The 72089-nt window shown below is 40.6% G+C and overlaps 1 protein-coding gene across 2 annotated transcripts; it reads left to right on the plus strand.

Annotated features, from left to right (window-relative positions):
- Window positions 1-1356: 1356 nt before the first annotated feature.
- Window positions 1357-46972, plus strand: satb2 (SATB homeobox 2). 2 transcript variants are annotated; one of them, XM_089002233.1, is made up of 14 exons: window positions 1357-1744; window positions 13637-13855; window positions 18094-18279; window positions 25891-26017; window positions 27080-27203; window positions 27674-27776; window positions 29299-29349; window positions 29424-30016; window positions 31213-31425; window positions 31512-31598; window positions 32466-32618; window positions 33823-34017; window positions 43763-43960; window positions 44748-46972. In XM_089002233.1, exons 2-14 carry the CDS (start codon window positions 13681-13683, stop codon window positions 45234-45236), a joined length of 2694 nt encoding a protein of 897 aa, XP_088858359.1. In that variant the 5' UTR covers window positions 1357-1744; window positions 13637-13680; the 3' UTR covers window positions 45237-46972. The 2 variants fall into 2 exon arrangements, with proteins under 2 accessions (XP_088858359.1, XP_088858360.1); XM_089002234.1 differs by having other exon boundaries at window positions 43784-43960.
- The last annotated feature ends 25117 nt before the right edge of the window (window positions 46973-72089 follow it).

Below are 72089 nucleotides of genomic sequence, written 5' to 3' on the forward strand. Positions count from 1 at the left end.
GAGCATGGACACTATTTCAATGCGGTTCTGATCCGCTCCATCATTCTGACCATTTCATTTAATGACTTTTGGGGTCTGCGCACTAAATGCCATTGTCACTGGATATAATACTTTTAAGGACAAGGGAAAACAAATTGTGGACGGTGAAACAGACACAATTTAGATCAGCACATAAAAGCAGGGTGAAAGGGAACCTTAAAACTGGGGGCGGGGCGAGCGGGGCGGCAGCAAGTCGAAAAATTAACTTGAGAAAAGTGCACAAAACACAATGGACGATTAATTTGAGGGAGAAAATGAAGATCAGTGTAAAACCCTTCAGAACAAGGTGGGATATAATTTGAAGACAGGGGTGGCGTGCGCTAGGGACAAATAGACCAGTTAATACTTCAGACTTGAGTCAATTCAATCGAAAAATTTAAATCAATTAATTATTAGATGGCAATTTACATCTATTTAAGAAATTGACGAAGATGAGAAATGCACAACATTGGTGGGAAAACTTCAAGGGAAAAAGGTGTTTTGTAGTTTTGCTGTCATCACTACAGTACCACAATCATCATCATCATCATCATCATCATCATCATCATCATCATCATCATCATCATCATCATCATTCATCATCTTTCACATGTATTTGTGCGATGTGGATATATATATATATATATATATATATATATATATATATATATATATATATATATATATATATGTGTGTGTGTGTGTGTGTGTGTGTGTGTGTGTGTGTGTGTGTGTGTGGTGGGGGGGGGGGGGGAGATTAAAAACAACCCGTGGAAACAGTGTGGAAAGTCATGAAAATAAAGAAAACACGAACAACACTAACCGAGTGTGTAAATGGTCCTTAACAGTACAAACAACTCTAAAAACATGAGATGGGTAACTTTGAACAGAACCGGCAAAAGTACAAAAAAACGACAAATGATATATAGTAATTATAGGACAGTGAATACAAGAGTGTGCGGGAAATGTAGAAGTTACAAAAAGAAAAACGTGACGATACAAACAATTAAGGGGAAATAACTTGAAACATATGCAGAACTGAAATACAGAAAACGAATTAACTTATTTTGAAACAGTGACAAGAAGACAAAATGAGTGGACCAATTGACAGCTGCAACTCAACGGGGATAGCAATTATAAATAATGTAAATTAGATGCAGAATTTCATGTGTAGAATGAGGTAGAAGCGTTATTATGACACAGAAAAGAAAAAAATGAGAAAGAAACGAGATCCGGCCCACTCATGTACTATAATGGATGCATGAGATGCGACGCCCCTCCATATCTCCCTCCCTCCAACCTCCCTCCCTCTTTGGGTCTCACCTCCCTCCCTCCTTCTTTCAGTCACTCAGCGAGTGAGTGGCGCGCATGCAGGCACACTCTGAACGTGACCGATTGCAAAACGTAACCAAAACGTTTCCACGCTCCGCTTCGTCTCCTTGCTTACTCTCACTGACTATGCAGAGCTCCGTAGCGGAACTCTGAACTCTTCCGGGAAAAAAACGCGGAGAAGAAAGTCACTTAGAAGAAGAAGAAAAGAAGAAAAGACGCGCATCCTCACCTGCACTAACAACTTTTTGGATCCCCGGTCCCGCTTCAAGTTGCCGAGTAGTGTGTGATCCGTCCAGGTGCCGAAACTAATCAAGCCCAGCCCTGGATTCACTACTGCTGATCAATGGACAGAACTTCCTCAGCGGCCAGCAGCGCTACACCCACGCCGTGAACCGTGAGTATGAAGGCGGAGAGACGCAGCCTTGCAGCCCGCGTCACACCACCTGCACTGCGACCCCCCACAAAAAGGGGAACTCAATTAGGCCAGCATTGATACAACATGCCGAGAATAAATTTATATAGACGTCATTATTATCCGTATCCAAATGATGTTTGCTTGTCGATCTCATTTGCTTGAATAAAAATAAAACGATAAACTTGCTTTCCAGTGTTGAAATAAATGGATAAAGTGTACGCAAACAAATTGTAAAATTAGTGTGTAAACATGATAGTGGCCTTTAAATATCATATTTCATGCATTCGTTCTGTCATTATCGTGTTAGTGGAATTACAAACATTTGAATGTAATTTTCTGTTCTATTTACGCGTTGACGCGTAAAACAAAACCGCTTTTTTTACGTGCAGCGTGGATCATTTTTTTTCCGCAAAAGCAGTGCAAGTTCTCAACATGCTTCAAACATATTTTTTTAATGCCAAAAATAATTTTGTGGTGTCAAATAGTCTTTAAAATGAACATGAAATGTTTCCACGGTCATTGAATGATGACCTCCAAAGGCCTCCGGGCGCGACTTCTGAATTCAATCATTGTAATCCGCCAAGCAAAAATAACAAGCAGAGGTATATGTTATAAGTAGTTGACATTATAAAACACTTTTAAAAGATACATTATAGATGCAAGTCAACATGAATTTGATGTTCTAATTTTGGGGGGGAAACTTCCACGCACACCACACAAGTTATTGAATATAATAATAAATAGACATCCAGTAAAATCAATCTTCTCAATCACATCTATTGAAGATGAAATATAAAAAAGCTTATTAATAACGTCAATAATATCACACACGACTGAAATAGTTATTTATGCCAATTGAAAACAGTTGTGGCCTGAGAATTTTTGTTTGCACTGCTGTGAATCGTAAATTAATAAGCAGCAACAAAACAAGGAAGACAAAAAGGGCAACTTTTTTAACTCTCTTATCTTATAGTTTTTTTGCGGCTTTAAGGGTAAAACATTATGATTTTATAATAACAATCCAATATAAAACATATATTTCACAAAAGTGTAAATTGCACAATGTTTCATTTCAGGACCCATGCCCCCCGTTTCATTTCTATGCAATCATTGCTAATCAATTCAAACGAGCTTCCCTTGTTCTTGGGACCTTCCTCTTCATCATCTTCACTTATTTGGGACAATCAGTAGTTTACATCGGCCCATTTATCAGAAAAAAAAATCATTAAGAAAGAGAAAATGTATTAAAATCTCAATTATTAGCATTTCCATCTTAAGCCTGCACGAGTAGCCACCGTAGCTCAGATTGTTCCTCATATTGTGGTTAATTTATTAAAGTGCACTAGAGACCGAACATAATTCTGCATCTCCGCAAAAGACAAGCCGTTGAAACATTGCAAAATTCATTACAAAAAAAAAATCACATCAATACGTCCTTTGCAAACTCACATCTTTCTTTTTTATACATAGTCTATTAAAAACAACTCACGTTACACATGCTTACGTCTCTTACACACTTTTTGACTGTTGTCTCTTGTACAATAAGTGTGTATTGTCTGCACGTGTGCCACTGACTATTTCTGAGTATGTGTGTGGTCCTTGAAAAGTGTTAGTAGTGTGTGCTACGTGTGTGTTTGTGTGTTTCTGTGCACACACATCTGTGTGTGAAAGGGAGTGAATGAGAGAGAACAAAAAAGTATAATTTTTTTTATCCCCCCCCCCCACACACACATGCGCTGTGTGAGTGCTCTCTCAAAGACAGTAGTGGTCAAGCCTTCATTGGTGAGCTACATGCAACCCACACGATCATTTAATGCTGCCCGCCAGAAAAACTCAGATATGTAATACCCAAATAGCACCTCAGAATTGTGATTAAGCTTTTAGAAATATTTGAAATACACGATATGTCATCACATTTGCAATGGCGTTAGAAATACGCCTAAACTTGCATTCTCAAGGCAGCAGAACTGGATCCTGATTGGAAAAAAAACTTCCCTTCGTGTTACATAAGAAAAACACAACAAACACATAATAAGCTGATTATGCGCCATTTTGTGCGTGAAATATAAAAGTTTTCCTTGTTTTGTTTATTTTCTTCTTCCTCCTCTTTCTTGCATGCCAAGTTCCCTCGCGTCACAGATTTGGTGTACATATTGACAGCCATGTCTATAATTCCATCCCGCCTTATTTTATCAACACAAACAGAGAAGTATTAACCAATCGCACCATAATGTGATAAAAGTGCATTTCGCTCAAGGAAGAGGGCTACTTTTATCTCTTGCTATCCATGCTAATAATTGATAAGCTTCAATTGCCGCTCACAGAGGAAGAGATGAGTCAACTCTGTTCTGTTGAAGATCTTCTGAGCTAGCTTTTTGTCCCATTTCATAGTTTTTGACTCAATGTTTTATTCACTTAATCCTACAGTAATCGTGTTTGTCTACTTTTAGGTCTATTGGACACAACAATTCATACATTGGCAAGAACTTTCAAGATAAAAGTATTACATAGTGGACATAAGACATGTGGGAGTAGATGAGGGCAACTTGGTTTGAAAAATAGGTATCTGTGCATTTTGACATTCTCCAGACACGTGTCCAACCTGTCTCCAAAGATGGGATGGGCAATATGTGCCCTCACGACATGATAAAAATTCTGTTGGTTCGACCTCCATTTGGCTGGGATTGGACACAATCTTTAGCAGAGATTTCTGAAGGACTACTGGAAATGGTCCAAATGATCTTAAAATGGATGAGTTTCGCTCTTGCCTTAGCTGTTGCTGCCCCCCCACCCTTGTGGGTCTCCTCATTTACCAAATTTTGCTTTAAAGCAGGATGAACACATCAGCAAAACTTGCTTAGCATTCGAAAAGCCCACAAAATGGAAGTTTGTTGGTATACGTATTATAACTGAAGAGACAAAAGATTCACACCACATGCTTGGCCCACAATAAAACCTCAGGCGAATCATCGTAAAAAGGCTTCAATCCACAAATGTTCGTTCTATACAATAAGCCTTTCTTTGATTGTTGTGGAATTTGATATGCCTTTAGCATTTAGCTCTTGCTGCGAAGCATATTTACAAGAATCAAGAAACACAACTCAGTGAGTATTTCAATGTCAGCAATAAAATGGAAAATGTATCCTGAACTCGTGCTTATCAAAAATACATTATACTTCTCACAGCAGATACGTAAGAGTGCCTCTTATCACTGCTTTTATTAACAGCTTTAACGATCACACGCCCTATTTTTGCGACTGATTCGGGGATACATGGGGGGGTGAGGGCGATAACACCGTGAAGAGGTTGCTTGATTTACTCGGTGCACCGTACATGCCATTATTCACTTATCAAGTTGTAAAGAGATGGTATGAAAGGAGTTGCTCAAGACGGCACTTAAAGACTCGTGTTTATCACTTGCTTGATGTTTAGGTAATATCACAAAGATAAATTTGCATTATTATTTCCAACTAATCATATTGTGTTGTAAACTCTAAAGGGGCAGATGCCTGCCGTGACTCAACAGATTTTCAGGATACTGACGCTGAACACACTTCTCATTTTGACAATATGCATGCATATTTGTCATGGTATGCATGTGGTTTTAGAGGCAGTCGTCATTAACATGGATTGCACCCCTTTCAAAAAGTTTCTGTTCACTAAAGTGGTAAAATGAAATTAACAAGAAAGCGTAGTTGTAAAAGTAGCAGAACAACTACAAAACGCTAGGCGAATATTTACCTTAGTTTGTAGTACACTATGCCAATCCAATGCAACTTTTTTTTAATATTGTTTTTTTTTTTAACTATGCTGAAATATTTGCGGAAAAAAGTTATCCAATCACTCAACACCACCAGTTGCTCCTATATTTGTGTCCTGGCTCCTGAAGAGGCTAGTGTTATGTTTTGTGAACGCCATGTTTGAATTTGCCATCTTAAAAACCAACCCAGTACATGGCCCGAGTTTTGCTAGAGAAGACCAGGGATAAATAAGTAAATAAATAAATAAAAAGAAACAAACAAACATATTATTATTATTATTATTATTATTATTATTATTATTATTATTATTATTATTTATTATTATTATTATTATTATTATTATTATTATTACAAATACTAAAACTAATAGGAAAGTCAATATTTGTTGAATTATTATTACATTTTTTTTTTTTTAATTATTGGTTAATAATGAAATTTAATAACTATAATAATAATAGTAATAATACTAATAGTAATAATAATAGTATTAATAATAACAACGACAACAACAACAATAATAATAATAATAATAATAATAATAATAATAATAATAATAATAATAATAATAATAATAATAATAATAATAATAATAATAACTATTATTATAAAATACTACTACTACTACTACTACTACTACTACTACTACTACTACTACTACTACTACTACTACTACTACTAATAATAATAATAATAATAATAATAATAATAATAATAATAAGTCAACAATCGACTTCATGCAATCTCAGTTTTTGGTGTCAGCCAGACATCAGAAAGTTTGCAAAAACAAATAAATTAAACAGTATGTACTATAATTGCATGGTCACTTGTTTTTTATTTTAAAGGATGGATTGAAAAAAAATGCAATATCAGTGTTGTTAAAAGTGAAGACAATTTGCTAAAAATATGAAACCCCATGAATTAATTAAACAGTGTCAACTGTGCTGGAGTGTCACATTTGCTATCATATTTTACCCACTTAGTTCTGAATGAGAATATGAAAACTGTCTCATCATAATTGCATAACCAGGTTATAAAACATTTTTATAGCATGTCTTGAAAATTTGTCACAAATTAGAACAGGTTCACATTAAATGAAGGGATTTAAGATTGATACCTTTGAGCAAGTTCACAAAACTGCTCAAAGCAGCTAGGACCACAAATATTTATCCCTGACAAACAGGCCCTTGCGCTTCGGGTGAGTCAGAATGATTAAAGTTTTCTGGAATGTACTTTAATGAAATCTAATTCTTTAGGGGAAGGGGTGCCTACACACAGCCATCTTGTGTGTTTGCAAATTGGGCCAAATTGGTACTTGTTATGGTATGATCACATCAAGGCTTTTGTGCTAACAAAGCACTGGTAGTTTCGTTTAAACGCAAGAGAAAAAGACTCAAGTGACTTTTCTTTTGAAATCAAACTGTCTTTATCTGCTGGGTCACATACCAAAAGGTGATGTCATGGTTGGTAGATTAGAGACCACGATGCTGGATGTTGATGGTAATGTTGTGTGCAGGTTCGATGGCAAGATGTCGGCAAAAACTATCAAGCTAGGTCTTGATAGGCATCGTCAAGATTTGACGACAGGTCTGGGCCCGTTAGGGACAACACAGATACAATCTCTTTGTTATTACTTTTGGGATAACAAGTCTAAGTTGCGCTGATAATTAAATATTAAAGTCTGTGACGACGCTGTCAGGGAGGGAGATCTGTGCTTGTTCTGTATGACATGTCACTTTGTAGACTTTGTCGACAAAGTAAAAAAGTTTTGACATATTGTAGTTTTAAAGTCTGATTTTATAGTTCTTTTAAACCCACATTTAAACATATTTAAATATTTCATCTTAAAATAATAAATGATCTTCTTCTAATCTTAAATAAATCTGAAATATGTTGGAATATAAAAAAAAACCTCTTGTGTGGAGTTATTTTTGCCTAGGTTGCAGTCAACTATCCCATCTTAAAAACAGCAAATAAGCAGAAAAACAAAATGAGAAATGTTGTCTAACCTAAGCTCCAAAACATTAAATGTTATATCATAGCAGGTGCGGTTTATATTAATTAGCATTGACAATAATTTTACAAAATTGTCAAGATTAAAGGACTGATGCTATCAAATGCAATGATCATATTCATTCCTGAGGATGGCAATTTAAAATCTTACATAATAATAATAATGCATTTAATTTCTAAGTGCCTTTGAAAACGCTCAAGGACACTTTACAGTCATGGGATAGGAACATTTTTCCTTTGTGGGTGAGCAGCGGCAGCCATTCGTGCCAGCATTCACTCTACCCGGAAGTAACACAGCGGCAAAGGAAGAGGAATGGAAAGAAAGAAGTAGATAAACAAAATATTGGAGCTGCCGGAAAGGCAGCCTTTCTTGCGGCACCATCTTGAAGTAAAAAAAAACAAAAAAAAAAACAAAATAACAAATAATATGACAGCACAAAGACACAGAGAGTCATTCATTCCTCAGCACTTGCTGTACCCTCTTTGTGACATGAAGCAGTTCTAGATGAAAGAGGAGAAGATTAAAGCATCCTTTTCAGCAATGGAACAGTGATGTCATGGTGGAATGTGCACGTCTACTATAAGCTGTAAATCCTGCTCACCTAATTAGCATTAGCATCGAGTTTGCGTTGGAAGGTATTTTTACAGATTTGGACAAAGCTTCAACATTTAAAAAAATATAATATATAAAATATATATAACATTTAAAAAAAATATATATATATATATATATATATATATATATATATATATATATATATATATAATATATATATATATATATATATATATATATATATATATATCAATGTTAAATCAGACCCTCAAATATTTGCAATTTTTATTCAGCACACATAAATGAATATTTATCAACATTATTATAGGTATATTTATCACTGATTTTTTTTTTTAATCAAACGAATTAGGTGATTAAAATTGGAGGAGGCAATTGTTTTACCCCACAGGGTTTGGACAGCTGGTGCATGAAAAACTGCAGAGGGACAAAAAGTATGAGGGGAGCACTTTCTAATCAAATGTCCATGAAAATCAATTCAAACAATAAGCATTCATTCTCATTTGCTCTGACGAATCGATAGAAAAAGTCTGTCAGCATAGACGCCCACTGTGTTGTCACCCTCTCAAATCTCCATTTCCATCCCTATTATCCCAACCATACTAGACCAATACTATCCTGTGCTGTCTCTTTCGCTGCTCACTCATGGCTTTTTATTACGCTCACCCCTTCTCAGCCGCACATGCCAGCGGATATTGTTCAGGGGCCACCAGTGTAAATAAAAGTCCATTTGGCCTCAAGCAAGCTGAGTCGGGCCTGGCACAGCTCCTAATACATTAGCCTGTATTAGACACACACACACACACACACACACACACACACACACACACACACACACACACACACACACACACACACACACACACACACACACACACACACACACACACACACACACACACACACACACACACACACACACACACACACACACACGCACGCGCGCCACACACACACACACACACACACACACACACACACACACACACGCGCACACGCACGAATGTGTGTGTACATACACACACGCAAACACACACGCTGTTTATTTCTACTGCTCTGTTCTGTTACGTGTCTAACTTAATTTTAACGTTTCTATGACAATGACTACAGAAACCAAATGTATTTAGATTTTTTAAAATGGTGTTGAAATTAACATCCATCTGAAGAAGAAACATATTTTCAGTTCATAAAAAAAGCACACCAAGGCAGCAGATGACCGTACAGCTCCTAACTGGTAGAATGAGATTATGAGACAACGTTTGAAAGATGATAACTGAGTTACGAAAAAGTATCAATTTTGATGTAGTTCATAGTAATTTTGAGTGACCTAAAAATACAATATGACTCAAAATAATTTCTTCAATCGAACTTGCCCACAATTGTTCATGTTTGAAAAAAAAGAAAAACATGTTTTAAGTTTTTGTTTGTATTAAGTTCACCTACAATACACTGTCTGTAAGAAAGTAATCAGTTTTAAATTAAACATGTTTTAAGGTTAAGACACAAATTATCACAGTATGGACATGCTAACATTCCCAAAATGTAAGCCTGTTTTCATTGTTTTTTTAGAAACACAACATTTCTCAAAAAGCCATCAACTGTATATATATTTAATGTTTGTTGATCAATTTATTTCATGGTTGTTATTGGTGTCACTGTTTATAAGGTGGTGATGGAGGGCGCGGATCCCAAAAAGCAGGCAGGAGGGAGCAGGAGGTTGTGTTTGATCGATTGTATTAAAATAAAGTCAGCAGGAACAAAATCTAAAACATCAAAATCATCTGAACAGAAAAAAATACAAAGTATCAAAAGAAAACCAAGTGTAAAAGTCCACCAAGGTTAAACAAACACATGCACAGCATACAATGCATGCAATTGCAGACAAAGCATGCAACAAACAATGAACCGACACCGGATGGTCGTGCCGGGAGTCCTTTTAAGTGTCACTGATTAAAACGACCAGCACCTGCGAGGCTGCAGGCAGGGCTGACGTCGCTATCCGTTGGTCGCCAATCCGAACATGGCAGTCCGCCACTGATCGGGACGACCAGCACCTGTGCAGGTGCAGGCGGGGCCGACAGCGCCACCCGTTGGTCGCCAACCAGATCATGACAATTGGTCTACCTAACTCCCATTACAATATCATTGAAATAAACTTTGCTAATGATATCAAGACATTAATAGAACTGAAGAAAACGTACAAAGATGCTCTCATATAAGAACACAGTTACGTATCTTGATCTAGATAAATTTTACCTATGCAATTAGCATGTTCTCAATACGTCTGTGTAAGCTCTCAGTCGTACAGGAGTGGTCCATCGATGAAAAGGATTCTTCAGCCGTCATCTGTACTTCTTTGAAGGTGTCGGACGTTTCGCGCAGATGATCTGCGCATTAAAATTTCAGCCCTTCTTAGAAGCCGTCCAACATAACATTAGAAGAGAGAAAGGCGTTAACTACTCTACAAAAAGATAAAAATATTTCTATTTTGCCAGCAGACAAGGGTAGGTATAAAGTGCTTCTCAACACATCGGATTATGAAGACAAAATCATTAGGTTAATCAGTGATTCTTCCACTTATGAGCAACTAAAAAGGGACCCTTCCAATAGATACAAGAAAGAAATGATAGACTGTGTCCAAAAGTTGGAGAAAGGAAAACATATAGACAAACAGATCTAATTTAGATTATACCCAGGGGAGACCACGCCATGCATCTATGGCCTGCCAAAAATACATAAAGAAGGGTTCCCCCTCAGACCCATTGTTTGTAGCAATGACTCCTCTACATACAATGTAGCCAAATATTTAAAAACTATCTTAACTCCGTTGGTTGGTAACACAGAATATCACGTAGAGAATACCACAGGGTTTGTAGAGAGGATCAAAGACCTCATATTGGAACCTGAGGAAACATTGGCATCTTACGATGTGACTCCTCTCTTTACATCTGTCCCAACCCCAGCAGCAGTCTCAGTGGTGAGGATCAGACTGCTGGCGGCCGTTTCTCTCCATGAAAGAACCAAACTTAAACCGGACCACATCTGCCAATTATTGGAAATCTGCCTTAATACTACGTATTTTCAATTTAGGGAGAAATTGTACAAACAAATTCATGGTTGTGCTATGGGCTCACCAGTTTCATCCATAGTGGCTAATCTGTACATCGAAGAGATGGAGAAACAGGCCCTCACATCCTTCCCGGGGACAAAACCTAGACACTGGTTTAGATATGTGGATGATACTTTTGTCATAATTAAAAAACAAGAAATTCAATCCTTCACAGATCACCTCAACTCTGTAGACATCAACATTAAATTTACTTGTGATGACATTAAAGAGAACCAGCTTTCTTGGAAACAAACTAGGAGTTTGCATAGGGCTAAACTAATACCAACTAACATTGACGGTAGAGAAAAGGAGTCAAAACATATCAGGAGAGCACTAACTAACTGTGGGTGCCCTCAGTGGTCATTTAACAAATGTCAGGAAGAAAGAATAGGGAATGAAACCAGAAATTCTGAAGATAGAAAAAGGAGAGGAGTAGCAGTACCTTCCATTGCAGGAGTTTCTGAAAAACTACAAAGAGTCCTTTGGCAACACAAAATTCCTACTTATTTCAAACCGATAAACACTTTAAGGCAAAAATTAGTGCATCCCAAACATAGGCTGCCAAATGAAAAACAAAGTAATGCAGTTTATTCAATACATTATAAGAATGAAAATTGTAAAGAGCAGTACATTGGGGAGCCTAAACAAATTCTCAAAAAAAGACTTTATAAACATCGCAGGGATAATACTAGTGGGCCTCAATCGGCAGTACATACGCACCTAAACGCTAGCAACCACTCATTTGACGACAATGAGGTTAACATCTTGGCAAAAGAACAGAGATGGTTTGAAAGGGGAGTAAAAGAAGCGATTTTCATAAAACAACTAAATCCTTCATTAAACTGGTCTGGTGGGGTGAGGTTCAATTTGGATCGTTCATACAATAGCCTGCTTAGGCAAAACAGGTTAGGCAACATTCGTAATGCTGATGAGGTGATACCGGTGGGAGTGGGGCAAATAGGCCAGTCGTTAGTCAGAAATGTAGGAACAATCAGTGGGGCCACAGGGAGTGGTCCTCTGCTCCCCCCAACCTGAGAGTAGGGACCTATCATAGCTGTGTCCGGCGCCGCCATGTCTGGACATTAGGGATATATAAATCAGAATCAGAATCATCTTTATTGCCAAGTATGTAGAACACACAAGAAATTTGTTTCCGGTAGAACACGCTGCACTAGTATCGTCGTCAAAAAAACTGCTAAGTGGCACTATACAGTTCCATTTTGGCTACAGTTGATAGGGCCGATACGACCAGTCAGACTTTAGTTCGCTGACGAAGCCTCTTGGATAGGAGGCGAAATGTTCGAAACCTTCAAATTTGTACAGATGACGGCTGAAGAAACCTTCTCATCGATGGACCACTCCTGTACGACTGAGAGCTTACACAGACGCATTTTCTGAGTTGTTAAAACAGCAATGTTCTGCATGAAGCACATACCTTTTCTTCTATACACAAACCATGCCCACACATCCCCTCTCATGTTCTCTACCACGTCCGCCTCATGGTGGCCTCTAATACGTCCGCACTACAGGGCGCACCGCACATTTTCAAAAAAAGACGTTTATATGCGCCTTATGGTCGTGAAAATACGGTAGTCCTCTGCTGCCCCCAACCTGAGAGCAGGGGCCTATCATAGCGGGGTCCGTCACCACCATGTCTGGACAGTAGGGATATATATATAGAGCCTAAACTACCAGTAAGACTTTTGTTTGCTGACAAAGTTTCTTGGATAAGAAGCGAAACGTCCGACACCTTCAAAGAAGTACAGATGACGGCTGAAGAAACCTTTTCATCCATGTTCTCAATATTTTTTATAGATTAAGATACAAAAAAACACTCTAGTATTTTATTGAAACTAGTTTTTTCCATGCAACCCCACACACACGCACACACGTATATACACACACATATGCGCACACACTCACGGTTATACCAGAATGTTTCCCATTACTGTATATGGTTTATAATTTTTAAGTGGACTGACACGCACCATTATGAAGTACCGTACTTTCATATATGTATCTGGTGTACCCAAAAGCTTTGATGTTCCTCAAAAGATGACCCAGCACCTTATACGCTGGCGTGCCTTATACAGTATGTGAAATAATGTTGAGCCACAACAGGACTCACAACTACTGTCAGCAGCCATCGTCTCCATTTCCCCCGTAGAACAAGTAGTGTGTAACCCCAGCCTCTACTGTAGAGCTTTATAATGTGGTGTGCCTTATATTTGGAAAACTTTTATCTATTTATATATTATATTTGGAAAACGTTTTTCATTCAGTGAAGGTGTGCCAGAAAAAACGGTGTGTCTGTTAGTGGAAATTATGTCATAAAGTACTCGAAGATCAATTGCTTGTGTTGCTGTGTAAATGATGCATTTCCACATTACATGATGGAACTTTGGTTTTGTCTCCAGCCTCTTTCTCTCTTACTGGAGCTCCACTGGGGGTCTGGAAGAGGATGGAAAGAGGAGGGGAAAGTCCCATCACGCATCACGAAAGTCCTGAGCGCAGAGGGGGCAGCCCGGACATCGGCAGCCCACCCCCACCGGGCAAGAAAGGCCGCATGGAACTCAACGGTAGCCCCACGGGGCCCCGCATACGGCAAAATGGAGCACCATTCCGACCCCTTGGAGGTATGTGATGTCATGGGCGAAGGGTTGAAAGCAATATTTTCGGATTCTTTTAAAACAGCCTGTAGAAAGAATTCCATTTCTGTTTTATTCATTGGCGACTGACATATCATTCTTTCATTCATCTTCCGAACCGCTTTACCCTCACAAGGGTGGGGGTGGTGGAGCCTAACCCAGCTGTCTTCTGGCAGTTGGCGGGGACACCCTGAACCGGTTGCCAGCCAATCATAGGGTACACAGAAACAAACAACCATCCACACTTACACTCACACCTAGGGACATTTTGGATTGTTGAATCAGCCAGCCATGCATGTTTTTGAAGTTTGGGAGGAAACCAGAGGACTGCAAACTCTATAGGGGGATTCAACCAAAGACCTCTGCACAGTGAGGGCGACTCGCAAATACACAAAAATAAATCTCAAAAAGTTGCTGATAAAACCACACTATATATTTCCGATGCAATTTCAGACAATTTCAGTCAACTTCAGAATTTAAATTCCATGTTGCAAGTCTTTTGGAGAACAAAGGTCATATGACAGTGAGAGTTTGATGGATTGTATCTATTTCGATACGTTTCTGTGTTAGAAGTTATTTAGTTTAGTTAGTTTAGCTAGTCTAGATATTTTCCTAAGCTTCGTTAGTGTAGTTAGGTGAGTTAGGTTCGTTATTTATTTTTTTTTTTTTTTTCCAAATCTCTTTCAACCTTCGAGGTTCCACTGTCATGTGACTTGTATTTGACCTTTGAAGTCTTTAAGCGCCTCTGTTTAGAAAGCAAGAGGCATTTCTCTTGAACACTAGCAGGCGAGGAGGAAGGGGCTCAGCAAATAAAAATGAGTGCCTCATATAAACAAGATTTACGCAGACCACTGTGGTTGATCGATCCGGTGTACAGAGTTATTCTTATTTATGCACATGTGCACACACGCTGCTGCCATATGTTTGCCCCACATTTAATACCAGAGTCTTTTTCCCTTTGACTCATGCTAAAATTAGAAGGACATTTATACATTTGGGCTCTCCTCCCCCAAATTTATCAGATAACATTCCTGGTTTTCTTTTGCCAGAATTCCAAACGTAAAATTGAGTGGTTTTGCGGCAATGGAGCGGTTTTCAGCAGAAGTTGAAGAGGTTATCAAAGTAAGGAAAAGCTAAGATGGGATGGCGAGGAAGAGGAAAAAGGTGACGATGAAACAGGAAGGAAAGGGGAAGGGGTTTCCCGAAGCAGGAACCATGACAGCATTTTTTTTGAAGACAGGAAACTCGACATGTCTGGGCCAAAACCACGCAGCCGCAGCAAAGGCACACGCGCACACACACACACACACACGCACACGCGCACACACACACACACACACACACACACACACACACACACACACACACACACACACACACACACACACGCACACAAACGCACGCATGCACGCACACACGCACACGCACACACACCCACACACATCTTATTTTAACCCCCCCCCCCTCATACATATTAGAGGGATTAGAGGTTTGAGGCCACATCGCATCATCCAAACCAGAGCATGCAGTGAGGCATAGCTTGACAAGAAACAAAAGAGAGAGAGAGAGAGAGAGAGAGAGAGAGAGAGAGAGAGAGAGAGAGAGCGACAGAGAGAGAGCGAGAGAGAGCGACAGAGAGAGAGCGAGAGAGAGCGACAGAGAGAGAGCGAGAGAGAGAGACAGAGAGAGAGAGAGAGAGAGAGAGAGAGAGAGAGAGAGAGAGAGAGAGAGAGAGAGAGAGAAAGAAAGAGAGAGAGGGAGAGAGAGGGAGAGAGAGAGAGAAAGAGAGTGTGTTGACAGTTATATTTCCCTGTTGGGGAAAAATTCACTTACTCCAATTGGCACGGGGCTCCGGTGTGTAACTCACTCTATGAGCGCCTGGAGGGCCCGCGAGTGGAGTGATTAATGAGGAGGAAATTGAAATATTGGAATTGGCTGATTAAAACAATCAGCTGGATGGAGCTGAGTTGAAATGGGTGAATGGGGTCTATTGGGGTAGGCTGGCTAATGGTACCGCGCATTATTAGTGCTGGGACGCTGCCTAACGCTCTCAAATTCATCAGGCCCACACACACAAAGCTTTCATCTCAAGGCAGCTGACAGGTGGCTTCAGAACAATAGACTGTCATGTATTTAAAAAAATAAGTTAATCAGTGCTGACGTTTTTAAAGAGATTTATAGAAGCAGAGAAGAACGAGTACTTTCTCTGGTAAACCTGTTCAGTTGTGCTATGTATTTTATTGTATTTCCATTTACAATAGCTCCACATTTGTATTATGTAAGATTCAGAATCAGAATCAGAATCATCTTTATTGCCAAGTATGTAGAACACACAAGGAATTTGTTTCCGGTAGAACACGCTGCACTAGTATCGTTGTCAAAAAAACTGCTAAGCGGCACTATACAGTTCCATTTTGTCTACTGTTGAAAGAGTTCAAAGAGTTAATGGCTTGGGGGAAGAAGCTGTTTAAATGTCTGCTGGATTTGGTGCGCATGGATCGGTAGCGCCTGCCTGAGGGGAGTAGCTGGAAAAGGTGGTGGGCAGGGTGCGGAGGGTGCAGTAGGATTTTCCGCGCCCTAGTTTGGATTCTTGCAGTGTGCAAGTCCTCGAGAGTGGGTAGGGCGGTGCCAATGATTTTTTCCGCCGTCCTAACTGTCCGTTTTGAATCAAACGGTGATGGAAGAACACAGGATGGATTCGATGACAGCCGTGTAGAAATGTTGCAGCACCTCCTGTGGCAGGCCATGCTTCTTTAGCAGCCTCAGGAAGTACATTCTCTGTTGGGCCTTTTTCAGGATAGAGTTGGTGTTGACCTCCCACTTCATGTCCTGGGAGACTGTGATTCCCAGGAACTTGAAGGTCTCAACGGTTGACACAAGGCAGTTGGATAGTGTGAGGGGTAGCTGTGGTGATGGATGTTTCCTGAAGTCCACGATCATCTCAACTGTCTTCAGCGTGTTCAGCTCCAGGTTGTGACGGCTGCACCAGAGCTCCAGCTGCTCCACTTGTTGTCTCGTCACCGTCTTTGATGAGACCGATGACCGTGGTGTCGTCTGCGAACTTTATGAATTTGACAGCTGGGTGCGTTGAGGTGCAGTCGTTCGTGTAGAGAGAGAAGAGCAAAGGAGAGAGGACGCATCCCTGCGGGGCTCCAGTGCTTGTGGTTCGTGTTGTGGATGATATATTTCCCCGTCTGACCTGTTGTGTCCGTCCTGTCAGGAAGCTGAGGGTCCACTGGCAGATCGTGGGGGACACACCAATCTGGAGAAGTTTGGGGATGAGGAGTTCTGGGATGATGGTATTGAACGCAGAGCTGTAGTCCACAAACAGGATCCTTGCGTAGGTTCCTGTGTTGTCAAGGTGGTCGAGGATGTGGTGCAGTCCGATGTTGACTGCATCCTCCACAGACCTATTTGAAGTGGAAAATTACATTTTTTTTTTTTTTTTTGAAAGTAGAGCTCGACACACTGCCAGGCTTTGAAGGGCCAAGAGAGGAATCACCTTTGCTTACCACTTGACATATCTTTGATTGATCAAACCAGCATATTGCACGGTGACAGGCTATTATGGTTTGAATCCCCAATATGACCATGGTATACTCGCCACCATTAAAATACAAGCCTTTTTGAGTTTGCGGATGCAAGCCACAACACACCAGTGAACTAGATAGTGTAAGGTTTGAGGTTTCATGACAACTGCAGTAAAAAAAAAAAAACAACACAAATCAGCAATTTGGCCCCAATGTGATTTATTTGAAATTTGGTAATCCCAGTCAATTCAAATTTTTTTTGCAAGAACTAACTCACAAAATTTCAGAATGTGGTCTGAAAACATATGTAGACATCCATCCATCAATTTTCTGATCCAATTTATCCCCACATGGGGCGCAGCTGGTGCTGAAGCCTATCTCAGCTGCCTTTGGACAGTAGACACCCTGAACCGGTCGCTAGCCAATAGCAAGGCACAGAGAGACAAACAACGATCTGAACTCATACTCACATTTCGGGACAGTTCAGAGTGTAATTGCTCTACCATGCATTCGTTTGGAATGTGGGAGGAAACCAGACTACCCAGAGAAAACCCATACGGACACGAACATGCAAACTTTACATAGTGTGGTCGGAGCGTTTACATTTGGTTTCTTCTCCATAACTTCTCTCTGAATAACAGACAATAAAGGTCTCAAATGTAATCAGAGTGTTTTTTTCTGTTCTTCTTTCACTAGGTCTGATGATTCCCGTCTTCTGTGTAGTGGAGCAGGCGGACGGAGGGAACCAAGCAGACCGATGCGATGGAAGGGAGGAGCACGCAGAGTTTGTTCTGGTGCGAAAGGACATTCTCTTCTCCCAGCTGGTGGAGACCGCATTGCTTGCCCTCGGCTACTCGCACAGCTCGGCCGCACAAGCCCATGGTCAGTGTCATGTACCAGTTGGATTACTTTTACAAAATTTAAAGGGAATTGTGAATTAAGTGTGGATGAGCAGCAGTTGGAAGTGGTTATCAAATCAAGTCTTAGACTGAGTGCACCATACCATTTTGCTTTGCTAAAATGCGCATTTGTCCTCGCAATGTCTTCTTTGCCCTTGCTTGTTGGATTCAGTTAAATGTGCTGGCTAAAATGCACCGCACAGAAGCAAATGGGGTCAACATTTCAATGAAAAGAGCCTTTCAAACATTGCACTTTTGATATAAAGTCTTCTTGTTACAGTACAGTAAACACTTTAAGGACTACCGACGTCTCCGGACAAGTTGTGTCCATAATTTGTAAAATCACTTCAAATGACTTCTACTGAGCCTATATTACAAAGAGTCCACGGCATATAGCTATATTTTACGTTTTAAGACTCGCACTGAATATTCAGGAAGTCTTGTTTTCGAGTTGATGACGATGCCTGACATGACGTCACATCTGGAATGCCCCTGACCAAGAAAGCGACGCACAATGCATTTTGGGTACTTTGTTAGGTCTAAAAACTTCATGGTGAAATTAGAAGGAAAACACATTAATAACGCGATGGTAAATCGTTTTGTGTTGCACCAAGACTACTATTTGATTCTAGTTGACGCAAATTCCCAGCAGACAAATCAGCCCATTTCCAACGGAGCTTGGGCACCATCTTGTGCATTTTCTGGGACGCTACATTGGAGTTCTGATGGCTTGAATTGATACGCAAGTACTTCTTTAATCGATTGTAAACATTTATGCCTTCCTCTTCAGAACTATCTGAATCCTATTCATAACTGGAGGAGTAACAAGAAAGCATCTTCTCTGAATCTGAAGCCATTGTTTTGATTCTAGAGCAAGGCGAAGACGTCCTGGCGTGACGTCGCGAACAAGGGGGCGGGACCTTCTGAAACTCAATTTCCGGGGTCATTTTGAAGTAGTTTTGGGACACTTCAATTCCTTTTTATTGGTGTTTTGCATTTAACTAAAAATATCAGCCTGTGTGTTTTGGGTATTTTAGATGCTCTAAAACATTTTTCTGATGTCAATTAGGAAACAAAAAAATGGTGTCGGTTTTCCTTTAAGACAGTTTGCTTACACTACACATTGTCTGTCCTCTTAACAGCAATTACACGAACATTTTAGTCACTAGTCACTGTGCTGTAACATTGTTCCTGAGGCCCCAATATGTTTCGCAAACACAAGACACTGACAGTCACGAAGAAAATGTAGAATAGGAATATCTTTTTTGTGTAATTATGTGTAAAGAATGCATTTGAAGGACACCAAACTTAAAATTGATAAGTGTTGCACATATGGAAGTCATCTGCAAAAGGACAGTGACACTTGCCTCTGTCCTCCTGCATGCACAACATTGTGCTGATGAACCCCCACACCGCCACCCCAAAAAAATGACCCAGCCATTCGCAAGACACTTTACAACTGGTAAAAATCTTAACCAAAATTTTGCATGTGTCATTGTCCGCTAGTCCTGTTCAATTAAGAGTATGCATAAATAGACATGCACATAGTGCTTCTAATGTGATCGAGTTTGCCGTTTTCTTCCTGACTTATAAACACACTGGAGCCGCGAATTCCTCCTTTACTGCCTTAAGGCCAGAACTTCTTATCAAATCCGCAGCTTACCTGGTGAAGCCTTGCGGACGCATTTCACAAGTCAATACCAAAGCACCTTGCTCAAACCCTTCTTCAAATATGCTTGGACCACCAGGTACCAGAAAATGGATTTGAGGTTTTTTTCCCCCCGAGATTTATATGTGATGTCAGTGAGCAGCAGATGTCTGTGTTTTCTGTGTATGCGCGTGAGTGCATTGAGACCTGTGAGCGTTGTATTTTTTCTTTTGCTGACTAGCTGAGTTGGGCATGGCCAAGCCCCACCCAATTTCCCCCTACCCCAAGGTTAAAATTCTAGCTCTGCCAATACCAACAATATCACTTAAACTAAAACAATAGTACATGTAATCTTTATGTGTGAGAGATTTTTATCCAAACATGTTGAAACAAAATATTCAACACAGAAGTACCATGTTTTCCAGTGTATAAGGTGCACCGGAGTATAAGGCCCAGTCCCAATGAATGGTGTATTTTCAAACTTTTCCAGATAAAAGGCGCCTTCAATGAATGAAAAAAAGTTTTCCAAATAAAATATATAAATATAAAAAAAGTTTTCCAAATACAGTGACACCATAGAAAATGGCAGCCAACAGTTTTTTGTCCTCTATTACCCGCCCCCCAGTCTTTGGTTAAGGCCACGTGATTGGTCAAGACCACAGCAGTGAGGGGAGGTGGTTGAAACATTAACGAGACAGGCAGAAAACAAAGAGAGTGTGACAAAATGGATAGAAAACAGTGAAATTTGGACTAATTTCAACTTTGATAGTTCAAAGGCAGAGTGTAGACTGCAAGGTTCAAACTCCCATCAATCAGGCTCCGCAAATAACCTGCACAAGCCATCTGTACACTTGATGCAAAAAGCTATCAACCCAGCTGAACAGAACACAATTGATGAGGAACGAGGTAATATTATCGCAGAGAAAGCACCTACAAGGGATCATTCCTCAAGATGGTGAAAGAAGCATGTTACGTTCCTCATCAAGTGTTTAATGCTGATGAAACCAACCACTCCATCTCCATTCAATCAAGCAATCAATGACCATCATAAAGGTAAATAAAACGACTTTATTATACAGTAGAGTTTATTTCCTTAATTATAATACCACAAGACATTTATTATACATACAATAAGGTATGTTTTGTTGAGTTTTAAGGTTTAGAAAATTAGAAAATAGAAAATTATGTTCTATGGGGACCTGGGAACGGATTATTCCCATTTTAATGGTTTCCCATGGGAAATGAATTTTTGGGATACAAACTTTTCACCTTACACACTCTGTCTGGTAACCAATTAAGTTCGTAAGCCAAGGTATCACTGCATAACGCACACCACTTTATAAAACGCTACAGTAGAGGCTGGGGTTATGCACTACTTCTTCTACAGGGGGAAATGGAGTCGGTGGCTGCTGACAGTCGTTCCGAGACCTGTTGTGGCTCAATATTACTTCACATACACAGTAAGGCGCGCCTGAGTATAATGCGGCGGGTCATTTTTTGGAAGAAAATCGGGGCTTTTGGGTGCATCTAATCCACCGGAAAATACGGTACAATGTATTCAAAAGTTTGATAGAAAAGGTAATAGAGTAAAGCGTGTTGCCATGCAGTTTAGGCCGCTTGACAGAGTTCCACTGCACGAAGGCCGGAAAAATAACAAGGAGAGATGGCAAAAACATCATCAAAGTGAAAAGGAATTATAATTTATTTAAAAAGTCTGACTATTATTACAATGATGAAACTAGTTTATAAAGCGACATTCATTTTGAATCCCACCTTTTACAGACTGTCATGAGTTTGTTGTTACAATTGTTGTTTTGAATCAAAATGACATCTACGGGACAGGATCCAGCACTGCCCCACTTGGCCCTAATTCCTGCGGGAATCACACGTCGCACACAAAATGCAAAACCAATATGAGTGCAGCACCACTTCTTCACAGGCAGAGCATATCAACACACGCACACATACACATAGACACACTCAACTTGATTTCGCCTCGACTAAGAGGCCTTCGAAAACACACACACGCACGCACATACACACACAAGTGAAAAATGAAAGAACGCATCGTCATGCAGCATCACAGACAAAGTAGATGTGCCTCCCTCCGGCTTCTCTCTAATGAATACTTTTTGTTTTTTAAAACAACCATTTATGTTAACTGAATAATTTCTGGCTTAAATTATACATTTTTCCTTTTGCGGTCCACGACCAAAATTACACAGAGGCATGGCTATTTTCTGCCTGTTTGAATTGTGTCCTGCATTCTTGTGTCCCACTGGTGTATTTAAAGGCCCAGCCGAGGACCACGGCCATACTTTAATTAGCCTAGGCTGGTAATTAAGTGGGAGATATTGTTTATTTCAATTATAAGGGTCTGACGATTTTTATAGCATGAATGGGAGCAGACATGTACTTTAGGGCTTGACGTCGGTGAACAGTGAACAGTGGTCAGCATTGTTGCAGTGCCACGTCTGTCGGCACCAAGACACTGGACGTTCAATTTTTTGGGGACATTTTTATAGCGGGGCCGAAAGGGTTGGCTAATCCAAAGTTCCACTGTTTATTCTTTTGGCTGCTGCTTTTTTATACATTATCTAGACATACTTGGAATGTGTCACTTAATAGGACCTTTTCATATGTCAACCAAGTGTATCGGTGATTTGTGAGTACAGTACTTGTGGTGTATTTGAAATCCAACAAGCACACATACCAAAGCATTTCCTATGCAGTGCATATTTTAGAGGGTGTTGAAAAGACTGGGCAGCATCTTGCACTTTAACGATTTGCTGAAGACAAGTACGGTGTGTCGTTGTACAAAGATTGACACGATAGTGTTCCATATGAAGTGATTCAATTCCGTAATAGTATTTACACCGTCCTGTGTTCGTTTACCAGTGACACAACTATAGATGGATCAGTGGCGGGCCATGCATATCATGCCTGGGCCTTCAGTAGTGCTATGTCTGAATCAATCCAAGTGTGGTGTGAGGGTCCCGTTAACCAGGAAAAATCTTGTGAAGAAAGAAATACTTATTGAAAAAATGTTTCTTCAAAAGTTCGCCTTCATAATGGCTTTTACAGTAAATCTGCAACCAAATCCATTTCCTCTCCTCCTTCAGCTATAGTGGGTTGACAAAACCACAATTAAATTAACACAACAATGTATTGACTTATGCAGGTCGCGACATATACAGTGAGTTTGCTTTGTCGAGTATGCTCTTGTTACTTAGCAGCTTAGCACTGGAGACTAGTCAATCATAGTTGCGAAATCTGACTGATGGCTGAAATGTGATTGGTTAAATGGTTAAATACGAAAACACACGTCTGGAAGCAGCACAACGGGGGGAAAGCAATAAGATGCAGAATTTATGGACAAAATATAATTAACATCAGTCTGTGAGTAAGATATTTTTAGGCCAGCAGAGAACCCCTTACAGGCCTTGACGGCCTACCACTGGATGAAGTGGCAACTGATCTATTACCATTACAGTGTGCTTTTAAACATTTGAACAAAGTGAATCAAAAATCAGTGGACACCCCAAGGTGCATGCATCATAAAATGATGCATTTGTTAATATCCAATCTCAATAAAAAGTCCTTTAGCACATGACATGGGACACCGGGATACCAGGACAGGGAGTGTGCACGCGCGCATCCATGCTAGATTGCTGATGGCACTTGGAATTTTTAATGCAGTAAACAAGAATTTCAACTTTGAAACGTGGACAACAAGCAGACAGCCCCCTTGCTGACCAGAAATGATGAATCAATTATTCACGTGCTTGCCATCATACTGACAGTGTACATGTGTGCCATACGTGTGTTTGTGTGTATGTGAGCGTGTGTGTTGTTGCATGCCAGATGGACACGTCCACAGTGAGTTTGTCTGCTTATTCACGCGTTTTAATCCAACAACCGATTATCGGGCATGCTGAGTGCAGACAACAAAAGCGCAAAGTGATACAGACGGATGGATTTAGAGATGTTCTCAAGATTTTGCTTTTGTTTGAACATCAATGTTTATATTCGACGTCATTTTCGCAGGCATGTCACGGCGTAGGGAAATAATGTAGATTACATTTTCCAGCATTGGCCACTTGTGTTGTTGCCACTTGTGTTGTTGCCCCAATGAGGATCGAGTTCTTCATTTTTTATGTTTAAATCACTCATAAATCATTTTGGGGGAACAAATGTGTCCTGTCTGACAAACCCTGAAGTATGATTGTGGTCGATTAGAAAATACATTAAAAAGACAAACAACATTTGGAGTGAAATGTTTTTATTGGACGACAAAATAAAACAAGATTGTTTGCTAATAAACAGGAGTTTGAATGACTTTTTACACAAACAAAACATGTTTGCTATCCAAAACAACTTGTGTCCAAGTTGTTCCTTTTTGTTTTCCTAAAAATTACCAAAGCAGTTTTTTTTCACAAAACATTATAGTAAGTTACATATTTGTTTTCATTGAATAACTAATAATGAATGTCCCAATAGAAAGAAGGGGAATGTGAGCGGATAATCAACATTCATGTTGGTTTGATATTATGGAACTTTCATCTTCATAATTAGTAAAGGGTTCCAAACAGATATTATCTTGGTGGACTTGCACAGGACCACCAAAACTGGGGGAGAGTGCTTGCCATGGGTCTCCAAAAACTGTATTATTAATTGACATGGAGGGGCCTGAAGTAAATGTTTGTTTTTCACACAGCCTCAAAGTTCTGGAAGTACTCCTGGAGCAATGTCCACCCACTCACCCATCCATCCATCCATCCATCCATCCATCCATCCATCCATCCATCCATCCATCCATGTTCTGTACCGCTTATCCGCACTCATACGGTCGGTGTATATAGAGTGCCATTGGATTGCACAAACATAGTTAATGTTATGAGTGTTACGCAGTGAGAGAACCACTGAGGGATCATATGGAAGAAACAAATCCAAAGAAATGAGAAGTAGAGAGGCGTGCAAAAGGGGTTTGAAAAGAGAGAGACGTTTTTTTAGACTGGTCTGGATCTCATTTAGACGACAGTAATGTGATTAGTTTTGTTTAGTTCTTTTGCAGCTCCAGTATGTGTATGAGCATGCCTGCGTCCGTGCGTGCGTGCATGTGTGTATACATGTATGTGCCCGCTCATGTACGCGCCTGCTTTTTTGTATAATCCTAATTCAGAGGTTCAGCATGTTGTTTTAATCAAGAGCTCCATATTGACATCATGTCACAACACGAGAAACAAGAAACAACTAGTTCATTTGAAACTCAAACCTGACGACTGTCACAGTGCTGAAGATGCATCCATAAAAATTAACTTAATGTTGAATTGAATACGTAGTTTGTGTTAAACGACTGAGGGACTATTACGTATAAAAGCATTATCGGTGAGTTTATTTGAATGTGTTTTTTCACATAGCAGTAGAACAACAGAAATTCAAACTGGACATTTTCCACTTTTGGCAGCAGTAGCGGAAGTGGGATTGTTCCTTTTCTGTAAGACAGTGCCGATGAAGTGTGACTGGGTCCTCGTTCAGACATCCAATATCCAGGCATTGTGTGACACTACTTAACCCGAGTCTGTCACTCACCAAATCAGCAACACCAAATGCCACATTCAGATAATTATGACACGCATTAAATGAGATCCATGCAGCATTTTAAAATGTTGTGGTTGCGCCACAGTGTTGTGCGCCTGCAGTCTTGCAGCTCTTGCCATATTTCGACAATTCTCCACGCACTGGTATCTTTACTTTGTTTTTAACAAAATATATGGGCATAGACTACGCATATTATTCAATGTCAATAAAAAATAGGATTTAAAAAAAAGACCAAAAAGCATTTGGCGGCAAGCCATCAAATGTATGTTTATATTTTTATATCAGGTTGTTGGTTCGTATTAAGCTCCAAATCAAATGGTTTCCCTTCTGCTTTGGTTCATTCAGGTATTATCAAGGTGGGAAGGTGGAACCCTCTGCCAATCCACTTCCTGACAGATGCTCCTGAGGCAACTGTAGCTGACATGCTCATGGAGGTCTACCACATGGTCACCCTACGTATCCAAGTACAAAGGTCAGACCTTTCTTTTATGTTTTCCACTCTTGGTTATCTTCCAGCTCTGAAGTAATGTGATGATGTCAGTGCAACTGATTGCACACTAAGAATTGATTACCATAGCTCAATTGAAGCTTTCAAAGATTTATCTAGCATCAGACTCCTTGGGAAAAAGTGGAGCCAAAGCGTGATGGACAGATAAAAGCAGATAAAGTACAGATGAGAGGCGTTTTCGTTAGCATTGTCGAGGCACATACCAGCGAGGATTTGTTAAAATGTTGCTGCGCGTAATCGTAGTAACGGAAGAGCAGGGCACATGGCCCTGCATTCATTTAGTTGGGGTTATAAGATGACGATAATTGCACCGGAGATGAAAGTTTGAGACAGAGGCAAATATCTTTGTGGCGTAATATGTAGGAGAGTCACATGGCTCAAGCCTCTCATCCTTTTGAAGTGAGTGTCACCCGGAAAGTTTACATTGCCTATAAAAGCTGAGATTTTTTTTTTTCTGGGCAGGCAGCACCGCAAAAGAATGGGGATATTTGGGGGGATATTTTCAGTCATTGGGATTTGCATTCTAACCAGAAACGAAGATGGACGCCGCTTGTGTGAAAGTCAAACCTACTCTGCCTATGCGAACTGTCCACTTTTGTGTGTTGAAAATAGTGGTGCTGTCTGGAAGGTATACACTGTAATCTTTGCCGCAACTCATTGAAACTTAAGATATCTGTGGATTTATTTGTCCTCGGAAAGTTTTGGTTTTCAACCTGTACACATGAAAATGTATGGAACAAACTTCATTATCAGAATCTCCCCATTGTGGGATGATTAAAGGCTTTCTGATTCTGATTCTGAAATGGTTGATTACTCCACCTTGAAGAACAATGCAACATAAAGTGCGGCTGAGAGGTTGATTGACCCAGCATCATGATGATGGCAATGGAATTGGAAAAAACAATTATATGATGCTGAAATACATTTCAGAGTGGAAGATTTGAATGCGTATTTTTACACAAGTCTCTGAACTTCTATTGACACATCTACTTCTACTGACACATCTAACCATTATTATCAATGTAGTTTTTCCAAGCTTGAAGACCTTCCCTGTGAGCAATGGAATCACGCGACTGTCCGGAACGCTCTCAAGGAGCTCCTCAAGGAAATGAACCAAAGCACTCTGGCCAAAGAGTGTCCTCTGTCGCAGGTTAGAAAAGAACTGACAAATTAAGTTGTCCGTCTTACAACACACACAATGAGAAATCCAGATAATAAAAATGATGAATAACTATTACTACATTTTAATCAAACTTTGGCAAGTTTTAACTCCCCAGAGGCATGTTCAGCGCTCTTGCCGCATCATAACGGTTGCCGTGGGAGATTTATGGGCTTAAGTGGAGCTCTGGTTAGGGCATTGATGCCAGCAAGCGGATCAATTGCAAGCATCTGTGTGTGTGTGTGCGCGGGTGTGTGTGTGTGTGTATATGCGTGAGTGTGCATGTGCGTGTGTGTGTGTGCGTGTGCGCTCTCTCCGAACTCAAGTTTCTACGGGTGACTTCCAGTCATGATTACTGTCTGTTTCAATTATGTGTGCCTGTGATTTTTTTATGTGTGCCGTGACTAAACATTTGGTATCATGCTATTAATCATCTCAGTTGTTTTTTTTCTGTCTTCCAGAGTATGATCTCGTCTATCGTGAACAGCTCCTACTATGCCAACGTCTCCATTGCGAAATGCCAAGAATTTGGTCGCTGGTACAAAAAGTATAAGAAAATCAAAGGTATGCTGCAATGTGGCTTTCCCTGCATGGTAATTAATCCAGTGGCAACTAGAAAATAATCAGTTTGACCGTCAGATTTTGGTCAGTTTTTTTGCTACAAGATTTTTTTGATGTTTTTGCGACAAGAACCGTAAACAGAATGAATCAATTCCAGGCTTTTTCAACTTCTTGAACTCTGTAATTTGTAAAAGTGACATTTTTTACAGCTGTCTTTTAAGTGCAAAAAGAAGTATACATTCCATGTGTATATCACAGTATAATACAGTCAATCCAGAATTATATAGTGATACCCTCACACAACAGTACAAAGCTTTAAAGGACAACCGACGTCTCCGGACAAGTTGTGTCCATAATTTGTAAAATGGCTTCAAATGACTTCTACTGAACGGATTTTATAAAGATTCCACCGCATATAGCTATATTTTACGTTTTAAGACTTGCGCTGAATATTCAGGAAGTCTTGTTTTTGAGTTGGTGACAAGTCATTACGTGACGTCACTAAAGGACCGCCCCTGACCGTAAAAAAAGATGCATTGTAGCGATCCTTCCATCATGTCAATGTATTTTGCTGGACTTGTTTGGTCTGGGGACCTCGTGTTGCACCCAAAAGCCGCCAGAATGCCAGAAGAGGGCGTCCAAGCGGCATATAAGGAATTTATCAGCCAGTGGAAACGGAAGTGGCAACAGGAGGTCGCCATTTTGTGCCTCTTTTTTTGGGTGAGAGATTTCCCCCCAATGTTGCCTCAAAATGGCACAAATAAATTATTTAATCGATTGCAAACATGTATGCTTTCCTCTTCAGAACTATTCGAATCATATTCATAACTGGATGTGTAACAAGAAAGCATATTCTCTGAATCTGAAGCCATTGGTTTGATTCACTAGCAATGCAAGACGTCTTGGCGTGACGTCACGAACTGGGGGCGGGTCTTTCTGAAAATTGTAGATTTTGGACACTTTAAGTCATGTTTATTGTTGTTTTGCATTTGACTAAAAATATCATACTGCGTGTTTTGGGTATTTTAGATGCTATAAAACGTTTTTTTGATGTCAGTTAAAAAACAAAAAAGTGACGTCGGATATCCTTTAAACATATATGAATTTATATAGTAGTTTTGACTTATATAATTGTTTTCATGAATCCCTAGCTCGTTTTATTCACTGATGAAGCCTTGTGGGAGGAGATGCTCAACATCTTATCAAACAAAGCAGCCCAGCTGTGATCGATTCAATGCCCCGAAAAAGAAACGGCTTGGATGAGCAAATTCAGGAGCAATTTGCTGGCTTCAGATTTATGACGAATGTGGCAGTTCCCCTGAATTTTTGAATACCTTGAAGTCTCTGAAAAGGCAAAAATGATCAGATATAAATAGAGAGAGACCAACATTGGATATTTTCCAATATCTTTTGGATTTAATTTTCAATGCTAGGTATTCCTGCAGATTGGTTTACTTTAGTGTTTGCATATCATACATCGATGATTAATCCTTATTTTTCTTCTTTTTTTGTTTGCTTTGAGCAGTGGATTATTTGGAGAAGATGTGGTCTGGGCGAGATCTTGCGGACATCAAAAGTAATCAATACTCTTTTTTTTTACAACAAAGGAAATGTTTGTTTGAACAACTGACAATTTGGTCTGCTCTACAGTCGAGCGAGACAACATGGCTGACTTCTGCATGCTGGGCCAAAGACCACCTCCTCACTTGGCTGGCCTGGCGCAGCTCAGTCACTTGGGAGGTGGTGGCCCTCTGCTGAAGGCAGGATCCGCAGATCCGCAGGCACCGTCGCAGCCTTCCCAGCAGCCTCCCCTCCCCCAGCAACAACCCTCACCGCACGGCCCGCTCCACCACAGCCCCCCTCTCCACACTGGCCAGGTGCCCGCACCGCCACCACCCCACCCGCCCGGCGGACTCCAGCCCCTGCTGGGTCCAGGTGGGCTGCTATCGCCTCAACTTTCCCCACAGCTGGTGCGCCAGCAGCTCGCCATGGCCCACCTCATCAACCAGCAGATAGCCGTCAGCCGGCTGCTGGCCCACCAGCACCCACAAGCCATTAACCAGCAGTTCCTCAACCATCCGCCTATCCCGCGGGGTTCCACCAAAGTCGGCGGAGACCATCCGGGAAACAACCCCTCGGCGTCTGAGGTTTCCTCTGAAATCTACCAGCAGGTCCGAGATGAGCTGAAAAGAGCCAGTGTCTCACAGGCTGTTTTCGCCCGAGTGGCCTTCAATCGCACACAGGTAGGAAACAGGAACTGCAACGGCAAGTTTCGGATAGTTGTGAAACTGAACCTTCTCATACGTTGTGAATGAGACCAAAGAGCACAATGTGTGAGACGGAATAAAAGCTGCCCTTCATCCAGAACCAATTCAGTCATAAACGCGAAATTCTTCACGCAGGGTTGACCTCATTGGCAGCTACCCACCTTGGTGATATTTTCAGTAGTAATACCAGTAGCATGACGGGGTAGCTTGCCAGCTCATTAGACCTCTTTTTTCACAGCAGGGACAAAAAGCACCTGATGCATTCAAAGATACGCCAAACGCTTTGCAGCACATCCCACTAGATCAATGTAATGACATATAATCATTTAACTTATGAAAGAAAAGGTGTTAATTGGTCTTTCAAAGTACAAACAATTCCATCCATGAATAGAAAAAATAAAAAAGAGAATTTAATAAAATCAACAAATGAAAATTACATTTAAACATTTAACATGCGGCTAGTCAAAATGAAAAACCTCAAAAAATGCTATTACCCCAAGAAGTGATTATATGATTCAAAAAAGAATGATGTGTCCTCTCAATAAAATTTCAAACATGCAATAACTCAACCAGCATCGTTAGAGGGTCACCCGTAGTGACTGTGCTGTCTGGTGATGATTTGTACAACACCGAACATGAGCCGGAGGAAGCCAAGGTGAATGTCTGACAAATCCAACCATGTACTGGTGCGTGAGTCACAAATTAAGTACAGTATAGTGTTGGTGTGATTGAATGACTAAGGCTGTCCCTAAAGAATCAACTTGATTATCGACTCGAATAGTTCCTTGATTATTCGGATCATTTGCTATTAACCTAGTGATGGGACTTTTTGTGACTGACAATTTCTAATTAGATCTCTGAGACAGGGATTTCTTGAAATGTATTATTTTCTTCCAATAATCTGGCTCTGGAAAAAAATGAGGCAATTATATTAATAGTATGACGATTTGCATGCTGAATACACTCCACTAAGTAATTTACGAACACCATGTAGTGTGTTCCAGCTTCCAATGATAGGACACTACTACATTAGCCAATAAAAAGAACAAGGACAAAACAGAACCTTGGATTTTGCCACAACTCCCCACACATCGCCATTTTCACGGCTCCAAGCTACATGAGCTTCGCTTTGCAATAATTACATTTACATTAACATTGCTCTCGTCAACCAGGGTCTGCTGTCAGAAATCCTGAGAAAGGAGGAGGACCCTCGCACGGCCTCACAGTCGCTGCTGGTCAACCTGAAGGCCATGCAGAACTTCCTCAACCTACCTGAGGGCGAGCGCGACCGCATCTACCAAGAGGAGCGGGAGCGCACCATGAACCCCACAGTGGGCCTTCCTGCCTCCAACTCATCCAATCCCAGCACTCCACGGCTCTCACAGGTTGGCCCATAGGTTGAATAAAGATAGAATAAAGGCGCCACGCACACTCCATTTTTACATGCTGCATATCCTGTGTCTGTGCTTAGAAAGTGTGGGAGAGGAGCTTGGATGAGCAGATAACACCTGATACCTGGGCCTCTATTTGGAAGAACAAGAATAAGATAGCTAACTCAGTGAGTTCTCTGTAATCTTGCATATCATATAAATAATGTGGATGTCTACGGTTTTTAAACCAATTCCACGAATAATGGAACAACAACATCAAAGATATCACAGGAGCTTTTTGCAAACATAAAGGATGTAATAGAGCATTTTCAGTGATAAGACCTTTTAACTCTGATGCCGTGTGGGCTATTATTTATTATGGCTATGTCAAATTATCTCGGGATCTGGAATGTAAACTTACCTCGTCTCTGCATGTCTTTGTAGAGGACTCCAAAACTGCCATGGACCTGAGAGCTTGGTTTACTTGAATCTAGCAAACTGTAACAGTTTTACAGAAGTGCTAAACTAATTTGATATGTTGACTGTTGGCATGACAAATACTGTTTCTGTACATAGAAAAAAGTTACCGGTACTTCAGAAAAAAAAGAGCGTCAAATGCCAACTGTTCTTTCAACATGTAATAGAAAAGGAAAACCATTCAATACTTCTTCAAAATTGAACAAAGAGATACCATATTTGGTTTGTGTTAACATGTCAAGTACAGTACGCAACATAGATAAAAAAAACTTTGAAACAGTGTTTTGATACAACATATATCATATGTAAAAGAAATTTCAAATCTGGACATAGGCGAGAAAAAAGTGTTCTAAATTTGACCAACACCAACCAAGAGACGTGGAAACAGTTTTGCCCATTTTGGCATTTTGCGACATAAAATAAAACATGTAAATAAACTAATAAATAAATAAATAAAATATGCTGTGTGCACAAACAACTGCATATCACATTTCAAATTGGATACAACAGTTGTTAATGTGCGGTGCTGGCTTGTATAAGAAGTTAAAAATTCCTTAAACATCCCATCCTCTTTCCAGCCAAAGCCAACAGGTCCCGTACCTGACATACCAATCAAGCTTGAATCGCTAGTCAACATCACATCGGGAATTTATGAAGAAATCCAGCAGGAGATGAAACGGGCCAAGGTGTCCCAGGCACTCTTTGCCAAGGTGGCTGCCAACAAGAGTCAGGTGAGGGAATATAAAATACCACCAAAAAGAGGCGGCATATTGAGTGCTATATGTGAACTTTGGGTAAACTTTGGATTTGAAAATAACACACTCACAAAACACTACTGTTTAATCATGAGCGACAACCATATGGTTACAACGCAATGAGTTAGTAAAATGAGACAGTCATCATTCACACTCACATTCAAACTTTCACTGAGTAAGAACTGAACTCACATTATGTCAGTAAGCCCGATCACTGTTCTACCTGTATGGATTTGAAATGATCATGATAAAAAGGGTAAATATTTTACTGAGTTACGAATCTTGGCAAAACAAATGGGAATGGGTGTAAACAAAACTACCAAAATAAAATGCACACTGTTAAGCCTGGCTGAATCGAAACATCTTTGGTTCGTCATTCACATAATTCTTGGTGATTCCTTTAACGCTAGCTGTAACAAGGCCAAGAGATGAGACAAGATCATATAGTATCATATAGTATAGTTCAATTCTATGCCCATGGTTTTTACGAGGTATCCGCCCTAAGTACACTCTTTTGCATGTGAGAAATTGAGCTAATCAACCACTAGTACGGTTGTGTGTAACTGCAATCAGGCATAACGGCTGATCCGTACTTTCTATACAGTACTTGCATCCTTGTGTTCGTATGTGTGCGCAAGGTTAATGAGGTCCCCCAGGTCGGGGTGGGACTTGCTGGGTGGGTGGGGGCGGGAGGGTTACAGTTCAGTGCACCCATCTGCTGCAGCTGGCCACCGGTCCAACGCGAACAGCAGCAAGAGATGATCAGGCTATTAGCGTTGCACGCTGCCTGAGGTGGAGGCTTGAACACAACAGCTGGTGTCGCAAGCAGAGCCAGTCTAGCAGACATAATTAAATCTCCTCCATCTCCATTTCTGGATGTACCCCTACCTCGCACACCCTGCGCACTTTTAAGGATGTTTCTTTTGTCTTGTCTCATTGAACACCCACTCTCTAGTTCTGCTAGGAACAAAGTACAAATACTTTACTATATCTTAAGTAGTGATTCCTGTTCTTCATTTTATGATTCATCATATTTTTGATGACTTTTTACTTCGACTATTTAATCAGCTTAATGTTGAAACACACTTGCCTTTCGAGCTCTAAGACCTCAAAAGCTGCCCCCTTTTTATTCTTTGACATTTCCTTGTTACATCTGGGCCACGTGTGTCTGTCATCACAGGGTTGGCTGTGTGAACTGCTGCGCTGGAAGGAAAATCCCAGTCCAGAGAATCGTACACTCTGGGAGAACCTCTGCACCATCCGGCGGTTCCTTGCCCATCCGCAAAACGACAGGGACCAGGCGTACGAGGAGGAGTCACGGCACCATCACAATGAGAGGCTACACACTGTTCTTCACCTGCCGCAGGACACACAGGTATAAAAATTGTTTTTCATGCCATTTGGCTCCCGAGGCAAAGACTTCAACAACTCCTTGTGGAGCACATGTGTGTAGATGGAGAGCTTTTTTGAGACTTTTTAATCAGGTATGTTTCCTCATTCGTTTCTGTACCAGCAGTAAACACGGACAAAGGGAACATGTTCAAAACACCAATGATGTTTTCAAATATATTCATTTGGGCTTGATGCAATTATTCAACAAATCCTTATATTGACTCCATCTTGGAGACTTTTCACTTCTTGTTTCTCATGCATGCCGATGCGGTAGCAAACATTTCATCATATTGACACATTGACTTCAACACATTTGAACCAATTCAACTCAAGTCTTTCCAGTTCAGGGTCATTACCCTTCATCCCGGCAGTAAACATAGCTCCAGACACACATGTAGTAAAGCTTCCAACAAATGTCTTATCATTTAGGTTAAGTAAAATTACAACGTTAAGGAGCAACACACACTATTTTGGAGGTTTTCTGTCATGCATAGTATTTTTTTTTTTGACAGCGGTAAGCACATTCGAAAATATCTGTCGCCGTAAAAATTGTCCTCAATTCTTGATTTTGCGCTTTCCAATGGCAGCTACTAGCTTTACGAGTGCCATGAAAACTACTGTCCAAATTGTGTCTTGGGGTCACATAACAATGGCCCATAAAAAGAACAATACATTGTAAGCGCTAACACTTCTTTCAGCTCCTGCAACTATTTTGAAATGAAGCTTAAGGTGGAAATATGGCTATTGTTACTTTCCCATTAGCTTTTGTCTCAGCGGAATGAAGAATAAAAAATAGTTGCTGGGTGGCACAAGAGGAAATGCGGAAAGTGTTTTGACTTTAGTTCCATCATCAAACACCAAGACTCGTTCGTGAGAAGTCTAAAGAAAACAGAGTGCTTTTTAGACCTTCTGAACTAATTTAATTGTAAACTGACTATTAATTGTCCTAAAATGTGCTTTAGTCAAATAGGGGCAAAATAATTAGCTTTAGCTGTGTGTGTGTGTGTGTGTGTGTGTGTGTGTGTGTGTGTGTGTGTGTGTGTGTGTGTGTGTGTGTGTGTGTGTGTGTGTGTGTATGTGTGTGTGTGTGCGCGCGCGTGTGTGTGTGTGTGTGTGTGCGTGTGTGTGTGTGTGCGCGTGCATGTGTGTCTATGTGTGTGTGTGTTGTAATTAATGAATGTGTTCTGCCAATAGATAAGAGTGTCAATGCATAAGTGTATTTACAACACCAAAAAAGAAGCACCAAACAATTAAGTAAGCAAGTGGTTCATTATGTACAAAATTAAAGTGGCTTTACTGTATTTAAGAAATCAACAGTGAAAACTTTGAATCCAAACAGCCTTTGGTTGTAAAATTCTAAATTTGACCACAAACTAGGAGGAACACATTAATGTATTCATATTTTATTTTTTTCTTTGGTTTATTATAACAGCAAAACTTGGTCTGTCCTCCACAAGAGTTCTAAAGGGAAGTCTAACACTTTCATGCTTAAGAATCAACAATGTTAACTTTTTTTTGAACTGTTGGTGTCTTTTCAGAGTTGTTAATACTGTAATTGGTCGTATGGAGAGAAATGAGGTCCCCCCCGGATAGTATGCCTGACTCAGGGAATACTGATTTTGAGTGTGAGGAAAAGAAAAAGCTGTCAGAAAGGAAAAAAGTGCTTTTGCTAATATTTTGGCTAATGCTATTTTTTTTTTGCTATCTTGATTCAAAAGCTATCAACAAGTGCATACACTTAGTTACCATCTACGCCAACTTCCTAGGGCTCCACATTCTGTTCATGTTGCCCAGTTCTAATGGGCTCCTATTGGAAGTGGCTATATTGTACAAGTCCGGTGCCCACAAACTGTAATCATTGTTTTGTCATTCATGTTTGTCCGCATCGCTGCACTTGACACAGCGTGCACGTGCTGGGTGTGTGATGTAGCAAGGACATGCTGAAAGTTATTTGGCTTCACCACAGTTTTGCAAACATCTTCACAAACTGTTTAGATTATGGAATCATGTGGCAAGAATAGCTCAACTCAAATTAGGAATTAATGCGGTCTATTCTGTAGCCTTGTTTAGCAAATGTTTTGTGCGTCTGTCAACAATGTATGTATGTATTTCCAATTGACATCTGTGATTGGCCGGATGTGCATGGCAGGAAGTTCAGCTAACTTATACTTGGTGGCGAAAGTTCTTTTAGATGAACAACATGCATACCGCAACTGGTTCTTTTTTATGTATTTTTTTTTTACCTGTCAAAACATAAATGGGATTCCTTTGATATTGAATATTCATGATGCACGGGGGCGGAGCATCCACCTTCCACCGCAAAGGCCTGGAAAAAACCGCTCATAAGACAGACGTGCCTTTTGTAATCGTTAAAATATCTTAAGGCGGTAGTCGAGTGGTTAGCACGCTGACTTCACAGGCCAGAGGTCACGTGTTCAAGTCCCGCTCCGGCCTCCCTGTGTGGAGCTTGCATGTTCTCCCCGCGCCCATGTGGGTTTTCTCCAGGTCTTCCGGTTTCCTTCCACATTCCATGGCAGGCTGATTGAAGACTCCAAATTGTCACTAGGTGTGAGTGTGGGCACGGATGGTTGTTTGTATCTCTGTGTGCACCGTGATTGGCTGGCAATTAATTCAGGGTGTCCTTTGCCTCGTGCCTGAAGATTGCTGGGATAGGCTCCAGCACCCCCTGCGACTCTAATGAGGATGAAGCGGTCTGGAAAATGGATGGATGGATGGATATATTTTATTTCATGGGCGGATGTCATTGATCAATCCCACAAATGATAACATGACATCGATCATCGATTTTGCATGAAGTGCAAAATATTGACCAACCTCAATCCAGTCGAAATTTTATTTTGTTACATATCATACCACTGTTCTCCCTTTAAAGACTGATCGTGGTTGCCCTCACTTTGCTACAGTAAAACTGCCTTCAGAGTGCACCACTTCATGACTCAGTGTGCAAATGGCGAGCTAGGTATTAGAGACTAATGGCGGGACAGGGAGGAAGCTGCGGTGGCACAGTGATGGCATTCCTCAGCTCCTCTCGCAGTCTGAAAACACTCTTTAGCCTCTTGGGGCCCTCTGATTCTCCTCATCCGTAGCCACATGCGGTGAAGGGCTGCTGGCTGATGAATGGTAAACGAGGTGCACGCCAGTGTATATTTAATCCATCTAAATATATACGTCTGTGTAAACTCTCAGTCGTACAGGAGTGGTCCATCGATGAGAAGGTTTCTTCAGCCGTCATCTGTACTTTTTTGAAGGTGTCGGACGTTTCGCCTCCTATCCAAGAGGCTTCGTCAGCGAACTAAAGTCTTACACATTGGATTATGAAGACAAAATAAATAGGTTAATCAGTGATCTTATGAGCAACTAAAAAGGGACCCTTCCAATAGATACAAGAAAGAAATGATAGACTGTCTCCAAAAGTTAGAGAAAGGAAAACATATAGACAAACAGATGTATTTCAGATTATACCCGGGAGAGGCCACGCCATGTATCTATGGCCTGCCAAAAATACATAAAGAAGGGTTCCCCCTCAGACCCATTGTTTGTAGCATTGACTCCTCTACATACAATGTAGCCAAATATTTAAAAACTATCTTAGCTCCGTTGGTTGGTAACACAGAATATCACGTAGAGAACACCACAGTGTTTGTAGTGAGGATCAAAGGCCTTATATTGGAACCTGAGGAAACTTTGGCATCTTACGATGTGACTTCTCTCTTAACATCTGTCCCAACCCCAGCTGCAGTCTCAGTGGTGAGGACGACACTGCTGGCGGACGTTTCTCTGCATGAAAGAACCAAACTTAAACCGGATCACATCTGCCAATTATTGGAAATTTGCCTTAATACTACGTATTTTCAATTTAGGGAGAAATTTTACATACAAATTCATGGTTGTGCTATGGGCTCACCAGTCTCACCCATAGTGGCTAATCTGTACATGGAAGAGATGGAAAACAGGCCCTCACATCCTTCCCGGGGACAAAACCTAGACACTGGTTTAGATATGTGGACGATACTTTTGTCATAATAAAAAACAAGAAATCCAATCCTTCACAGATCACCTCAACTTGGTAGACATCAACATTAAATTTACTCGTGAGGACATTAACGAGAACCAACTAGTCTTCTTGGATTGTAAAGTAATTATAAAAGAGGGCAGAGCGCTAAAAACAGAATTCTTTAGGAAGGCTACGCACACTGACCACCCTTTACAACACAAACTATGAGTTATCAGAACCCTCCAGCATAGGGCGAAACTAATACCAACAAGCATTGAAGGTAGAGAAAAGGAGGCAAAACATATCAGGAGAGCACTCACTAACTGTGGGTACCATCAGTGGTCATTCAACAAATGTCAGAAAGAAAGAATAGGGAATGAAACCAAAAATTATCAAGATACAAAAAGGAGAGGAGTAGCAGTACCTTACATTGCAGGAGTTTCTGAAATACTACAAAGTGTCCTTTGGCAACACAAAATTCATACTTATTTCAAACTGATAAACACGTTAAAGCAAAAATTAGAGCATCCAAAAGATAGGCTGCTAAATGAAAAACAAAGTAACGTAGTTTATTCCTTACATTGTAAGAATGAAAATTGTAAAGAGCAGTACATTGGGGAGACTCAACAAATTCTCAAAAAAATACTTTATCAACATCGCAGGGATAATACTAGTGGGCCTCAATCGGCAGTACATTTGCACCTAAAAGCTAGCAACCACTCATTTGACGACAATGAGGTTAAAATCTTAACGAAAGAACATGGATGGTTTGAAAGGGGAGTAAAAGAAGTGATTCTCATAAAACAACTAAATCCTTCATTAAACCGGTCTGGTGGGGTGAGGTTCAATTTGGATCGTTCATACAATAGCCTGCTTAGGCAAAACAGGTTAGGCAACATTCGTAATGCTGATGAGGTGATACCGGAGGGAGTGGGGCAAACAGGCCAGTCGTTAGTCAGGAATGTAGGAACAATCAGTGGGGCCACAGGGAGTGGTCCTCTGCTCCCCCCAACCTGAGAGTAGGGACCTATCATAGCTGTGTCCGGCGCCGCCATGTCTGGACATTAGGGATATATAAATAGGGCCGATACGACCAGTAAGTCTTTAGTTCGCTGACGAAGCCTCTTGGATAGGAGGCGAAATGTCCGACATCTTCAAAAAGTACAGATGACGGCTGAAGAAACCTTCTCATCGATCTAAATATATACCTATTTGTTTTGGACATATGCATATATGTCTTCATGGTTGGTGACTAAAAACGCAGCACACATGTGTCCCATATGTTGCATACATACTAATACTGTAGTTTGAAGTGCTACTTTGTCTTCGGACAATGGGACATGCGAGCACACAATGCAAAATTAAAAATGGATGTACATAAGAGCCACGCACACACGTACGCACACGCACACAAACACTCACGCACACACACATGCACACACACGCACACACATGGACGCACATGCATGTGCCTAGGCTTCTATAGGTTCATGTCTGGGGGTCTTTGGAGTTGTGTTTCGGTTTCATTGTTGAATCTATTCGGTTGGCCTCTATGTATTTATGGTGAGTTTGTGTGTTTGTGAATACCCCCCCACTCTACAGCAACCTCATATTTCTTCATGAGTGGCACAACCCCCGTTCTCTTGTACAGCTTTTATTCACATGGCATTTGCAGTTAAGTGCGTCCCATAGCTAATTTGGCACAGCCTGCCCATATAAATTATTTCTTTATTGTTTTTACTAAATTAATTTCTGATGCAAGACTATGTGTCTGTGTGCGTGTGTGTTGAGGCAGCTCGGACCCCAGGAGTCCAGGACTAGAACAAGAAGAAACAAAGAAACCATTCCTGGGCATATGGCCCCATATGTCTGAGTTTCTCTCTTTTTCTCTCTTTCTCTCTCTCTCTCTCTCTCTCTCTCTCTCTCTCTCTCTCTCTCTCTCTCTCTCTCTCTCTCTCTCTCTCTCTCTCTCTCTCTCTCTCTCTCTCTCTCTCTCTCTCTCTCTCTCTCTCTCTCTCTCTGCTTCCCCCTCTCTATTTCTCGCCTCTCCCATCTCCCTCTCTGCTTGTTTGTTCTTAAATACTGATTGCTTGTTGCTTCAGATGATGAGTGTGCCACAGTAGCTGCTTTTGTAGAATATGATGAGTGCTACAATTCAGAACTGATAGTGATAGTTTTAGAGATGGATGATTCCAGTTGCCGTTTTTTAATGGGGGCATCCATCCATCCATCCATCCATCCATCCATCCATCCATCCATCCATCCATCCATCCATCCATTGCATGCTGTAGCCTAATCCAGCACTATTATTTTTCCAGAAACTGATACAATCTGATACAAGCTGATAGAAGCTGATTTCAACTTCCCATTTGGCTTCAGCAGGTTGGAGCTAGCATTTCTTCTTTTTGGGTGGGAGAATTGGGGTGGGATGGGGGGGGGGGGGGCAAACCACAATTAACACAACCGTTTGATTGCAGATGAATGGAATGAATCCCACACACAGTACAAAGCATAACCCTCGGAGAGCACACGTGCACTCAGCTTCAACGCCAGCTTGTCTCAATAACGGAAAAGTGAGCAGCATATTTTCATCTAAAGATTAATTTCACAATAACGGAGGAAAGTGCTGCGACTCATCCATTTCTCACATCCAAATGCACACAAATACACACACATACACACAAACGCGCGCACACACACACACGCGCACACACGCACACCTGCAAAAGTGATCGACAAAAAAAAACAGTCACTGATAACACAATGTCTTAAGTCAAGCACAAAATCAACAGAAAAGTGATTTTTCTCTTCTTCATTACAAATGTATTTCTGTTTTGATGGCATCTATGGTGGTAAGATGCATTCTCTTCCCAGCCCCCCTCACCTGACAGGTCAAGGACTCATTGAAAATATTAATATTTGATGTTTTATAATCCTTTTATCGTTCTGGGCTGTAATTTGACTCAATTGACAGGAAACTTGATTTTTGACATCCGTGCATTTAAAGAGAAGAGCAGGCACGGCCGGGTAGGAAAACATAATTGGAAGTTCAGGAAAGGACTATGATGTGACGCTATGAGAACTGTAAAATTACTGTAAAATTAAGCTTCGAAGTGCAATTATTTTTGTATGCGTGCATGAGAAAAATTAAGTTAAAAAAAAACACCGTTCTAGATGTCAAAAGGGTTTAATGGCTCACGTGCTTTCTTTTTTCTGTATCAGAAACAGAATCATCTCTATTACCAAGTATGTAGAACACATAAGGAATTTGTTTCTGGTAGAACACGCTGCACTAGTGTCATCATAAAAAAATTGCAAAGAGGCACTATGCAGGTCTATTTGGGTTACTGTTTAAAGAGTTAATGGCTTGGGGGGAAGAAGCTGTATAAATGTCTGCTGGATTCGGTGCGCATGGATTAGTAGTGCCTGCCTGAGGGGAGTAGTATAAAACAGTTTCAAATTGCTCTTTGAGTCATTGACCCTTTCTTATAGGAGGACAATGATTGTGTTGCTGTGTGTCCTTTTTGATGTTGTTATTGTATGTTATATGTCGATTGCTGTACTGTGAATGTGGAAGTCTATTGCAGCGTACTCATTCGGCTCATGTCATGCAATTATACAATGTCTCAGAAACAGATTCAGGACTTTTTGTGCTCATTTCAATGATGATTTTAAAATGTGAGAAAACTGAAAACTGATTGCAACTCATTTCAATGTGCATTTTACAGTGTTTAATGTAAAAAAGAGCAATGTTAAAACATTTCCTTTGTAAGGAAATAATTAAAACCTCAAAGTCTCCAAAACTCTGTTCTCATAGACCCCTCGGGGCAAAACATGCCGAAAATGTCAAGGAATCAATTGTTGCCTTTTCTTTTTTGTCTCTCTTCCTCCCATTTCTTCATTTAAATAAGTGCCATTGTTTCACCCATCCTGGAATCTCTGCAAACATCTCAAACCGATTTTTTGTTCTTCAGAGCACAATTCATTGCATGCTAACAAAACAGGCTGCCATCTTGCCTGTCTTTGGAAGGCATCATGATCACTGTATTTTGGCTGTAACTTGGACCTAATAAGAGATGACATTCATATTTTTTTACATAAATAAATACTGTACATATACATTTGACTGACAAAAGAAATGTGCTCTATGGATTTCATTCCTCCAAACTTTGTTGGTATTTCAGAAAATGGAGGTGTAAAAAATATCGTGGAAAGTAGGAGAAGGCGTGGGTGCAGAGTTCCTGGCATCATCCAGTTTGAGTTGGCTGAGCTTGACAGAGGCCTTCTTCAACTAATCATTCATGATGCATTAGACATCAGCAGAAAAGCACAGGGGGGTGGGGGGCTTAAAGGAATTTCTTAAAATCTAAATATGTCACTTTCCGTTAAAGAAGGCGAGTACGGGCTAGGGAGGGAAAATATAAACATACCAAATTCCTGTAAACTGACCATTCCACCCCACCCCTCACCCCCCGCAATTGAAATCGGAGCCTGGCCTCACCATTATTGAAGTAATACCCTATCATTATTGAAGCGAGAATGACTATTATCTTTACGTGACTCCTTTAATTTTAATGCGCCGCAGATTTATAGCTGGACATTCCAGTGGTGGAGGACCCCGCCCTGCTCTTAAAGTGACACGACCACAACACGCCACTACCTTCTGACAAACAAGCCAAGTCTCGCAACACTTGATTTTGGAGCTGTCGCAACACCAAATGCGTTTGCCATCCTTGACTCAATTTTCTCCACTCCCAATAATTAAAGTAAACTCTTCCTAACTGCCCAGAGCATAAGTGCCTGAAGCCTGCACAATACATGAATAATTTGGCCTGCTTTTGTTGTAGGGAGATATGGATGCCATTTTCAGGTTTCTTCATCTCCTTTAAACAAAAGAACGAGATTAACAGCGGTTGTTAATTTGTACTACTATCCACCGACCTCATGGCTGGTTGTGATCCCCAACATTTTTTGCAGAGTGCTTTCATTTTAACATTATGGGTGCAGGCTGAGGGGTCACTCGATACCACACTGATGAGATGAAAATGCAACTTAAAAAAACGTTTTGAGTGAGACTGTTTATCAGTATCTCACCACGGAGACAGATGGTTGGCAATGGCATCGTTGTCGTGGTTGGAGCAGAGCTTTTTATTGAACATACACAGTAAAAATTTGATGGTACAAATCCTTTAGGATCATTCTTTTAAAAAATGCAATCTCCATCTATTAAAAGATAAATTAAAGAAAACAGTGCCATGAGGAAAAACAGTCATAACGCTTTGCTATTTTAATAATTTTGAATGTACGATGTAAACAGCAAATGCACCCAATTCCTCCCTCAGATTCAGCTATTTTTTAATGGATGCCATTTAATCATCAGTGGAATACACCTTGTCACTTTGAATGAGTAAACATTTTAATAATTGAGAGACATGTAAAGTTGGTGTTTCACTAGAACCGTCACCCCTCATCACATTAGGTCAAAGGTAGAATGGGTAGTTAGACTGTCCATTGGTCAAGCAGCTTAATAGTGTGTGACATGCCGTGGACTGTGAACACCCTGGCTTCCCCCTGAAAGCCCTCGGCTACTGTGTGCTCTAACAACAGTCGAACAATACAGTCCACTGCGAAAAAATATATACATTGGGTCTCATTTCCAACATTTTCTCCAGGTTGCTTTAATGATCAGGGGTGATTACACCCCATTAATTAGCTCTTTTGCCTTTCTCGGCAGGCGCTGCACAGACCACCTCCGACCCAGATGAAGGAACACCATTCGTCTCCCATGAGAGAGGATCTGTTGTCGGCCCCTGTTAACGAGGATGGCACACAGACTATGGTTACGCCTGGAAGTGCACAGAGCACCACTGGTAGCTCTGTCAGCAGCAAGAAGCCAAGACTGCGTACAAAGGTTTTATAGTTTAAATCAAGATTTATTTATTTATCCTTAACCTTTTTCAGTCAGTAATCTTCCTGGCCGTTTTATCCTCGTGAGGGGAGCGGGGGTTGCTGGAGCTTATCCGAGCCGTCTTCAGGCACTCGGCGGGGGACACCCTGAATTGGTTGCCAGCCAATCGCAGGGCACACAGAGACAAACAAGCATTCATTCTCACACTCACACTCAAATCAAGGAAATTATCAGATTAAGTCCATTTATTGTTAAATTATTATATTGAAAAAATATTTACAGCAGTAAACAATGTGAAATTGCAAACCACTTTTACAGTTTTAATCCTAAACACAACTGGAGGGCACCTTCTTGAAATCTCTGGTCTGTTTCTTTTGTCAAACAAATACACCCCTTTCCATATCCAGACTGCTGTGGTACACACGCTCTAAGTTACTTGCTTTGAAATAGTTGTGAGCACTTCTGACAGCAGCAAGAAACTACAGTTGGCAAAAATGCATTGTCTTGAGAAATCGTACCTTTTACGCCACATACCCTGTCAAATTCCTTAAGGCGGGTGTGTTGGCACCCACTCCCCACTCCACCACAAATACCTCAAACACAAAAGTCCTAAAAAAAACTTTAATACAGTATAGCCAAAAAATGTATCATGTTCATGTAAACTTGCTCGAGCATTCATATACTGGGATGCCAAATTAAGTTTTGGGAATCTACGGTGTACTAAATAGTGTGGAAGGCAGATCAGACTGCTGGTTGAATTCAATATTCTCTCCCAATCTGTGCATTTCAGATCTCCCTGGAGGCATTGGGCATCCTGCAGAGTTTCATCCAGGATGTTGGACTGTACCCAGACCAAGAGGCCATCCACACGTTGTCGGCACAGCTGGACCTGCCCAAGCACACCATCATCAAGTTTTTCCAGAACCAGCGCTATCACGTCAAACATCACGGCCGCCTCAAAGAACTTAGCGAGGGGGCTACCGCCAGCGGAGGAGTGGATGTCAGCGAATATCGGGAAGAGGAATTGCTCTCGGGCTCAGAGGATCCGGAGTCCAGTGAGGATGGGGCAGAGGAAATCTACCTGCCTGAGGGGAATGGTGGTGAAAGCACAGGAGGACTGAACCCGCCTGAAGCCTCCTCCAACACTAGCCAGGGGCCCTGTGGCAACAATTTATCCCAGGAGGAGGGCAAGGACAAGAGTCACCCCCGACCAGGTGGCCCCCTAGCTCCAAGGAGCGCCTCATCTAGTCCCAGAGAGCAGCCCGACTACCAAAGGTAGAGACGACCGGACACTACAAAGAGAAAACAAGGGCCATAGAGAAGAAAAGGACAATGAAACTTAATTATCTTAATAATGACTATGGTACAAATGTACAGTTAAAGTAGGCACAGAAATCATAAACCACTGTCCAGAAATTTGATCATGACAACTTGGACTAGCTTTTTACTCTGGCCACAGGAAACCATCGGTGGGCTCTATGTAAATGTGAAACATCTCAATTGCTCAATTAAAGCTGCTCATGTGTTCAATTTACTCAAGAAGAACTCAAGCTCTCCTAGAAATAAATGGGTTGGCAGGGTAAGATTTGTTTGGCGCCAAAGACAGTTGCATCCATCTCTTGAGTCCGAGCGGCATAGACACGTTAGCACCCTAGAATTTGAGGAGCGACTCTTATTTGGGCCTTCGCAGGCCACTTGTCAAACCTCAGGATGGACACTTGTGTTTCTATAGTTGTTTCTTGCCTGAGAAAAAAAAAAAAAACTATCCCAGGTGGCCCTTGCGAATCACTACGAGTCCGATTGAGCACTTGTGAATATTTTGTCGATGTGATGTACCCTCGCCCAGCCTCACCCCGGAACTCACTTTACCATATGCTGTCAAGTATCACCAAGATGTGAGCCTAATAAAGAATCCACAATGGACTGTTTTTCAAGCCTAGAAGAATGTGGCACAGAGATATTCAATTCCATGGCTCAAACCTAAGGCTATACATAGGAATCCTCCCCAACCAAATACCCCCCCAAAAAATCTGAGGTGCTTGTGCGAAGATTCAGCAGCCAAGCTATCAGTCACTTTACGAGCGATAGTCTCTCTTCCATCATACCCACTGCCTCCATCCAATCCACACCACCTCTAATTGGTGCCCTTGGTCTGGTGTCTAACCACACCTTCCCTGCACTCAAAACTCACCAACCCTATTTATTGCTATCTTTATCTATGATTATTATAATCAATATTGTTATTGTTGTTGTCATTATGGTTAGGATTGTTAAGTGCTATTTCCATTTTTTTTATGTTCTTGGTTTTCAACGGCGGTGGTTATTTTTGATAACAACACACACAAATAGTGGAAATTGGGTGATGGTTTTAAAAGAAGCAGTTACTGAATGACATTTGCTAAAAGAGAAATCCACCATCACGTTGTCTTATATTGTTGCATTGACTTCCACAAAAGAAAAAATAAAAGGGAAAATGTGCTTTACTTTGCTGCAGTTGATGACAATCTACTTTTTTGAGCCATGACAGAAACGTGGCAGATGAATTTCTATTCCTTCTGTAGATGCCCAGAGTGGGGCGAATTGTTATCATTGTGTGTCTCTTAGTTTTTCAGAGCTACTTTTAAGTGTTTGAGCCAGTATGGAATGGCAAATGGGGTGTTTTGTCTCATTGTTTTGTGTCAACTCAGTGAAATCATTTTGTTGCAATGTCCAGCCAAATCCGATCTATATATATTTTTTAAGAGTATTTAAGAAGTTATGAAAAGTGTTTCGTGTTTAACGTCTGGTGCAGTGGTGTACACATACAGTATGTTCAAAACATTACGAGGATGAATCATTTCTTATGACCGAACACGATGACAGATGACCTGCCTTCTAATTATCACTTCAACATGGATCAGATATTGTTGTGCTTTTCTTTAAGACAGGAATCAGGGTTGAATACAGTTATGATGAAATATTTCATTTGAAAATGTTCATTCGTTGTTGAAGTGAATAAAATGTGTGAATTCAAAACATGTGTCTTTTCTGTAGAAACCTTATTTTTTCCTATTTCAGCTGATAGTGAAAATCTTGGTTTGGGGAAACTAGAAGCATAAATAGCAGACAGACAAATTCATCGATTTAAATGAAGTCATATAGTCATGGTGCTGAATATCAGTCAGTCTCACATGGACCCCCCCACCCTGAAAAGCTAAGTTAAGAAACAAAACACAAAGCTTGATAATTAAATGCAAAATGAAATCATAAATCTCAGGGAGACTTTTATAATCGTAATCACAGGATTACAAGAACAGTCAAACATTTCTGAGCAGCTGCTTTTACTTTTTGGTGAAACAAAATACCCAGGAGGCCACTCTTGCTGCAAATAAGAATTTGATCTAGCAGAAAAACATAGAATTTGGGTTGAATACCAGAGCAGCATATGTCACAGAAAACAACAAGTAACGGGAAATGAAAAAAAAAAGACAAATATTCAACATGTAGTTTTCCTATTAGTGGCAACTTTTTGATTCTATTATAACAGCATCAATACAAAATGGCTGTGATGAAGTTCACCTTACAAATTTTGGCTACTGAAATAAATTTACACCCATCACACAAGTGTGTCAGGGAGTTCCATGACGCCAGATGCAGGCTGTGAAGTTTCACACTCACTTCTTTTGCCCTTTTGTGTTTTGAGAACAATTGCCTGACAAGAATTTTACACTTCAACGCCTGTCCTGGGTCCAATTATCAGATCGCGGGATACCGTGTCAGTTTAAAGCACACCGAGTTGCAGTGCACCAATATTGTTTTTTTACCGGGTTTGGCATAGAAAGGTGTTCAAATGGTGGTTCTACTGTTATGGCTCAGGGGACCAGATTATTAACCGGATATCCATGTGCAAGAGGCTTGAGAGGCAGCTTTGTTATTCGATGAGAAATTATTGATAGCAACAAAATGAATAGTAAGTAAAATTAACGAATCCAACTAAACCAAGTACGTTAATCGATTCTTACAAAAAAATTAGAAATTAAAATCTTATTGTTGAACCAATTGAAGTGTTTCCAAAATTGTAACAACATTTTAATGAAATAATAATCTGTCTCCAGGATGAATTACATTTCCAAGACTGTCATTTTTAAAGATTTTAATTTACCTCAGGTGTGGTTTTACAGAAAATATACAGCCTTGTTCCTATGGGATCTCAGTATCAACTTTGACCAGTAATTTATTTGTAGGTATCCATCAAAACACAACATTGACTGTGGGATGGCCCAAGGGTAAATTTTAAGCACAATTATTTTTAATTTAAATGTTTTTCACCTCTGAAACATAATCAGAAGATATGATATCGTTTTCAAAAGTCTGATGACAACAACAATTCTTAACTGTTTTTATTTTATTTTTGTTTTTTAGATCTGAAATGAATTTCCTACATCTCAACACAACATAGATTTTCATTATTGTCGTAAAGGCAAGCGATAGAGAAACCATTTCAGTAACTACATGATTTCAAACCCTCACAATGAGCCATGAATATGCGTGTCATTTGTTATTTTGACCTGAAAATTTTCCACGCATTAGCCAAAATAAGGTTTTTACCTGTATTAGGAAAAAACTATTTTTTTGTCACACTGGAACAAAAACCTAGGGAGAGACTGCAGTCAGCCAGTGTTGCCCTTGCCTCTAGAGAAGTCAGCCAGAGGGCATCAGGAATTGACGTTTGATGCCATTAACCGAGATGTTTGGTTGATCTTTTTACTGAGTTCTTTCTTTTCTTTTTTGTTTGGTTTTAGCCAATTCAAATAAAAGATTATTTCTACAGGTAATTGACTCATTTATTTATTCCACTGTAGATCTATTTTTAACCTGCCCAGGTATTACTGTCCTCAACTTTTTATTCTGTCTCTCATGTGTGTGTGGGGGGGCGTCTGTGTTTGTGTGTGTGTCTGTGTATGTGTTTGTGTCCAAATGGGTGTGTGTGCATACAGTATATTATATATTTTGAGAGATGAGCGGTGAATTTTTGCATTTTCTTCTTTTTAAATCATCCCATATCACCATGAATTGCAGTACGGTACATTTTTGATATACAAAATGGCGGAATAGGTCAAATAACTGAATGATAAAAAGAAGAGAAAGACGAAATAGGTAACTGTTGTTGGTTCCTCTTTGTTGACATGCTGCTTATTTTACAGCAGAGACGTAACAACAGTGACAGTGGAGGGAATCGTATCGAGGAGTGCCAGGCACTATTTGAACTTTCCAACCTCGTTATTGCCTCGCTCGCGTCGTCAAGACAGTCAATTTGGCTCAGAGTGGAGTCTGTGGCTTTGTGGTTAAAATTTGATGGGTCACGGAGGTTTCTCTGAATTGAGCAAAACTACCTTAACTAAACTGACTCAAGATGGGCTGTGGTTCATGCTGCAGGACAGGCAGAGTGTGTCCCGTTTGGATGTGTCAATCAAAAGCCATTTAGCAGACATAAAAAGCTGACTTTTGTTGTGAGAAATCTTCTGAATCCCTCCTTCGATGCATTTCAGCATGGCAGGAAAAAAAATGTTTTAAGCTACAAACAATAGCCCCTAAGTGTTGATGATGATCTACACACACGAATAAGGAAGACAATCAGCTCATGCTGTGATTTTGACACAATGGGCTGATTTACACGTGCAGAGATGAGGCATTTATCCCGTCCTCCCAAAGAAAAATGGTCTGCCTGTCTCACTGGATCCGAGCAAAGATTCTTTAAAATTACAACACCTTTTCCCACTCCAATGACCGAATCAGGATTTGATGGATGAGTGAATTTATTCTTGAATGAATTGATTATTTGAGAAAATAATTAACAGTCTAAAAGCCACTGAAGCCAAACACAGTCTATTCACCCATGGTGGTCAGCTGTCAATTTGGGAAAATAACGTTAAAAGTTATTTTACAAATAGTTTAAGCCTCACACTTTGGTTATAGGCCACACAAATAATTCAGGAAAGCATTTTGGAGAAAGCAATAGTAATTTTAATATCACACATCTCAACTGTTATTGTTATAGCTTTTGATGATCACTTGAATACATTTAGAATTGAAGAGTAGTTGTTAAATGGCTTTGATCGCTATGATGACATTTCATGACATTTCAAGACATTGTGCCCTGCTGCTTGTTCATATGTACAGTCTGAAATGGATCAAATCAAATGTGTTTTGAATTGAAGTGAATTCTACTTGTCTTATTAACTCGATAATACGATAATATCCCCACTGTCGTAACCACTGTCCCCGATAGGGTAAAGCTTTTGAGGCATTGGGTATTTTACCCCCAGAATATATCATATTGGCATGAACAATCATGAGTTTTAATCAAAACACTCAACAATTTCATGAATGCACTGTCAATAACACTACATTTATTAGTGTAACATACTAATGAGTGTTCATTTTACACTTCAGGAAATGTCACTTTAACACTGGGTGATATGGACCATGTAGACACTTTTTATTAAAATCAACAACCTATGGTGTTGAAAAAAAACGTTTGTAAGTGTATTGTTCAGTTCCCATACCCAATTCCTTACAAATGAGATACTGCCAGCGCTTATTTTTGAAGTGTCTCAGAAAAGTATAAAAAAAGCAAATCAGCCAGTTAGAATTCGACATCTTTGTGATTTGTATGGCTGTCTGTTAAATAAATAATTGTAACAATGTGAGATAATTTTGTCTATTCAATACCTTTCCTCAAATTTGTCGATTAGTGAATTTTTAAGAAAAACATTTAGTATTGTCAAGTACTTCCAGCGGATGATAGAGTCATAAATTGTTATTTTCACTCGCGCTGTTGCTATTTTTATGAGACCTGGAATATCTGTCATCAATGTCTTTTTTCAAAACAAAATATCCTTCACTGAGAGATGGAGAGAGAGAGAGAGAGAGAGAGAGAGAGAGAGAGAGAGAGAGAGAGAGAGAGAGAGAGAGAGAGAGAGAGAGAGAGAGAGGGAGGAGCATGTTCTAGATTTGTATAGTGAACAATAATGCACATTGTTTAAAAAGCACCAAAGCAAAGAAACCAGAGACAAGCGAGGAAAACAAGGGAGACAACTTTGCGGCCACAGGAACCAAATGTTGCTTCATTTGTTCATGCAATCAGAGCAAACCAGAACTGAAAAATACACCCCAGGATGTTTTGGAGTCTAAATTTACTGGAAATTGGGGATGACAATGCAGCTTCTTGTTTTTTGATACATTTTAAAAAGCATGTGTCTTAACAAAATAGGTGGCGCAGAGCCTCACGTAACTGCAAAAGGTGCGGTTTGCCTCGCACACAACAACAACCCTCTGCAATTGTTTGAAATGCCAAAACTAATCTACTTGAAAGGCACAACATTATGCAAGAAAAGCCAAATAAGTGGCCAAACCTCAATATAACTGCAAATGTTTTGCACACTCTCTTGTGTTCTGTAAAACAAAAGCAAATTACCTCAAGACCTCCCTGTAAATGCTTCAGGATATGAAATAATAAACTTCATCCAAACAGTTGCACTCCTTACTTTCACATCATCATACAGCATAAAACCCCAAACAGTTATAAATATTATTTATAACTTGTTTGTCAATACACAGTATGTGGCCTTAATTTGACTGGCGCCTGCCTCTCACTCAGAGTTAGCTTGGATATATGAAATTCCAAATTATAAAGGCCACTTTAAATAATACTGTAGTATTATTCCATTTTTCACTTCTTTTCTTTTGGACTTTTCCCTTAAGGAGTCGCCACGGCGAATCAGTGTCCTCCATCTCCAGAGGTTTGAGTCCCATGTTTGTTTTGGCCAAGCTTTTACGTCGGATGCCCTTCCTGACACAACCCTCTGTATTTATTCGGGCTTGTGACCAGCACAATAAGACACTGCCTTGTGTCCCTTTGTGGCTACAGAACAACCAACTCTATGAATATATATGTAACGGAGTTGTGCACTTAGATTATTAAATTATGAAGGAAGTGACGCAACGGCGCACAGTGTGGCACCATGTCCCGCCCATAGTTTCCAGAACAATCTCGAGGAGATTCAGGGTGAGTCGCAATTTTCTGTTGGTATCGATTAACGCGCATTTTCATGACAATATCTTATTTTGTTTCCCCTTTTATACTGTCTAGTGTTATCTAATTAGTTCCCTTATTCATTTCGAGTCCAGATTACTTTTTGTGTCATTATTTACTTCACGTTTTGTCGAGTGGAACTTTGGAGCACATGTGCTTCATAGTGCTTTTCTATTGCGCAGTTAATCACAAGACGAAACCCATGCGACTTCACCCATCCCTTCTGCCATACTGTGTTGCAGGTAATAATTGTTTCATTTCGTTTTTATTCAACAATATTTAGTTTCTTGTGTCGTGTTTCATTTGCCCGTGAGTGTCCGTGGCCGGTTGAACTGTGCGCCAGCCATTACAAGCGCACCGCGTGTTCTGCCGAGTCTGGGCGTATGATGCGTTCAGGGACATCTTGTAAATAACAGTGAACTTGTGTTGTATTCTCTTTTTCTGTAAATAACCACTATACGATCAGACGTTGTTAATTCTGTTTTGTTATCTACAATGTTTTGCATTTGAGAACAATCTCGAGGAGATTCAGGTTAATCACAAGACGAAACCCATGCGACTTCACCCATCCCTTCTGCCATACTGTGTTGCAGAAATAAAAGAAATAAAAAGACACATCCACGCGTCTCGTCTCCATTAATACGGCAGCATCGTGGAGATGAAGACAGTCACTGTTGTGACACCCGTCACATATATATATTCTTCTTTTCCTTTTAGCTTTTCCCTTCAGGGGTCACCACAGCAAATCAGTGTCCTCCATCTAACTCGGTTTTGTGTATCCTCTTCTCTCACACCAGTTACCTTCATGTCCTCTTTTACAACATCCATAAACCTCCTCGTAGGTCTTCCTTTCGGTTTCCTTCCTGGCAGTTCAACGCTCATCATCCTCCTTCCGATATAGTCACTTACTGATCATGCTATTTGGATTGCATGTTCTCTCCAGGCATGGGTGGGTTTTCTCTGGGTGCTCCAGTTTCTTCCTGCATACCAAAAGCATATATGGTAGGCTGATTGAACACCAAATTGTCCTTTGGTGTCAGTGTGAGGATGAATGGGTGTTGGTCTCTTTGTGCCCTGCGATTGGCTGGCAACCGCCCACTGCCCGAAGACAGCTGGGATAGGCTCCAGCACCCCCTAAAACCCATGTGAAGATAAAGTGGATCAAAAAAAAAATAAAAAAAAATCACACCATTTACTTTAAAAGTTTAAGACAAATTAATTAAAACAACACCTTTTTTTATTTCTATTAGTTGTAATGATTTTTTTTAGAAATTGTGTCGGTTTTTATAGTTTTCAAAAATGTTTCCTTTAGTTTATAACTCCCTAATAGTTTTATGATAAAGTCCTTGTTCATTTTGGTCATTTAAAATTGAGACATTTCTTGACAAAGACCATAGACAGTTTGGTGTACCAAATGAATTGACGACGACTAAAACATTTTCACGATATATGTAGTATCGTGTAGATACCTGAAAGAGTTGTTCAGAATTATAAGGTATTGAACCCTGTGATGGCGGCTGTTTTGTCCACGTACAACCAATGTCAGAGTTTGGTCCGCATTGCCAGCACTTAACTACCCGGATTCATCTGCGGTGAGGGTTCCACTCTGCCAAGACTGCCCTTTGTCACTGATTCTGTTCATAGAGCTTATATGAGCAGAATTTCGCGACCAAGGCACTTTGGGGGTTGGGTTTTGTGGCCATAGTGTTGCATTAAGTAAACGGTTTCATCTGTACTTCTTTGAAGGTGTCGGATGTTTCATTTCTCATCCGAAGAGCGTTGTCAGGTTGACAGGTTGAAATGTTCGTCACCTTCAAAGAAGTACAGATGACGGCTGAAGAAAACTTTTCCTCGATGGACCACACCTGCATCTTTTCTTTTTACAGATAACATTCTGTTGGGTTAATTTAACAGCAATCTCTAACTGTGGCCAAAATGGGTTTCCTTTGCAGGGTGTCCACAGTCTCACTCAGAGTCGCTTCTCTGCTTCTCTGCATCAAGAAGAGCCTGATGAGGGAACGCCACAAAAGGGAGTTTCGGCCTTCTCTGCTCAAGCTTCTGCCCCGTGACCCCAACCAAAATGAGCCAAAGAGGATGGATGGATGGATGGATGGATGGATGGATGGATGGATGGATGGATGGATGCATTGCTTACTACCCAAAAAAATATTCTTCATCTCAAATGTGGTAGCTGTGGGGTAAATTTTAATCCATTTAATAATACATTTCCTCAATATTTAATGTGTTATTTCAACGTTACATTTTGGAGTATCGCATGACAATAACACATGTTGAAAAAAGTCTATAAAAGTTTACGGGTATGATACGAAGTAGGGCAAAAGCTGTTTTAAACGCTACAAAAATAGATCAACATAGATATTTATGCATCACTTGTAGCGAGTTTATATGAACCCAATGTGTTCAGTCCAGTCATTTCACAGCCAGTAGATTTGTATTTATTGTCTGTCAAAATGACCACTGCAGGATCTTCAAAACAACAGTGCAGTGGAAATGTGCCTGTAAGAAACATTCTGGGAAGATTGCCATGTTTTGCGCTGTGTTCACACCGCAGTCTCCGTCATTAGGCTTGAGTCCCCGGGCCCACTGTGGCGGAGAAAGCATCTCTGGTTTTCATTCAGCGCACCCATCGCCCCCCCCCCCCCCCCCCCCCCCCCAAAAAAAAAAAAAAAAAAAAAAAAAAACTTCTTCTCCTCCTTCTTCAACCTCAATCCTAAATCTCCCGATTCAAGTTATTATTCGCTCAATTGGTGGGATTCAACCTCCCTTTGCCTCTGGTCCTGTGAAAGCTGTTAGTCATTACTGAATCTGTGACCATGCGCGCACGTACACACACACACACACGCACACGCACACACATAAATGCACTGTAAATAAGTGGGTGAAGAGCAGCAGGGTGTCTCAGCAGTTAAACGCATATCAGCCTCACAGTGTTAAACGGCAGGTTTGATGGGAGTGAGCTACGACAGATAGAAAGACAGACAGTACTGTCACACCGCAAGACCACCCAGAGGCTCTTGCGGTCGTCAGCGTGCTGATGTGTGTGTGCAGCATCTGCCCCACTGAAGCCTTCTGGGAAGTCTCCAAGGGGAATGAATTTGACCTCACGTTGAGAGGAGGCACATTAAGCTTTAAGGCTCAAGTGATCACATCCTCTGTGCTTCCTGGTTGTAATGATTGGAGGTCAGGGGATGAAAGGCAAATTCAAAACAAACCTTTATACTGCAAACAGGACACTTCTTCTTCATACAAAACACTTCAGATCATTTCAGATCAGTATGGTACACAATTGTTTGAATTCACACTGCCAATGCCTAATCAGCAAAGGCATCAAAATAAATGATTCAGACCACTTTTTGGTTTGCTTTCGTTGAGGTACAAAATGCGGTGCTTGTGATACAAAACGATTTTTGTGACGAAAACACAGAAGAATAACCATAAAGGCAAAGCGGGATAACGTGTTCATAACTATACAGCAGGAAAAGTACAACACTGGAACCAAACATACGTTGTTTTTCAATGAGCTTCATATTCATTATGAGTCTTCTTCTTCTTATCTTTTGGCTTTTCCCTTCAAGTGACCCCTTGAAGCGAATCAGTGTCCTCCATCTTCAGAGGTTTGATTCGCATGTTTGTTTTGGCCAAGCTTTTACGTCGGATGCCCTTCCTGACACAACCCTCATATTCATTATTAGTATAATTGAAAAATAATTTAACACCCGTGTTGCTAAGAGCCAGCTATTTAGGTAGAGGGCATAGAGTGTTGAGCTAAGTTTGGGTGTTGTTATATCCAATAATGACAAATGATATTTGCACTAGATTCGATTGTCGCGGCAGTCTTTGCCAAAAACTCAGTCTGCACAGTGCCGGCATACTACCTGGTTGGATCAACAGGAAAGGCCATTGATGTTCAATGTCAGTTACAATTAGCAAATTTGGGTGTCGCGTGTGTGCAAGATTGACAGGTGTGTTGATACGCAGGGTTCCTAAAGCAGCTGTGAGGGCACCACTGTGGACTATTAGGCCTGAAAAAAGGATGATTAGAGAACATTAAGTGTGAATAAGGGGGGTAGGAGGAAGCACATCTGCTGTTGCTATTATTACCCACAATGCAGCACCAGAGGGGAGGCCCGATACAGAGGCTGATCACCGATCACACACATCTGTGGCCTCCCGTTGTGGTCGCAGGAGACATATGCGTACACTCCTGATCTGCCGAGGTAAAGCTTTGTTACTACTGATGAATGCTGTGGTCCAGTGATGTGATTTAGGAGTGACAATCCGTGTCAGTCCCACAACAAAGGTTTCCTTATCTTTTATGAATAGTGTTTGTGAACAAAGTGTGAATTCTGAGATTAAAGTGAGCATCATGCAAACCTTATGGAGTCCGAGGCAGAGCCTGAGTGGAATGACTGTGCGTGAGTTGTGGCGTAACAGCAGCTCCTGTTTGTATGTGACAACTACTATGTTTTGTTATTAAAAGACCGACCCGCTATCCCAGCGACTGTGTGCATCATTTGCCACGCTGAACGGCATTACAATATGTCTCTCCACCTGTCTGTCTGTCTGTCTGTCTGTCTATCTGTCTGTCTGTCTGTCTGTACGTACGTACGTACGTACACACGCACGAATGCACGCACGCACGTACGTACGTACATATGTACATACGTATGTATGTATGTATGTATGTATGTATGTATGTATGTATGTATGTATGTATGTATGTATGTATGTATGTATGTATCTGCTCTATGTATCCACTGTACGTATGTTTCTTATTCTTTCTATGTATGTATGTATGTATGTATGTATGTATGTATGTATGTATGTATGTATGCATGTACTGTATCTATGTATGTACTGTATCTATGTATGTACTGTATCTATGTATGTATCTATCAATCCATCTATCCAACTATCCATCTATCCATCTATCATCTATCCATCTATCCATCCACCCCCCCTCTCTGTATCTATCTATGTAATCTATTTACTTTCAACATTTCAACAATCTTCTAATTCATGTCACTGCACCACATTATTGTGTGTTCATGTTTAATTGTTATGAAATTTGAACTAATTGACAGTGAATGATAGGGCACAAACTTACAACCATTTAATCCTACGGGCAATTTCGAGCCTTTAGTTGAGATCAAATACAGCCACAGAACTTGGAGCTGGCAATCAGAACTGAGATTCGAACTCATAATCTTGGAAATGTGGGATATACCTATTAAAAACACTATTTATTATTTGTTTCGGGTTGGGTATGGAAGAACTTATTCATTTTTGTACAGGTTCTGCTCTCTGTTGAAGATTATTACAAACAGCCAAGAAAACCAAACTCAACAATTTTTCATGTAAAAAGTTAGAAAGCGGTGTGAATAAACAATTTTCCGTGTTGCACCGGGTCACATGCGTCGCCTTGAATCTGTCTCTTTGCCAGCCGAGATGTTCAATATGAGAAGGCAAACAGCTGCTATGATTAAAAATAAATCACACTCAGCATTTCTCTAAATCCTGGAATAACTAATCTGGACTGGGACATGAAAGATGCATGAGGGAAAATGTAATGATTGCCCCTTATCAAAAAGATTAAACTGAGAAGCCTGCGCTAGAAAAACAATGAGGAAAGTAGAGACGGCAACAATAGGGGTGAAATACGTTTAAAGCCTCACCTGGACTCACAAGCGCGTCATTTCCATCATTTAGAGCATAGTTCTGTCGATTTAAGTTTAAAGACGAAAACCCTGTCTCAGTGTGGACATTTGGGGAGAATCTTTTCAGAATAATACATACCAATGATAAAAAATTACCATACGCATGCACTGATGTGTTTAATGACTCAACCTTGTTTGGAAGAACAACACTGTGGATACCTCCACCATCATCTCCATATATGCTGCAACTGCGGAATTTTGTGCAGCCAGCAACAAAAGTGTTTTCATGTGGCCAAACAAGGCATTCTCAGTTATTGCCATGCTTACTGGGACTGTTTTTCATTCGCTTACTTTATATCAGTGGTTCTTAACCTGGGTTCGTTCAAAGCCTTCAACAGTAGCCAAAATGGAACTGTATAGTGCCACTTAGCAGTTTTTTTTTTTTTTTTTTTTTTTTTTTTAACGACGATACTAGTGCAGCGTGTTCTACCGGAAACAAATTCCATGTGTGTTCTACATACTTGGCAATAAAGATGATTCTGATTCTGATTCTGATTCGATGAGTCGGTCTCAGGGGTTTGGTGGATCCTCCACCGTGGATCCTCCACCGCAGAGTTCCACCCCGCAGTTAGTGGGGGTAAACTGGTGGGGTTCGGTGCCTTCAACAAGATTAAGAACCTCTGCTTTATATTTATAGCCTGGAAATGTTTTACAAACATGCATTGTAATTATTACTTCCCTACTACATTCGCTTACGTTAGTGATCGACGAAAGGACGTTATGACTAACATACAAAGTTGGGTGATATCACCACTGTAGGGTATACAACACCATCATAAAACAAGAACTCTTCTGTATAAATAGGGCCAATATGTTTTTTTTTAATACAGATTCATTTACTGCTTGTGGTCCTGAAAGATACATGCGAATAGGAACAGGATATTGCATGGGTGGTAATCGCAGTTAGAATATTTTTAAACATCTTTCTGGCTTATTTTTGATTTTGATTCGCCTGAATGTATAAGGTAGATATATTCATTTGGTGTTGAAGATATGCAGATGTGGGTTTACATTATATAGAATGTTTTCTTCATGGGGTTATTAATGTGAAGAATTAAAAACAAAACATAAAATGGAAAAAAATGCGGTTGATTTTGGGCAGCTGCAATGGATAATGACATCTCAATTCATTTCAAAAGGCAACACTGAATTAATGTATTTGTAAATTGAGTTACACGGTTGGGCACAGAACTAATAATAACTAATAACTCACTGTATCTTCATTGCCATGTCATTTTTTCCCATATTGAGTGCATCCAGTAAATGATCCTTTCGTTCAAGAGTAACAAAGAGAGACATCCATCCATCCATTTTCCGTACCGCTTATTCCTCATTAAGGTCGCGGGGGGTGCTGGAGCCTATCTCAGCTGTCTTCGGGCACGAGGCGGGGGACACCCTGAATTGGTTGCCAGCCAATTGCAGAGCACACAAAGACACTCACTCTCACACTCACACCTAGGGACAATTTGGAGTTGTCAATCTGCCTGCCATGCATGTTTTTGGAGTGTGGGAGGAAACCGGAGGACCCGGAGAAAACCCACACGGGTCCGGGGAGAACATGCAAACTCCACACAGGGAGGCCGGACCGGGACGCGAACCGGCGACCTCTGCACTGTGAAGCCGTTCTGCTAACCACTCAACTACCGGGCCGCCCACAAAGAGAGACAAACATGTAATTAATAAATATAGTCAGTTTGTACGTGTTGAAATAAAAAATGCAAACTGACTGTATTTAATCAAAAGAGATGACACATCCATCATTGATACATTGATGGAAAATAGTTTTTGATGTAGATAACTTTAATTTTTGCGCAGTTATACATTTCAGTCTTCTGACATTTTTATCACGCATAGAATACTTTTTTTTTTTTTTTTATCGTTTCACCCCCCCCAACCCTTTTCAATTTTGCTGCTGTAGATTGTAAATTTCCCCATTGTGGGACTATTAAAGACTTTCTGATCTTATTCTGATAACATGGATGGAAGGAAGCTGATTTAATAAACTCTTAACATCTTAAGCCAACCCGCTTGGGCAAGCTTCCTTCAGGCAAGCAAGCGGCAGGTGTGTGAAGGCAGCCTCTGCCTGGAGCTGTCCCTCGATGACAGCTTCCACCTAACTCAGCACTGATGCTTGGTGACAGAGAAGCTGCTTGGACAAGTCAGCCAGGGGAGGGCCACGGTACAAGAACAACTCAAACAGTGAGATGGCCCCTGAAGTCAGGTCTGAAGCAAAATATTTTGAGGAAAAAAAATCTATATGGAACTTGAGATTTTTTTTTGTGATGCCTCAATCACAGGGAGGTACCAGTGATCACCGGGAGATAAAAATGTGATTTCAAACCTATAACCAAAAATTACACATTGGGAATGGCATTTTCAATGACAAAATAACATGTGCATGTGCAGAGACTTGCAATGCACAGACAATAAATACTCACACTTGTACACAATTTTGAGTGTGCAATTAACCCAACATGCATTTTTCACCAGCAAAATAACGCCAGCATTCCCAATACATACATGGGAGGAAGACAAACTCGACACACAGATTGGCTAAAGCCTGTTCTGAATGCGATGCAGACGTTCCGAAGCAGCAGTTTACTGCGCTGTCCATGACCTCACATTAAAAGCCTCAAAACAAGACAAAGCAGTGGATGAGTAACTAGCATTTATGAATGTTGTGATGAACTCTCATCAGGCATTAACCACATCAGGAGCCTATTGAGTCGTGTGTGCCGCTTGAATGGCCACCGGTCACTTATTGTCCCGCGTGTGTTTATCTTATTACATTCAAACGATCGTTTCGCAGATCGCCAGGACATCAACCTTGCACTATCTTGGTCTCCTAAGCCATTCATTCTGAGCAAAGACAAACAAAACCGATTCAAATATTTACTACCATGAAAATAAGTAATGAGCGCGGGCCAGTGTGTTCCATGCTGAAATATGTCCCTCATTATTTTTGTGTGTTCATGTTAAGCAACTAGAATCAATATTAAGCAGCAGCACATTGTATGCAATTCTCTTTGAGAGGAAATTGTCATTATTCAGACGTTATCGCATGTTTGACAAATACAACGCACACATGCACATAAACATGGATGCACGCTGTATTCAATATTAATCAGCACAAGCTGTCACATCTGCTGAAATAGTTAAACAGCTGAGAGAGCACAAGTGACAGACTCACATAGACACGGTCTTTGCAACGGTGAAGAATGAAAAATATACAGTATGTGCAAAAAGAGATAACACTCCCCCGAAACGAATAATAAGTCCAATAAATGAACATTTCTTGATTGCTTTGTGACAGAGGTCCCTCTACTACATAACAGAAGTGGTTAATTGACAATTTCTCCAAAATGATGCCCTCGCTGCATCAGCTCCTAACAAATCATTTTGTTATATTCCAGAAGGTGTTTGATTTAATCAAATAGGGAGTCCAGACATGGGAAGTTCCATCGTGGTTAAAGGAGGGAAAAATGTTATCAGAGTTCAAGTACTTAAAAATTGGGATCGTTTTACAGGATTACAATTTCGATTTGTTTTTTGGGGTTCAACTTCAAAGAGCAACCATGTCATTGTTCGATCTTTGTTTCCATTTCTCTAGCACCAGTTTTGTTATAAAGCAAGCAGATCTAATTTGGTAGACGTGGCAGCACTTACTGTAGAAGCTGTAATGTGATTGGTCAAAAAAAAGGAAAAACATCCGCATGCACTGGAAGTAAAGAAGCCAAAAGAAACACAACACAATGGAGTGAATAAACTGTTGGGAATAATTGAATAACATTTGAGGAATACAATGCAATTTCACCTGAAACTGTTTCTTGTCTCTTCGCCATTGAGAATGAAAAAAATATACTTTTTTTTGTTGATACACATAGAAAATATTAAATTCATTATGACCTACAGTGTTGTGCACACATTCGCAATGTTTGTTGCTTCACTGGTAGTTGGACAATCCATGTGTACGTGTTGCAGATCAGGTCTGGAGTCGGCTCTAAGAAAAGTATATTAGCTCACCTGCTCATGTACAATCTACAGTGTCACGCTAAATTGGCCTTCAATAAGCACGTACACGCACACAAGCGCACACGGTCGACATACACACCGAGACGCTAGAAGCGATTGGGTGATAACAACAGCGATACGACTGCGCCCGTCTGTCTGTTGATGCCACTGTGGATAACATTCACAGCTCCATTTTCAACCACTCCCCTTGCCCTCTACAAGCAGGAAGCATGAGAGCACGTTCATACAACACACAAAAACTCGTGCAACTTTCAATCCATTTTTGCTGGGATGAAAAAAAAACAAAGTGAAGACAAGGGCAAATTGTGGGGCTTTCATAGATGTTAAATACAATGGTTTGGTGACTTGCAAGTTTAACTCGTAATTCGCGGACCAAGATGATTTGAATAAGATTTTAGTCATGAAGCACTTGTAAAACGTGAAATAAGTGATGTAAATAATGAGTAAAAATGAAATACATTGGAAAGGAACTAACTGTGAAGTGAAGTACAGCTTTATAGTCAAATCTTCCCTCTCAACCAGACAACAGCTTGGGTGGTCGTGCCACCAAAGAACAGTTAACACAAAATGACAAAATAGTAAAACACAACACATAAGACACAGGCAGTCGTACAATCATAACCACTTTTCCTGCATATACTTTGTTGTTTGAAGCAGTTAAAGATGAAAGAGGAGTGAATCAAAGTGTCGATTTTCACCAGTGGATCAAAGATGTCATGCTGAAAATATGCACACGTCTGCTACAAGCTGAGTTTGAAAGTAACTGCATGACTGTGTAACGATAGCTTCATCTGTTACCTTTACTCAATACAAACACACAAACGCACGCACGCACGCACACACACACACACACACACACACACACACACACACACACACACGCATGCACACGCACATGCACACACACAAGGCATTTGCTGTTTGTGATGATGACATGGCCTTGCCAGAAGTTTCAGTCAGTCTCATTGGCTGTTTGCTATCAGGTTAGTTCAGTAAATGGCTAAAAGTGAATCACTGACTGTGGTACTCTTTTTTTTTTGTCTTTATAGTGTCCAGTAATTGTGTGAGACATTGATAATATTCTAAATTTTACAATTCTAGTGGAATAGACTCGAACAGGCAAAAATCCAGACCAATATCTGGCATTTCCTAAAGGTTCTCTGCGAGCTTTAGGAAAATCTATTCTATTTAATAACATGTGGAAAACTATAAAGAGCATCTCGGAGTCTCAGTTTCAGGAGTTATGTTATGTTTTTTACAATGGTTCATAGACAGCGGATGAGTGGCAGCGTTGTACTTGTCATTTAGCATTTTATCTTTTAAGTATGAAAGGGGTCATATAAAAATGGGTTGATTGATTGGATATTAGTTCATTGATTAAAAAGTTTCATTCTGTATTACTATAATATTCATTGATATATTGATATTTTATGGGGGTGAGGGGCAACCTTAGATTTAACATGTATTAGCATTGTGACCCCTTGCAAAATCTCTTCAATTGGTCCCTTGCAAGATGCTCAATTGTTTTAATCGCTTTTACTCACATTTTTAGGGGCTGAAATAACATCGCATTGATAATAACAGTGTTCCATGAAGGATTCATCAAGTGGGAGTGTTCGCAGGGTGCCATTCCGCTGCAGCTCATAATTGTTGAGGCACCGTTTTTTAAGAAAAAAATATGGAGTCCTCAAATTGTGCAACAGGTATTATTTTAAATAATGTAAACATCTCAACCAAAATCAGACTTTACACCCTGTTTCTCGGTGTGCCTTCATAAATCCCTTCCAATTGCCCGCTTCCCTGCTACCTCCTTCCTTCAATAAAGGCTGTGCCAGTCAAAGGGGAGGGTGGGGGTCTCAGGCCCGCGCCTCCCAGACAACTGCAAACAATTAGGGAAATTAGTGGCTCCAGCATCACCATCAGGAGGCCTGCTTGTTTATAATTTAATCGGGCCGCATGTCAAAACAGTCAAGGCTTGAGAGAAACAAGATGCGTCAGCGAGCTGAAATTCAAACTGCCAGCCAGCTCAAAATATTAGTAGTGCTCGTTTAATATGGCGTGCCAGCATGGGGCACACTGTGACATGTAGCAGCAGGACACAATCAGAAAGGCTTTTTCTTTTTTAATCATGGAAAAAAATAATTTATTTTTTAAATCCAACACACATTTTGTTAGTGAATGCTTTCATTTTTTTGGGACGCCCCCACCCCCTTTTTCTCCCTGCCTCCTCATTTCACTTAGCGGTGCTCTGGGAATTTCAAACGCTTGGATCCACGCCGCCTTTCAAATTCATTATAAAAGCTTTTTGCTAACTAAATACAGGGAAAGGAGGGGAAAACTGCCACATTCATCTCCTGAACGCCCCCCTCCACCTTCACCACCCTCCCACACCTCCACCCACGTCCTCCTGACAATATATAAATAAACTAGAGTGACCTGATTGAGATGTAAAAGGCAGGGAGTTAGCGCTGGGACCATACATTACTTCCCAACATTAAGAGGCGTCTGCTCAGGCGACACATGGCATTGGGAGTGAGCAGCCCCAGCGGGCAAACGTTGAGGTTACAAATGATTCACACCAACTAAAGGATGAAATAAGCATGAAAACCAACATTTATTTTGCTATTAGCACCTTTAAGACCTCTTGCCAAAATACATAAACATCAAGACATCAATGCTTCTTGAACATAAATCTCAAAATATTGGAACATCAATGGCCTGGTGGAGCGGAGGATCCTAATTTGAACCAGCACAGGTTGTGCGGCTCCTGAAACATCTCACCATTGTGCTTCAATATAATGTATGCATTATTTTTTAACACTGAAAGGAATATCAAAAAACTTAACAAAACAAACATAACAAAAAAATGCAAAACAACGAAGGAAAAAAAAAAACGGAACCGAAATGAATCCGTGTGGGGTTTTCTTTGGCAGCAGGGTCCCAACAATGGCCTGTGTCTCATATGCAGATTGTCATCCATTATTATGATTTTTTTTCTTTTAGTGCCGTACTGAATTTAACAGGAACCACTGACACAGCCCAAAAAAGAGGTATCAAAAAAGTATGAGAGCTGCGACATTTTTTTAATCCTCTGCTACATCATTTTTTTTTGCCAAATTATGTGAATGCTTCAATGTGTTCCGGGCCGGAATTAGAATAATTTTAGGCTGTTCATTGAGCGAGATAAACAGGCACATCCTGAAATATAAAATGAAAGCACTCGCAAGGAGCACAGAGAAGAATAAGAATAAGAGTGAATCCAGTTTGATTCCTATGAACAGTCACCAACCCATGCCCAATTAAGGGAATAATGAAGATAGTAAAGTGAATATGTGTGAATTTCCTAATTAAAACCAGTTCATTTCTTTACATTCTCATTTGTGGCTTTGTGTGTTTTCCTATCAGTTTTTAAGATTACAATTATTTTTGTCTGCATGAACAACACAGTATCATAAAATTGGGGTGTTTATTGAGGCGGCTGGAACAGACAAATGGCATTTCAATTACTTTAATTTAGTAAAATAGATTTGATATGCTAGTAAATTGGGTTACAAGCTTTTTAAATGAGACAATGAAACTCTTTAGTCAAGTCATCATTGTAGTCATGAAGGGTGCTTGCAAAACAGAACAAACCCCTGGATTTGAAAGATGTCAATAGGGACATCCTAGGCATAACCTAATCTGCCTTCAAATGCACCCTCCCAAGAATGAAGACGCTAATTTGGACACATCTGCTTTTAACAGCATTTAAAATGTTACCCAAACAAACATTGCGTCCAGCATAATAAGGCAAGGCAAGTCAAGAAGAGATGGGAAGTGTGCTTTGCTCAAAGAAGAACGAAACAGAAGAGCAGAATGAGGTCAGCGTGGATGGAATAGGGAGACCTGACGCTGATGGTCTCGGTGGAGCATCATTAAAGCTGATGGGAATCACAACAAGGCTGTAATTGGCGATAAGACAACGCATGGTGAAAGTGATCCAGAGCCAGGGATCATGATAGTACAAACACACGCACACGCATACACTAACACATACACTCACTCAATGTGCTCTAGAGTGACAGACCAGCCAGAGACAAGACCACAAGGGCTGGCAGACATGCAAGATCCTGGTCAAAGAGCATTATTTCCAGTGCATGACTGCATACAGCGTGGCACCAAACGGCTCTCATTACAGCAGTCCGTTAATGTGACTGAGCTGGGTCGGCCGCTCACACAACACACACACACACACACATGCACACGCACACACACACACACACACACACACACACACACACACACACACACACACACACACACACACACACACACACGCACACACACGCACACACACATACACACGCACACTCGCACACATTCAACACAAGAGCCCTGACCACCAGCCGCCAGGCCGCGCAATCAGCCGGCTGCTATCAGCTTTCTAATTGGATCAGTGGCACGAATGTGATTACAGCAGGCGTATTTATTTACATAATAATTATTACCGCCGTCCCCAGAGAAGCCCTCGAGAACATCAGGGCCTGAGGAGAGATGGAGGGAGGGATAGGCAGGGGGGGGTTAGAGGCAGTGCAAACAGAGAGGATGAAGTCTTCCTGGTGAGAAAGACAAATTGACTAAAGCCAAACAGTGGAAGAATGCATGATCACAAGTGCTCTCTATTTTTACATTTTTAAGTTACCTTCAAAGGCTACAATTTTCTTTATAACATTAATTTGATTAAAATGGATGAGTTTTGATCTTTCTAACAACTTATTATTACAATATTATAGATACCCATGTTGCCGTTCAGTGTTTGTGATGCATTTATGGCTTTTGACCGGGCACTCTGGTTTTCTCCCACATTTCAGAATAATGCACCACAGGTTTGTGAACCACTCTAAATATTCCCTGGAGATGGATGAGAATTTAAATAGTTGTTTGACTATGCGAATGGCTCGCAATCGGTTCAGGGTGTACCCTGCTGATGAACAGGAAAACGTGTGTGGATGAAGCTGATCGGAAAATGGATGGGTGTGTTTTCAGGTCCTTAAAGTAGGAGGCGGTAAAACGATGTATTTTTTAATACTACATGGTTGCTCTGGAGGTAAAGATGAAGAAAAGTTCAACAAATAAGCCCATTCAAATGTTTGCTTGATAAGAGTGCCAGTTCCTAGTACCTTTTGCAAACTGAAACAAATAGCTAACATTCTGAATGCACATTTATTATTATTATTATTATTATTATTATTATTATTATTATTATTATTATTATTATTATTATTATTATTATTAATAATAATAATAATAATAATAATAATAATAATACATTTTATTTTCAAAGCTGCCAAGGACACTTTACAGTCACAGACAAGCATAGAAAAGAAAAAAAAACAGATACAATAAAAAATAAAATACAATTATGAATAGAAACAAGGGATAAAGCTACACAGAAAATGCCATTTTAAATAGGTCGGTTTCAAGATGGAATTTGAAGGTGGGAAGAGAATCAATGTTATGAATGTTGGGAGGAAGTGAGTTCCAGAGTGTGGGGGCAGAGCAGCTGAAAGCTAAGTCCCCCATCGTGCTGAGACAGGCAGGGGCCACACAGAGGTGGAGGGAGGAAGAGGTTCTGAGGGAACGAGAAGGAATAGAAATTTGAAGGTTAGATAGGTATGGGTGGGGCAAGATTATGGATAGCTTTAAATGTATAAAGAAGAATTTTCAAGTTGATTCCATATTTGACCGGGAGCCAGTGAAGCTCTTGGAGGACGGGGTTGATGTGGTGAAAGGTTGAGGTTCGGGTGATGATCGTGGCTGAAAAATTCTTGACTTGAAGTTTGTGGAGAAGTTTCTGTGGGACACCAAGGAGAAGTGAATTGCAATAGTCAATTCTGGAGGTGACAAGACTATGAACAAGGATAGCATTGGTGTGAGGGGTGAGAGAGGGGCGAAAACGATTGATATTGCGTAGGTGGAAGTACGCAGATCGGGTTAAGTTATTTAAATGGGAGTTAGCTGAAATGTCTTCTTGACTTGTTTTAACGATTAACAAATGGAAACATGCACAACCCAGTGCCCCCTATAGGACAGCAACCAACTCAGCAGACAACATAATGCACACAAATGCACATAAAACCGCATCACTGGTAGTCTGTCTTCCCCGTGGACTTCCATTTATAACATGCTTGGTCTATAGTTGTTTGCTCAAAACTCAGATAAAAGTTGCTCCCTTGAGAATCTGTCAAATGCATCCTTCTAATTTTGCAGAAGACTTTCGGACAGAGAGAGTCAGGGTGAGCAATGTGGGAGGGAGGGAACTCTGGGGACACGATGAAGTTTATCTTTGTTGCCATTGAAGTTTTCCGTATCCCAGCATTGCGTGCCACTTAATGGTGCATAATCACAGTCTTCTTAAATGGGTGATTATATATCAGCTATGGCCCGCTAGAATGACGGCGAGCCCTCGGGGCCGTAGTAAATGAGTGGTCATTAATCAGGTTCATTTCGGAAGACGTGGTTGATAAATACCTCGAGACTGAATAGGTTTTGTACACCAGAGTACACCATGTATAAACTACATTTGATATGAGTTCCGATGGCCGACAGGGTGGGACAGGAAGCATGCAGGCTAAGCAAAGTGTCCCAGAGGAGCTCTACCGCAGTAGTTGACGTAGGTATACATCCGTTTAAAGACAGAATTAATACCACCTACTGACAATTAAAGATCTAATCAACTTCCTCGTTTACAAAGAGTTCAGAAAAGTAAATATTAGGCTAACTGGAACTCTGTGGCCAAGTTTCAATTCGGATTGTCAAGCCTCAACTGTCAAAAAAAAGACTCTACTGGGGGCAAACAGTATCCACTCTAATGGAGGGTTAATCAAATGTCTGGCACTCCTGCTTTCTGCATTTAGTATCTGCCCAGACCACACAAAATTGCTATTTAAAGGCAACCGGCACAATTTTTTTGTTTCCTAATTGACATAAGAAAAACGTTTTATAGCATCTAAAATACCCAAAACACGCAGGCTGATATTTTTGGTAAAATGCAAAACACCAATAAAAATGACTTAAAGTGTCCCAAAAGTGACACAAAATGAGCTTGGAACTGGGAAGATTCAGAATGTCCCGCCCCCTTGTTCGTAATGTCACTATTGGTGACACACTGCCTGGCTTCAGAATCAAAACAATGGCTTCAGAGAGTTCAGATTCAGAGAAGATGCTTTCTTGTTCCTCATCCATTTATGAATATGATTCAAATAGTTCTGAAGAGGAAAGCATAAATGTTTGCAATCGATTAAAGAAGTCCTTCCGTATCAATTCGAGCCGTCTGCAAGCGATGAAACCGGTGAAGATCTGGACTCCGAAGTAGCAGGCCCAGAAAATGCACAAGATGACGCACAAGCTGCGTTTTGTCCAGTATATGAAGACGCTTATAAGAGCCGTAAAGACGCCCGTGATTGGTTAAAATCTATGGTATAAGACAGAGGGATGGGTTTTACGCACACACATGAAGGAGACCGCCACAATTCGAACAAGCATACGAACATCAGAGATGTTAAGACGAGAGAGAAAGCTCCGACAGCGCTACAGAGTAAAAAATGACATGGTGGAAAGTGGATGTTTGTCTGATCGGTTTGCTCCACTAATATGGAGATTGCTCTCTTTCACCGGGTGAGCTCACAATTAGCATTCAGTGTGACGAAATAAGTAAACATGCATCAAACTTCCGCAGCGCAACACAAACATCCAAGCGCTGAATTGCTAACTCTGGTTAGCTTCCTCGTTCACCAACGGAGGTGAACGAGGAAGCAAATTCGACCGGAAACAAATTCCTTGTGTGTTCTACATACTTGGCAATAAAGATGATTCTGATTCTGATTCTGGTGCTCATTTCCGTTGGGAATGGGCTGATTTGTCTGCTGGAAATTTGTGTAAACGTATACCTTCTTTATGCGTGTTACCGCAATTGGCTGCGACACAACGAATCACCATCGTGTTATTTATGTCGTTTTCCTTCTAATTTCGTGATCAACACGTGTTTTCAGATGAAAAAAAGTACCCAAAAGGCATTGTGTGTCGCTTTCTTGGTCAGGGGCGTACCAAATGTGACGTCACTTCCGGCATCGCCATCAACTCGAAAACAAGACTTCGTGAATATTCAGCGTGACTTTTAAAAAGTAAAATATAGCTATATGTGGTGGAATCTTTGTAAAATGCGCTTACTAGAAGTCATTTGAAGTGATTATACAAATTATGGACGCAACTTGTCCGAAGGTGTCGGCTGTCCTTTAATGATTGAGGCATTTCAGTGCTTGCAAATAACTGACTGTAAACACGGCCATCGTTTCAATCTTTGGGCCTCTCTATACATGCACAGAAATTTTACAATTGGTTTAACAAGAGGGCGGCCCAGTAGGCGAGTGGTAAGCACGCTGGCTTCACAGTGCAGAGATCGTAAGTCCAAGACCCGGTCCGGCCTCCCTGTGTGGAGTTTGCATGTTCTCCCCAGGCTCGCGTAGGTTTTCTCCAGGTCCTCCGGTTTCCTCCCACATTCGAAAAACATGCATGGCAGGCTGATTGAATATTCTGGATCGTCCTTAGGTGTGAGTGTGAGAGTGACTGTTTTTTTTGTTTTGTCTCTGTTGTACTGCGATTGGCTGACAACCCATTCAGGGTGCCTACCACCTAGTGCCCGAAGATGGCTGGGATACGCTCCAGCACCCCCCGCGACCCGAATGAGGATTAAGCAGACTGTAAAATGGATAGATAGATGAGGTTTAACAAGATTGACATCTCTTCCTTTCACACAGAACCCAGCTATTTTTTTACATTGACACCCTTATTTGTGCTTCGAGCGACGACAATCATCATGCAGTCAGGTAAGTACAAAATAGATTAATCCAGTATGAAATTGTTGTATGAAATTGCTTGCAGCAAAAAAAAGGGGGTTGTCGTTGGTTGATTTCATCATCACTCTCCAATTCAGAAGCAGTTTGTCGGGAATCGTTCATGGAGACATCCCACAATATTACAGCATAACCGCCATAACATAAGACACCGTTGTAAAGATTCCACAACCCTTATTTTATGTCAGTCATATTTGAAATTGGCAATGCAAAAATCAAGGCAGGAAAAATTTAAAGGTACTAAAGACTACACTGCACTTGTTTTTGTTATTTGACTCACGAAATCATTTTCTTGGCAATTATAGGTGTTGCCTGTCAACTCTACCAACTTGTTACTGCCAATCCTCTTAATCATTTAAGTCCTTCAAAGCATTCCTTTTGCTGAAGACACCTAAACAATTCTTGATGCTCAGCCAGACAGGCTGGGAAGGCAGCTAATGTCATTAATTATGAACCGATATATGACCGTCTGTGTGCGGCTTGGGGGAATTTGAGGCTCCCTTGGCCTGGCATCTGGCCCAATCTCATCAACGCAAAACAAGGGAATAGACGAGAAGGGTGGCAAGATAGATTTGACAGATGTGAAGGAAACAAACCAAGAGGTGGTAAACGTAAAATAACTTGAGGCGGGTAAATATTTAGGGGGATAAAAATACTTAAAAGGCCCGAAAAATGAAGGAAAAAAAGAGCTTTTATGAGACCTTTATTGCAGAAGCAGGAGTTATACAGTTTAAAGGTCATTGGAGTATGCAGAAGTCATCAACTGTCAACTGAGATGCTCTCAAGTATTATGCGAACACTGCTTGGCGTTGGTATTTGTACCTGGATGGTAATCGATTACTATGTGTGTCTGGAGAGTGAGTCTTTTGACAGACACCGAACTTGGATGAATTTCTGGCTTTCTTTCACTTATTATGCCATATTTCCCTGAAGGGGAAGCCTCTCTATCCCACTACTGTCACAACACTTCAGCTAGTATGCAATGAGTTCCATGTTCTTTTCTAAGGTCACCAATTACTGAGTTTACGTAGGTCAATATTCTGTTTTTTCAAACATTCATTTACATTCAATTGTGATTGAAGTCGCGGTAACTGGACATCGTAATGACAGAAACAGATGTCATTTTCACATATTGCTTTCTCAATGTCAATGACAGTGGCGGACCGCCAAGGCCTGTGAAGCCTTCTCTGCTGGTCTCAAAATATCTGAATCATGGACGGATGTTAATTATATTTTGTCCATGAATTCTTTTTAAATACTAATTCCAAATTGTCTTTCAGCTTCCATTCATTACTTTTCACCTGTTGATCTGCTTCCAGATGTGTGTTTTTGTCTTCAAGCATTTAACCAATCACATTTCAGTGATCATTTGTTACCAGGGTCAGAAATCTACCTAG

The sequence above is a fragment of the Hippocampus bargibanti genome, linkage group LG08 (genome assembly GCF_051943395.1).
Source record: "Hippocampus bargibanti isolate YZ-2025 linkage group LG08, ASM5194339v1, whole genome shotgun sequence".
Taxonomy (NCBI): domain Eukaryota; kingdom Metazoa; phylum Chordata; class Actinopteri; order Syngnathiformes; family Syngnathidae; genus Hippocampus; species Hippocampus bargibanti.

Coding starts and splice junctions, on each gene's coding strand:
- satb2 (XM_089002233.1), top strand. CDS start 13,681: ATGGAAAGAGGAGGGGAAAGTCCCATCACGCATCACGAAAGTCCTGAG. Junction 13,856..18,093: donor ACCATTCCGACCCCTTGGAG/GTATGTGATGTC, acceptor TTCTTTCACTAG/GTCTGATGATTCCCGTCTTC. Junction 27,204..27,673: donor AAGAGTGTCCTCTGTCGCAG/GTTAGAAAAGAA, acceptor TCTGTCTTCCAG/AGTATGATCTCGTCTATCGT.